The sequence below is a fragment of the Nicotiana tabacum genome, chromosome 23 (genome assembly GCF_000715075.1).
Source record: "Nicotiana tabacum cultivar K326 chromosome 23, ASM71507v2, whole genome shotgun sequence".
In the NCBI taxonomy this organism is placed as follows: Eukaryota; Viridiplantae; Streptophyta; class Magnoliopsida; order Solanales; family Solanaceae; genus Nicotiana; species Nicotiana tabacum.
Genome location: NC_134102.1, coordinates 136,414,923 through 136,487,011, shown reverse-complemented (window position 1 = coordinate 136,487,011; position 72,089 = coordinate 136,414,923). Strand labels below are relative to the sequence as shown.

Genomic DNA, 72,089 nt, shown 5'->3' with positions numbered 1-72,089 from the left:
ACATTGATGAGGTCTTCCACTGCTCTCTTAAGAGTCTAACAGTCTTCTGTATCATGTCTGATTGCTCCAGAGTGGTATTCACATCTAGCGTTAGCCTGGTGCGAATGGGACTCAGGATTTGGCCGGTTCGGAGCTACTGGCCACAGTAGACCTAGCCTGACTAGCTTTTGGAACAAGATCGAGTATGATTCACCAACAGGGGGTAATCCATCTCGGGAGGCTCTCTCTCTTTTCTTTTCATTTTTCCTTTTTTTTGATTTTTTTTTTCATATCTTGATTTTTTTCTCTTTTTGTTGTTTTTCGCTCTTTGTTTTTCTCTGTTATTTTTTTTTTTCACTCTTTCTCTTTCTTCTTTTTTTCCACTCAATGTTTTTTCGATTTTTTTTTTTTACTCAATTTGTTTATGGCTATGATCGAATCCGATGGGAATTGCCTACGTATCATGACGCCGCATGAATCAGATCATTACGTAGTTCAGGAATACCGGGACAAAGTACTTAAGCTAGCACTTTTTTTCTTTTGGAATGTTTGAAAAGAAGAATTCTTAAAGGAGAAAGAAAATATTTTTTTTTTGGGATTTTGATTATTTTTGTTTTTTGGATTTTTTAGGAGAAAGACTTCTAAAAAAGGAAAAAATATATATTTTTGGATTTTGATTTTGATTTTTTTTTTCAAATGAAAGACTTCTAAAAAAAAAAGAAAAAATTTTTGATTTTTTTTTTTCGGTGAGAAATCAGACCCGTGTAGTTCGGTGGATCAGAAATAAAATAGATAAACTAACTCTTTTTTATATACAATTAATCCGACAAAATTTTCTAGCAAAGAAAATATTTTTTTTAAATTTTTTTTCAATTGTTTTGTTTTTTGGAATTGGTGAAAGAAAAACTTCTAAAGTAGAAAAAAAATATATATTTTTTTTGGATTTTGGGAGAAAGACTCTTTTTTTTAAAAAAAAGGAAGAAAATATTTTTGGATTTTTGGTCTCTTAAAAAAAACGGAAGCTTCTAAAGAAGTAATTAAAGAAAAATATCTTTTTGGATTTTTTAAAAATTGGGGGCCGAAACCGATGAGGTTTGCCTATGTATCTCACATCCGGTGAGAATCAGACCCGCGTAATTCGGTTAAAATTGACTATGTACTTCTTCTCTTTTATTTTTATATGAAAATTAATCTTTAAGAACCATATGCACTAAACCACATCATTTTTTCTCTCTTCGTTCAACCGATATATGCTAAAGTCGGTCGACAGGCAAGCCTCCCAAATAATGCAACAAGTAGCACATAACATGACATAATGGTCTCCACAAGGTACCTGTCCTAAAACAGAACTTGGCCCATGAGTCGAGCGCTGCTAAGTCAAATGCACATGATACAAATAAAGAGTAGCCTACTAGGGATATTCATTGCTTGTGGCTTGTTCTTCTAAGTTTGTAAATCCTAAAGGAGATGGTATCTAGACCTAGCTTACTCGGGCGGACAACCCGAGCCGAGGAGCGTCAAGCATTACCAGTAGTAAAACAGCACTAGCTAGCTAACGGCTCTCCCGCTTAAACATGTGTGACTAAATCCTTCACCAGAAGCTGGTAGGCTAACTGGTTTTACTCAAGACAGAAATTTTGTGATGCGGGTAAGTAAACACAACATAACTAATTATCAAAAGACTCAGTGGGATGCGAGATAGGATACAATTTATATGTACAGTTCAACAATATCAAGACAGTAAAAAATGAACAAGTAGCACATTAGTCCCAAATAAATCACAATATATACAAAAATTAATAAAGCCAAATAAAGTCAATGTACAAGCTCGAATACTTGAATTCCCCAACAGAGTCGCCATAGCTGTCACACCCCTTTTCTACCCCCAAAAGATAAATAATGTATTATTGATTGTGGATGGTGGGTTAAAGAGTTTCTCCAATTAAAGTGACAAACTTGAATAGGGATTATTTTATTTACAGAGTCGCCACTTGGAATTGATTTTTTGGGTGTTCCAAGTCACCTTTTGTTTGAATCCCTAGTCAAAGGAAGATTTGACTCTTTTATTATTGGTCTGCAAAATAAAATCCGGGTAAGGAATTCCGTTGACCGGGGAGAAGGTGTAAGGCATTCCCCGAGTCCTGTGGTTCTAACACGGTCGCTTTATTGACTAAAATTGGCTTGAATTAATTTTGGACAAACTGTGGTTTATTGGTTTCCATGTTTTATCTATGTACGCTTTTATTTCTTGATTAGATTTATGAAAATTATCTTGAAACGAATCACGTGTGTGAATGCGTTTTGTTTATTGTGCCAAAATCATGTCACGCGTATGTGTACACAATTAATAGCATTTTATTATTTATTAAGATTGTGTGGCCAAAGTCGCGCGAACGTGTACCTTGATTTATTTGTGGGATCATATTTATATCACGCGAATGTGTACATAATTACGATAATTTATTTATTAATACGCGCCTAAAGCATACTAGCGATTATTAAGAATTATGTTTGTTTTTTTTAAACTAGTTTTGAGATTATCGTGCGGCTTGAGAATTATGGAAGGAATTATTTGGAAGTCAAGAAATATCTTAACTATTTAAAGTATTGAAAAATTATCAACATTTAGAGATGTTTACTAATTACTACTCTATCTTTGAAATTATGAGATATTTACCTATTATGGAATAATGGGCTAAGTATTAAGCTATGACTAAAATTATTGGGCCTGACAGATTTATACTCAATTCAGCTCATGTCTAATTCTTTCCTCTTTATTAAATGTCGTGGCCCATTTCTAATTTTTTTTTTACCTAACGCCACGGCATGACCCATTAACACTAATTATTTCTTTCACCAAGCCACGCTAATCTTCTACACCTGTACAACTGTAACCTAAACAATCATAAAAATAAAATAAAAACAATATTGAATTGAACTTTCCGCAAAACAGAACAAAATCAACGACATACTAATTCAAACAACTAATAAGACAAAGCGACAAAAAATCAAAGAAACCCCAACGCAAAGCATGATATTAGGAGTGAAAATAGTAAAGAAAGGGAAGAGTGAACCTCTAATGAATTCAAATCTTTGCAATATACATGAACTTCATGACCGGTGCTAACGAACTACGACCTCATTGGCGGCCTCAAACTCGACTGAAATTTTGGCACTGTTTCACGGTGAAATTAGCAGCAATTTGAGCTCCTGTTTTGGGGATTAAAGAGTGGTGAAAACTATGATTTTCGTAACTAATTTTGCGGGTTTGAGGAGAGCTGTTTCGCGGCTAATTTTGTCGGGTTTGGCTGGTTTTTGGGGCTGGTTTGGGGGTTGTTTTAGGTGGGTTTAATGGCTGTTTCTGGGCAGCGGCTATGGTGGCTTTAGAGCTGCGTTCTTTTGTGGCTTTAGAGCTGATTTTGTGAGGTTTTTTAGCTAGGTTTGGGACTGATTTTCGTTGCTTTTGGGGGGCTGGTTTAAAGGTGATTTTCAACTGGTTTTTATGAAGTTTAGATGGTGTTTTTCATGGTGTTTTTGGTGAGTTTCATGGCTGAAACTTGGTGCTATTTGGTTGAGCTTTTTAATGGGATTTTTGGGTTAAGTTTCATGGAGGAGGCTGGCTGGGGGAAGAAATAGGCCCTAGGATTTTCCTTTGTTGCTATCTTCTGTCTCTCTCTATCTTGTGTATTTTCAGATCTCCTTTTCTCCTTCTTTTTGTGTGTGTTTTATAGCTGAAAATGGGATATGAGATTTGTAATAGAAGACAAGCATGGGGGACAAGGAGTGGGGAACAATGGAGAGAGTAGGGAGCAAAAGTGTGGGAAGACACATTGACAGATCTAACATTAGGTGCTCACATTGAGAGATCTAACATTACTTGCGCATTTTAGTGGAGTTCACCTCGACCACAAGCAGGCAAAGATGCGAATCTCCAAATTAAAAAAAGAACAAATTCTCAAAGGAATCAGACAATCCCGAAAAGACACTGAACACATCCAGACTAATGCTGTTATCTTGTGTCAAGTTACCGCCCACAGGAAACATGCTGATTGGGCAAGCCAACGAGGTAGTTCACACAATCAACCAGACAACCCAGAGAGCCAATAACTCATCTCTCATCTATGTGCAATAACTTTAACAATTTATAAAGGTGTAACAATCAAATAATTGGGCATCTGTTCATAATACAACTTATATTGACCTTTATACTGACATCTATTCCTTGGCCTATAACAGACAAATGATAAATAACCCAAGAAAAAGGTTTAAAATAAAACAAAAAAAAAAGGGAAGAAAAAAAGATCAGGGAGGAATGCAGTGGTACGGAAATAGAAGAAAAGAAAAAAAAACAAGGGCAGCTTAGTGGATGAAGAAAAGACTGCCTAAATGCGTACTTTGGCGGTACGCAATGCTGCTTCTTGCTATATCTCAGTAAAACAAAATGAGCATTAAGTGGAAGACTCAAAATCTCCACCTAATTGTTTTACTATCAACCTAGTCTTGGTGGCCATCTACATTTCGTCACAGCTAATCCCACAGGAAAGGAAAATTATTTCAGGCCCTCTTTACAGAAAGAGACACTCTCTTTCCCTCCACTGAGAACTTGTCACTGCCTTCAAGCTGCATACAAGGAAAGAAGTCATTTGAGCATGCCAAAAGAACAATAAAAAATTCATTGAAAAGACCGAATGAATGATATCTCCTGCCAAAAGACACTACAAGATTGCATTGGGAAGGCATGTCTGCTAATGAAAATGTACTTTACCTTGCGCTTCAAACAACCAAGAGCCTCTTTTTTAGTGAAATTACACAAAAGATCTGATGATTGTTCATCAATTAGCACTTTAAGCTGCTTCAGCTTTAACGAGTTCCCAGGTGCCTGGAGTGTGGGTTATCAATGAAGGGAAGTCAAGACATGGCTTCGGATAAATTACTTAATCAGTGACAAAAATAATCTAAGGAAACCTGTTTCAAGAGCCGTTTACACAATTTCTTCAGCTTCAATTTTGGTTCATCATTTTTGACTGGGTCACTGATTTCTTCATATTCTGCTTCCATGGGAGGGTTTGAATCAGAAGAATCTTCTTCATCGCTATCATCAAAGGACGTCTTTTTTCCCTCAAAGTAGCAACCAGCAACCTTCTTTGGCCGGTCCTTGATACCAAGTCCTTGTTTTCCAGTTGTGGCTGTGTTCTGCAGTTGAAAGACATTGTCATTATATTTCCTGATGAACTTCTCTTATGCTAACATGCATCACTAGAAAAACATCAGCAAGAAAGTTAATCCGAAAGATTCATGCCAGAATAATAAAAAAAACTGCAACCTACTAATAAAAAAATCAATAGGCCCCTTGCACCTTCATTTGTTACCTAGACAAATGTATCTTATGGCGTTCCAGTTACTCTCTGTAAGGAATCAGATCCTGATAATATTTGCCAGCATTACAGTTATGAAAGGATATAGATGTATTAGGTGACGTTAGTAAGGATACCACAACATAAGGCTCTTAAACTTTAAGCTTCATTAGCAGTAGTGCCACATTTATGTTGTAGGGCCAGTTACAGTTCAACTTATTAAGCAATTAGAGAGCAAAACATATGCTTCTTTCAAATGGTTGGAAAGCATACTTGCACAAGGTTGTAAAGATTTTCTTGATCCTCCTCATGGAATGTGGTCCTGTCACTGAAGTCTCGCATCTTCTCGGACGAGGATGACTTTTTTCTTCGAGCTTGACTTCCAAGAAATCCTCCGGAGACAAATCCATTTTTATAGCCCCACCATTCTGGGGGAACACCTTGATCTTCATTCCCTGGCAAAAGGAATTATTTCAGTAAACAATCAGCAGCCAATAAGGAAATTGGGTGCTTCTGACAGGACCGCATTATTTATCTCTGAAAGCACAACCAGGTACCACAAGTATTAAAACCCATTTCATATCAACATATCCTTATTAAAAGTATGCACACACATTAACACAGTTACGAACTTACTCCCCCACAACGATACCACCATCCTGCAAGAAAACATAAAGTATGTATAGACTTGATAGAGAAACAGGAGCTACAATGCAGGTCAGATAGAAATTAGTATTTATTCAAATTTCCAAAATCCCCTTCAACCAATCACTGATCTCCCCACTCCCATCACCCAGACAAAATAAATCAGTGGAAGAATACACTCTTCCTATATTGTTTATGGGCCTTGATATGATAATTTTGATTAGAAACTAACATAGCAAGAAAATATCTACTAGATCAGAGGAGGTCTCCTTATGATATTCACTGTGATTATGGCTTGTTATCTAGGAAGTCCTTACCGGATGATAATTAGGAAATCAGCTACTCCGCGGTAGCGTAGGGAATTACTGATTCCAGCGCAGGATTTGCACTCTTCTCCCTCCTTTTTTTGGGCACTCCTCTCCCTCTTAAAAACATATTTATAAACAGCAACACTAAATTTGACCCAACGCATTTTCACATGCCTAATTGCTCAAATAACATATCTAGAACTTACAAGTATCATCTGCAACAATAATAGTCTCCGCCGTATCTGGTACCTTCTGATCTTCATTTGTCGAAGAAGTCTTTGACTTTTTGACCTACAGAACATGCATATTTGGCTAAGCAGGAAAAAAATTATTGAATTACAAGCTTTGAGTCAAAATAAGGCTCAAGCATGAGCAAGTGAGCGCATTCTTTTTAGATAATGGTCAATTTGAATATGTAATCGAATAAGACAATAAGCTGGAATACCAAGTCAACCATTAAATCATACAAAAAGAAAACCAAACCATTTTCAATTATCAACAAGATTCCTAGTTTTTATGGAACAAAGTATACAGGTTTTGAATGGACAAATACCCTAAAAATATTATGTTTATTGACTGTGTATTGCAATAACAAAATTGTAACATCCTAGTACTCTCAGAGATAATATCAGAGTAAATTGCTGGCGAACTTGTTATATCACTAATCCGTATCCATATAGTGGAAACATCGTTTTCATGCAAAAGTAAACTTACAAGAATTCCTTCAAGATCCTGAGATGAATATGAGTGCACAAGCTTTCCTCTCTCCCGTCTCTTATATCTGGTGCACAGAAAAATAATATTACAATGTGTTCCAGCTCATACATGCGAAGAAGCATATACCGACATTAACTTACTCACCTTCCTTGAGGCCGAGTAACCTTAGCTACATTCACTTGTTCGCCATTAGAAGTTCCTGTATTTGTGTCATTTTGCACTTCTTTTTTCTCTTTTACTGTGAGAAGCACCAAAAAAATTCATACAACAGACTGAAATGGTTTAAATATAACTTAAGAATGATTTCCAATTCAATGTACCTTCATCGTTGTTGATTTCAGCCGTTTGCTGCCAAATATAGAAAACAGATGTTAGTCATATAAAATATTAGGAAACAAACTTGGTGAATACATTACAACTCAAAGTTGAAGAAGAGAATTACCACTTTTAATCCTTTCAGGATGCTATCAAACTGAGCAGTATCAAAAGCCCACTCATTTGGTTTTTCTGTACCGATACCTATTTCATAATTCAGAAACAAAAACCAGCTAAGCATTGACTTCTTAAAATATAATAACAAGGAAGATAACAAAATTTCTTTTAATTTCACTTACTACCTATAATGCTAAGGAGTTCTTATTTTGTTCCATTGCCTCCCATTATCTTTCCTATGCTAAGGAGTTATAATTTTATTCCCTTGCCCCCCCCCCCCAACCAAAAAAATTTATCTTTCCTTATCCCCCCCCCCTTCCACCCCCGTGAGAGATAGATGTTCTCCCCCTCTATTGCAGCCACGCAACAAAAGAGGTTACTCCATAAAAAACCTGCAGTGTCTTGTTTGTTCTGAACTCTGACATATCCTTTGATTCCTTGCTTGTTCTTGCCCAAGCCTTCTCCTTCTTCCCATCCCTATTAACCGCATTTCATACATATTACAAACAAGTATATTTAAGGAAAATTGCAGAGTAACTAACTCAAGTTCAAGCAGATATATAACAAACGAAATACAATAGATTGAATCATTTAATAATCATAGTTCCATCATTGGTTCGTTGCAATTAAATCCATCAAATATACAGATCATGACAAAACTTCAGAATGAAAATATATATATATCCTACATGTAGACAGTCTCAAAATCAAAAACTCAGGACCACTCCCTTGATCTCATAATAACAAAATGTATGGACACTAAAAAATCAAAAGCCTTCAGCTTCAATATTACTATGTGCACAGAGGAGCTCCCATAAACATTACTCCCTATGCCCCAACTTATATGGCACACTTTCTGTTTGGTCTGTCCCTAAAATAACGTCACATTTTTATATTTAGAAACAATTTAACTTTAAAATTTCCATTTAACCTTAATGAGATGATTTAAAGACACACAAATGTCTATGGCTTGTTTTAGACCACAAGTTTCAAAAGTCTTTCTTTCTTAAACTCCATGCCCAATCAAACAAAGCCACATAAATTGAGATGTAGGGAGTAGTATTTATTTAAATAAAAAGTATATCATCACCTTCAACTCAGGCAATTTTGCTTGCCGCACACATATTTAATTCTTTCTATGATTCATTACATGTAAAACAAAAATAATATTTTTCATCTCTTATTTGTTACACGAACATGAAAATTCATCAATTTTAAAACTGAAATGACACGGATCAAATCAGAAATCACATTTATAACCACACAAAAAAAAAAGAATTTTGCAATACAATTAACTCATTTCACATAAATACCGCAATTCGAAGCGTATGTGAAAGAAAATGAAAATAGCAAACCATTTGTTTCATGAGACGGAAGGCGGCGGACTTTCTGGCAACTCCGACATAGCAAACGGGAGCTTCCGGCGCCGCCATAGCCGATTAATCGGAGATAAAAATCGTGTCTTTTGTAACGCCGCTGTTCCTCTCTAGCCTTATAGAAAACGAGTTTCAAAACCAGAGAGGAAGAGAGGGTTAGTGAAAGAGAAAAGAGGGTTTTAGAGCAAGCAGCTCGAGACCTAATACTCTGAAGTGGAAGCAAAGATCCGTTACTGTTTGATTGGGCCAAAGGCTGAAAGTTCTGATTTTAAGACCCATTAGGTTGCCCCATCTGGATGCTGGAAATTGACCCAATAAAATTGGCCCAAATAATCAAAGGTTGGCCCATAATTCGGGATGTCAAATGGGATATTTACAAAAATAGCCAACCCGCAGGGATCTTTACAAAATAGCCAACCCATATTTACTGTTTACATTTCCTAACCGGAAATAAATAAATTATACATTGATTATACACGATCACTCATATATTATATATGAATTATATATATCAGTTTAAGTGATCGGTGGGTGACTATTTGAATTAATTCTCCATGTCTAATTTTGCATGGGGAAGCTGGAAATTGACCAGGGCGGATCTACCTTATGAGGTAGGGGTACCACGGTACCAGCTCGCTTCGCTAAAATCCTTACTACGTACATAATCTCTCTGTGAAGAAACGTATATATAGATAGAGTGGCACCCATAAGTCACAAAGTGGAAGCGGGTGCCATTGGTTTAGCCTTTCCTTTGAAGGCTTTCTTTGGCCTCATGAATGCAAGTTTGATTCCCTGTTGGAGCACCTCCTTTGATTTTTTATTTTTTCTACTTATTAAGATTTTCTTTATTTTCAGTTGAGCCCTAGGGCCTCACCTCTTTTCCTTCTTTTTCGGCTATTTCCCTCCTTATCTTCCTTTTATTACTTGCTAAGTCTCTCTTCTTCATTTTTTTAACTTTTAGTCCTCATTTTTTTCTATCATTATACCTTACTTTATGAATAATTATTTTCTATAGGTAATTTGAATTGATTTTAATTAGCATATAATTTTTTTTATTTTTAATGAAACGATATTAATTTATATATTAAAATATAATTTGAGCAATATCTTCTCTTGAATTTTGAAGAAAAATTAAATGGCTTGATTGATAGTCGTTTTGAGTCGAATATCATAGGTTGAATGTTGAAGGTTTTTCTTTGAAAATAATTGCCATATAACTCAACAATTAAGATAGAAAAATAAACAAAGAACAATACAAGTAAATTAATCTAGTCAAACAAAGAATATATAATGTAGTTAAGCTACTCTTTAAGCAATATTTATATTGGAGGCGCTCTTTCATGAAATGTTATTTTTCTTTTGCATTTTTATTTAGAATGTGTTTAAATTACGCGTTAAAAATTTGAACTAAAATAACTTATTTTCTTTGTGAATGAAAGGCCTATTCAAATTAACTAAAAACTAAGGAACCGACCCATTATTCTTAATATATTTTTGTAGCTACTGACATGTATATTATATGCATAACATGGTAGCACCCGCAACCTTCGAATCCTGGATCCGCTTCTGAAATTGACCCAATAAGCTTATGAGAGAATAGACTGTAGAATTGGCCCAAATGATACAAAACTTGGCCCATAACTCGGGATCTATGATTTCTTTTGCTTTACTTTTTTTTCTATTAACCAAAAATATCTTGGGCAGAAAACATAAATAGGCATAATTTAAGAAAAATTTCCAGAAACGTAACAGCAATAGCTATTTTACACATATGTCAATTAAATAATTATATTTCAAGTAACTAAATAGCAAACACCTTTAAACCATGTACCTATAATCACGCACCCAATACATTTATTTCCTTAATGAAAACGTTCTTAGCACTTTTTAACATTTTTTTTCTATATTTTCTCTTGTAACCAATCCCTTACATATTTAAATGGTAATATGTTTTCCTCCTTTTTTTGTTGAAAACTAATTCATTCCATAACAGATTTTCTACATTCCATACATGGATCTTTTTACTATAAAAAGTACATGTACCTTTTTATACAACATTATCTAGTGAAAGTATACATTTTTATATTATTCGAAAAAATAAAATACATATGTTTCAAGAAAATTGTACTATATATTTGATATATATATATATATATATATATATATACACACACACACACATTATAATATCATGATTATACCAAGGAGTACTTTCTTATTAAGAAGATCAAAGGTATATTATTACCTTAGTATTCACAGTATTTTTTATTAAATGGTATATTCTTAAAAAGGTCACAGAAGGTATATTCTTACATTAATATTTATATACATGGCGTTTCTTATAAAAAAAAATATTATAGCATATACATGTAATATAATACCTTAATACCATTATAACATATATTGAATTATACTATGTATATTAGTACATTAGTATACCTCTAAAAATGAATTATACCAGGAATATATAATATTATACTTCAATAAAAATATAATATAATTGAGTTATACCATGTATATTACCTTTTTCCCTATATTAATACAATATTATACACAAAATCCCTCTAAAAAGTTATACTAAATATATATAATGAATAATTGAATATGTAGCATTAGTTTCATAATGATTAAGTGAATAAATTAAGTGTAACGGTTAAAGAAGAGAGAGAAATGTAATGAAAAATATGAGAATATAAATGAATCCCTAGTTTAAAATAGGAGAGAGAGTGTGAAAAAATAAATATCCCATAATTTGTGCGTTTTGGCTGCTCATTCATTATGTGCATAATCTCTATCTGCCATTAGTGTAAAAAAATTACCATTTATGGAATAAACAAAGAATAGTATTATTTTCTTAAATATGTTTTAAAAAGTGATTAGATGCGTATTTTTCCAAATATTTTTTTACTTTACATCATAAAAGAAAAAAAGTAGAATTGACACCAGGCAGCCACTCTAAAGGGCTACTATTTAAGAATTAGCAGTGCGTCATGGATTTCAGTTTTTCAGTTCAAATATTTTGGGACAAATATGTTCTGAATTGTCTTGAAGTTAAGATTTTTAGTTTAAAATTTCAGGACAAAATAAGTACTGGCCAATCTTTAAATTACACTAGTGAATTATTCGCGCTTCACGCGGCTATGGTGTACTCCGTTAATTTTGTTTTAAAATATTCAAATATTAATCTTAACCAAAAATACAATTGACTATTTTTAATGTATTCAAATGTTTGGTCTCAAAATTTCCTTTTGAGACCTATAATTTGTCCATCTATTATTGACCTTTTCAATTTGTTTTGTTAAGAGAATTACAAAAATATTTTTTCCTTTAGTTTCTATTTTTATAATTTTGGGAACTTTTATCTTATAAATATTTGGTTACATTTTTATTTCTCATACAATAAAGTTATTGTTTTCCCCCTAATGTAAGTGTAATAAGTGTGTACATACATTTATATATACAATATTCTTTGATATTAGCATGTACTAACTTGATTTCATTTCCTTGAAAAGTTAATATTTCGTACTTATGTAACTGTATCCTATTTAAAAGATCATGAAACTAAAGAAATGAAATAAAAACTTAAAGAAAAACAAAGGCTGGTAGGACTTCATCTCTATACATTGTTCCACCCTGTAGGATGCATTGGATTATTGGAACTCCTTGAAGTATTATTCTCTTCTCCCTTCCTTTTTTTTTTTGTTTCGTTCTTCTTTTTGGATTCGAGAACATGCCGTCAATTTAATTACAAACATACTGTAAATGCAAAAAGTGTCGTAACCACTTGTCTATAACATTTCTCAGAAAAAAATATCAAACGTGATTTGAGATTCATATGCAATTTTTAGTATCTGTTGTCACAAAGTCTTAAATCAAGAGGCTTACTATCAAATTTTATACATACCTTATCTTTGACATGTTTCCACATCGTTGGACTGATTAACGTTCCCAAGAAGTCGAAATATTTAAGACTAAATATTATCTCATCATTGTTTTACGACTTTATTATGTCAAATTTTATATATACCTCATGTTTGATAACGCCAGCTGCATAATAGAATATCTATATACATAAATACACACATGCACAAAACTAACAAAAAGAATACAGGTGAAAAGACACTTCTCAGTGGCTCTAAAATAAGAGAATTATGAATAGCGCAATGAAAATTTCAATATTCATGACAAATTTGATACTTGTGGAAGCACTACAAAAGGTGAAGCACATAATCGTGCTTATCATTTGATAAAATAACGAATTTTTAAAAGAAAAAGCAAAGAATAGGCAAAGGTTTTACATTTAAATTCGAGCATTAACTACAACCCTACAACAGACTAAAAAAGAGAGTAAGGATGGATGAAGAATAATAGACCAAAGTTATGTGGAGGAGAAGATTTACTTAAGTATTTATAGTAACCAATTCCATTAGTAACTTACATTGAGTGTAATAGGAATAAATAATAACGTATAATTGTTATAGAATTAGTGTTAGCGTATTAATTAGTAATAAATGTATATAGGATCATAATAAACAATTTGGAACGGTAATTGAAACGGCACTTTTTATTCCCTTTCATCATGTATTTTTGAGTTTCAATTAAACCTTAAATTGTTTGAATGCAATAATTGGTTATTGTATCAAAAAGAGAGGGAAATCCAAAAAATTGAGATAATAGTTAAATAGGATCTTTGGCCATAGAATTATGCCATACCATCAATTTTTCCCCATATATATATATATATATATATATATATATATATATGAAAATGGCTATTGTTTAATCAAAAAATATAATTTTCAGCCAAGCCTATGTTTAGAAAAAAACGGGTTACTGATAACCAAATTTTACTTCACTTCCACAGCGATCTATTTGGGAAATAGCAAAAGTTATAGTGAAGATTAACAAAAAGAAATAAGGAATGAAATGACAGTCAATCCCTAAAATCAAGGTTAAAAACTTTGATAAAGCAGAGAACTATAGAATGTATTTCAGTAGTCTTTGGAACCCCATTACAAATAAAAATGTGTATCCTTATATAGGAGTGTACAATTATAACGGTTTTCTCACTTAATTTGAATTAATTATGGACATTAATTGTATTGATTTTTCATTACCATTAATAACCATAACTGGCATATTTATAGCTATAAATGCCTTATAACTGCTTTGATTCCCCTTCCCTATTTACTTTTGGTTTGTGTATCTTCTCTTCTTTTTGATCCTTATTCATTCCATCTTCTCCTCTTCTTTGACAACTATCAGGCCCGATCCTCTTCTCTATATTGTCTCGTGGGTGTTTCTCTTGTGCCTTCCTCGTATTCTTAATTCTATTAATTGAGAATGCCACTTGTCACTATATCGCTGCTTCACGCGTCATGCTTCGTCAGGATTCCAACATTCCACGTGTAATGCCTTTTTTCCACCAATACAGATAGCCCCCCCTGGAAATCCAAAAAATTGAGATAATAGATAAATAGGATCCTTGGCCATAGAGATGTGCCATGCATATTTTTCCCCATATATATATATATATATATATATATATATATATATATATATATATATATATATATATATATATATATATATATATATATATATATATGTGTGTGTGTGTGTGTGTGTGTGTGTGTGTGTGTGTGTGTGTCGGCTATTGTTTAATCAAAAATTAAAATTTTCAGTCAAAGCCTATGTTTAGAAGAAAACGGGTTACTGATAACCAAGTTTTACTTCACTTCCACAACGATCTATTTGGGAAATAGAAAAAGTTATAATGAAGATTAACAAAAAGAAATAAGAAATGAAACGACAGTCAATCCCTAAAATCAAGGTTGAAAACTTTGATAAAGCAGAGCATTATAGAATATATTTCAGTAGTCCTTGGAACCCCCATTACAAATAAAATTTTGTATCCTTATATAGGAGTGTACACTTATAACGGTTTTCTCACTTAATTTGAATTAATTATGGACATTAATTATATTAATTTTTTATTACCATTAGTAACCGTAACTGGCATATTTATAGCTATAAATGCCTTATAACTGCTCTGATTCCCCTTCCCTATTTACTTTTGGTTCGTGTATCTTCTCTTCTTTTTGATCCTTATTCATTCTATCCTCGCCTCTTCTTTGACAACTGTCAGGCCCGATCCTCTTCTCTATATTGTCTCGTGGGTGTTTCTCTCGTGCCTTCCTCGTATTCTTAATTCTATTAATTGAGAATGCCACTTGTCACTATATCGCTGCTTCAAGCGTCATGCTTCGTCAGGATTCCAACATTCCACGTGTAATGCCTTTTTTCCACCAATACAAATAGTCCCCCCTCCCTCCAACTTTCTGAATATTCGGAAAGTGGTAAGCTTTTATGGCGGGAATTATTTGCCGCCGTTTTTCGAGTGTCATCATGTCTCCTTCAGAATCGATGCGACGTGCATCACATCTATTTAATGCCCATGCCACGTGGCTTCCAATGATTGGCTCTGCAGTTTTTCAGCACTTTTTAGGGTTTTCTGTGGTTGTGGCTGCTGCGAAGTGACGGTTCCATTATGAAAATACTCATAATGACCAACTTTAACAATGGTCGTGCCTTCTTATAAATACTTCATTTGATTTCTTAGAGTCTTCCTTTTTCAGTATCCATTATCTTATTCCTTCTATGCATTTTCTGCATCCTTCCTTCCATATTTCTTTGGACAATCATGTCTTAACCAGACCCTCACAAGGTTGTGGTTGTTGACGAACGTGTTCTTTCTAATGCTCCTACTAAAAGTAGGAGGGGTGGTAGGGTTCGTAGTCTTGGTTCAATATCCCAGAGTAGTGCTGCTAAGACATCTTCTTCTAGGCCTAGAGCTCCTTTAACTCCTAGATCTTCTTCTAAGAATAGAGATTTAAATGGTCTTGTGCGTGAACCCACAGTTGCAGAGATTGTTCCTCAAGAATTTTCTTTTATAGCTGATCGTGAAACCATAAAGAATCAAGTTTCTTCTATGGCCTCCCTCAATCCTGCTGACCTTTACCCGAGTTTAATCACTTCTGGTCTTCTTTCCCTGGTTCGAAGAGAGTATTATTGGAAACAAGATTTTTCAGTTTTAGTCCTTGGTGCCAACCAGAGAATTACTTCCTATCATGCTGGTTTTTCTTTTATTTATACCTACCCCTTCACTTTAGGGTTCAAACCTCCTATTGATCCAGTGATCAATGAATTCTGTCGTTACTTCAATGTGTGTCTTGGCCAGATTGGCCCCATAGCATGGAGAGCTGTTGCATGCCTTCGTTATTTAGCAGCTCTGGTTTCCATGCCTTTTACTTTTCGGCACTTGCTTCATCTGTATTCCCTCAAACTGTTTTGTGAAGGTGTCTTTACTCTCGTGGCTAGAAGTAAGAGAGTATTGATTAGCCCTGAAGACGATCGGGACCGTGGCTGGTACGCTCGTTTTGTTGCTGCTCCCACTAGTGGATTAGTGGATGAAGAAAACATGTCTTTCCTGGAGAAATGGAACTTTGCACGTAAGCTTTCTTATTTATTTCTTTAAAATCTCAAAGGATTTCATGTAATCATATACCCAATTTTTCAGCAACCATGGATGTTTTTGATAAAATTCCCAACTTCCGTGCTTGGGTAGAAAAGACATTAACGGTTGCACATATGGAGAAAAGGTCCTAGAAGTACCTTTCTCAAAAATTCAGTTGGAAAGTAAAAACGCACGGTAATTTTTACCTTCACTGTTTTTCCTTAGGGTTTTCTATTCGTGGCATTAGTCCAGCGTCTGTTCCATTAACCAGGCTTTCTGTGAGTCTTGCCCAGGAAAGAATTTTAAGTACTTCTTCTTAAAAAAAAACTGACGGTCTCGTGGCTCTGATGACGAAAAAGAAACATAGGAGGGTTCTTTGGTGCGAAGGCCACGCGTCAGGAGACGTGTCGTTTTTGATGATGAAACTACTCCTTCTCATGACCCTTTATCCAGTTCAATTCCTTTTAGACTCACGGATGAGCCAGAGAGTGCCCCTTTAATAATTTCTTATGAAGATGCTGTTGATTCTCCCCCAAGTTCTGTTGATAGATTGTTTGCTCATGGCTTCGAGGGTGATGAAGCTTTAGGACCTGTTTCCGAAGAATTACCTCTTGCTTCTCTTCCAGTTTCAGTTTCCATTAACCCTCCCATGTCTTTACCTGACGTCGCTCTTGCTGTTATTCCCATGGCTGCTTCTGCTCCGTCTGCTATTCCCGTGACTGCTTCTCATGCAGAGGCGGAACCTTTTAGCAGCAGGAGGGCAATGAAAAAAGTTGTTGTTGAGGTTCCTAAAGATGGGAACTTATTAAGAAAATCTAGTCAAGTTGATTTGTGGTTGAAACCTTTGCTAGGCCCCATAGAGAAGAAGAAGTTAGAAAGTCATAGCTCACTAACTTTAATGAATGATATCGTTCATTCTTCCTTGAAGGTACAAGTTTAATTAGATTTCCTTCATTTTCTCTTTCTTATTCATAACTCTTCCTCTTTTTTTGTAGATCAACTTGATTGGCACAGAGCTTATGAAAAGAGTTTCTCAGGCGGACCAGCAAGTTATAGATTTGAGCACCGAAACTGATAACTGAAAGGAACAATTCGAAGGTCTTCAATTGGAAAAAAAAGTCGTGGTGAAAGAGAAGAATGCTTTGGAACAACAGATGAGAATGATTGCTGCTGAATTAGCAGTTGAAAAAGCTTCCTCTTGCCAGGTTGGAAAGGATAAGGATATTCTTGAATCCTACTTTGCTGAACAACTTTCCAAAGCAACTGAAGAAATAAGGACTTTGAAGGAACTCCTTAATCAAAAAGAGGTTTATGCGTGAGAATTGGTTCAAACACTTACTCAAGTTCGGGAAAATCTTTGCACCTCTACTAATAAGATTCAGTTCTTGGTAAGTTCTCTCGCTCCTTTGAAGACGGCTTATAATGCCATTGAAGCAGAAAAAGAAGAGCTGAGAGCTGAGATTGAGTAGTGGGAGAAAGGTTACGAGATTCTCGTGGATAAGCTATCATTGGATGTGAACTGGGCTTTCTTAAACACTCGCCTCGAGACTCTTATTGAAGCTAACTAGGAAGGTTTTGACCTTAATGCTGATATTGCTAAGGCTAAAGAAGCAATTGATAAAACTCATCAACGTCAAAGCTTTTCCTCACCCGAAGACGTAGGTCCCGAGGGTGATGGAGATGAACTTGCTCCTGGTGAGGCTAATGTTCAAGTCTCTTCTTCTCAAGTTAATCCTTCTTCTCCCATTGGTGATGTCCCCATGGATGATGCTTCCATTGATGATGCCCCATAGCTTTTTCCTGCTTTTTGTTAACTTTTATGTTGTTGCTTTTCCCTTAGCTTAACAACTTCTTGGAATATTGTTTTTGGGAAGGTTATTTTTTGGTTACCCCTGTCTTCTTTTGGGGTTTAAATGACAAATTAATACCTCTATTTTTTCCAAGTTTTTCTCGAGGTTTAATATATAAATATTTCAGTTTCTTATGCCGCTTATTCTGTTCTTTGATATTTGAGCTTTTTCTTGCATTTATAAATGCTTTAACAGTCAGTGACTTTAACAAACATGAATTTTCATAAAAGAGGGCCTTTTTATGTTAACGACACTAATGAAGATGACGTCTCATCTTCATATTGGTGTAAATATATGAAAGACGAAGTAGACATGAAAAAGAAATAATTTGAGGAAGTTTTATGCTTTGAACTTTTAAATAAATTTCGTACAACATTTTCATAATTATTCATACAATACTTTCATAACTGCTTTCTTTGTGGCACATTTTAAGATACAAAATCGGGTCTATTATCCCGTGACTAAATTTTAGCCTTCACCTAAAACTCGTAGGAACATGGAACATATTTTGTATCCTTTTTCGTGAGTTCACACCTTCTCAAGGTTTCTTCAAGGTTTTTGATTTAAGCTTTTTGGCTCTTTTGCTTCCCTGTCTATATGCATAGTCCCCCTAGTGTTAGAGTTTTGAAGTATGAAATCTCGAACACTAGATTACTCTTTCTTTTTAGTCCACTCTCTAAAAAAAAAATACAAAGGGGACTCAGAGATATACATTTAGATGATGACTGCATAATCCCTTTTTCCATCAGAAAGGTTGCAAGCTAAATCGGGAATAATTTAGTATTCTGCGTGTCTTTCGGGTTTAATAACATCATTTGGTACGGGCTAGCTTTTTGCCTATCATCTAAAATTATTAGTAAAATTCAAAATAACAAAATAAAATTGTATCTGAGTGATACCTCCCCAAGGGTACTTCCGTTGTCTAGAAGTAATACTTCTTCAGATGAATAACGCTACAGTTTGTCGGTAGTATCTTGCCATCCATGGTCTCCAACTCATATGCTCCCTTTCTAGCGATACCTTGGACCCTGTAAGGGACTTCACAATTTGGACTTAACTTTCCCGAATTAGCTGCTTTTGTTGATTGAAACACCTTTTTGAGGATGAAGTCCCCAGTCTTGAAGTATCTCATATTAGCTTTCCTGTTGTAATATTGCTCAATCATCTGTTTTTGAGTTGTCAACCTTATTAATGCTGCTTTTCTTCTTTCTTCTAGTAAATCCAAATTCATACGCATTTCTTCCTCATTTAACTCCGCAGTAGCATGTGTGTATCTTGTACTTGGTTCACCTATTTCTACTGGAAATAAGGCTTCCGTGCCATAGACACGTGAAAGTAGAGTCTCGCCCGTACTTGTTTTTGCTGTTATTCGATAAGCCCACAATAACCCTGGTAACACTTCTGGCCATTTGCCTTTTGATTCCTCTAATCTCTTCTTCAAGTTATTAATAATAACTTATTTGTTGACTCAGCTTGCCCATTGGCTACAAGATGATAAGGTGCGGATGTAATCCGTTTAATCTGCCAACTCCGAAAGAATTCTGTGATTTTTGTGCCTATGAACTGTGGGCCATTGTCACATACGATTTCCTTTGGAACTCCAAACCGACAGATAATGTTTCGCCAAATAAAGTTCCTGACTTCCTTTTCTCGTACTTGTTTGAAATCTCCTGTTTCTATCCATTTTGAAAAATAATCTGTTAAAACTAATAGAAACCGTACATTTCCTTTAGTTTGAGGTAATGGTCCTACGATATCCATGCCCCATTTCATGAAAGGCCATGGCGAGATAACTGAATGTAACAGTTCTATTGGGCGGTGCATATTATTAGCATATCGTTGACACTTATCACACCTGGCTACAAAGTTTTTCGCTTCTTCTTCTATTTTTGGCCAATAATATCCTGCTCTTATTAAAGTTTTTACCAATAATATTCCCCAGCGTGATTGCCGCAATGCCCCTTATGTACTTCCCCCATCACATATTTCGTTTGTGAAGGTCCGAGACACCATGCTAAAGGTCCACCGAACATCTTTCGGTATAAGTTCCCACGAATTAAACAATACCGGGCAGCTTTTTGGCAAAGTAACTGTGACTTTACTTGTCTTCGGGTAAAATTCCGTACTGCAAACAGTTAACAAATTCGTTCCTCCAATCCTAAGTTAGATTATTAAAATTTACCTCGCTCTTGTCTTGGTCGAGTGCCAAATGAAACAAATGTATTACAATAACATTTTTTGCATTTGTTATTTCCGCAACAGACGCGAGATTGGCCAACGCATCTGCTTCTACATTCTCCTCCCTGGGTATTTGTACGGCTTTCCACGACTAAAATTGTCTGACTAATTCCCGTACCTTTTCCAGATATTGTTGCATTCGTGCATATCTTGCTATGTAAGTCCCCTGCATCTGGTTAACTACCAGTTGCGAGTCACTTTTGATCACAATATGCTCTATAGCAAGTCTCTCGTGCTAGTTCCAAACCTGCAATCACAACTTCATACTCTGCTTCATTATTAGTGATGGGATAATATTTTATTGCTTGTCTTATGACTTCCCCTGAAGGTAGAATTAGAACAATACCTAAGCATGCTCCTTTAACATTCGAGGAACCATCGGTAAATAAAATCCAAGTCCCCGGATTAGATCTGATAATTACCTGTAGTTCCTTTTCTGCTTCAGGACTAAATTCGTGCTGAAATCTGCTACGAAGTGTGCTAAAACCTACGATTTTACTGCAGTTCTGGGCTGATATATGATATCATACTCACTAAGTTATATTGCCCACTTAGCTAACCTCCCAGATAGTTCTTGTTTATGCAATATATTCCTCAAGGGAAAAGCAGTTATTACAGAGATATGATGACATTGAAAATAAGCTCTCAATTTTCTAGATGCCATAATTAATGCTAAAGGAAGTTTTTCTAAGTGAGGATATCGAGTCTCAGCATCTAACAAAGATTTACTAACATAATAAATTGAAGATTGTTTACCTTTATTTTCTCGTACGAACACCGCGCTTACCGCCACTTCCGACACGGCAAGATAAACAAGCAGCCTTTCTCAATCTTTTGGTTTTGCTAGCAAGGGCTGATTTGACAAATATGATTCGAGGTCCTTAAGGGCTTGTTGGCATTCGTCAGTCCATTTAATTTGCTTTTGTTTTTTCAATATTGAAAAGAATTTAAAACTATTTTCTGATGATTTTGAAATAAACTTCCCCAAGGCAGCGATCCTTCCTATTAATTTCTGCACTTCTTTTTTGCTTGTGAGAACATCCGGCTTTGATTTGTGCAGGATTCACTTCAATACCCCTATTAGAAACAAAAAAACCTAAAAACTTACCTGAAGCCATGCCAACAGCATATTTTTCTGGATTTAGCTTCATATTGTATTTGCGGAGAATTTTGAAAGTGTCTGACATATGTTGAAAATGATCTCCTATTTGTGCTAACTTGACTAACATATCATCAATATAGACTTCCATAATTTTTTCAAGATATTCTTGGAACATCTTAGTTACTAATCTTTGGTACGTGGCTCCAGTATTTTTTAGACCAAATGGCATGACTTTATACCAGTAAGTCCCCATGTCTGTGATAAACGAAGTTTTTTCTTTATCTAGAGGATTCATCTTTATTTAATTATAACCTGAATATGCATCTAAAAAACTTAACAGCTCATATCCTGCGGTAGAATTAATTAGTTGATCCATATGCGGTAAAGGAAACGAATCTTTAAGACAAGCTTTATTTAAATCAGTATAATCTACGCAAACTCGCCATTTTCCATTCCTTTTTGGAACTACCACAGTATTAGCTAACCAGTATGGGTATTTTACCTCTCGTATTGACCCAATTTTTAAAAGCTTTTGTACCTCATCTTGGATCACTTTATTTTTTAAGGATCCTTGCTTCCTCTTCTTATGCTTGATAGGTAGGTATGATGGGTCATCATTCAGTTTGTGGGTCATCACCTCCGGCGGTATACCTATCATATTTGAATGCGACCAAGCAAAGAAATTTGTGTTAGCTTTTAAAAATTCAATTAACTTACCTTTCATTTATGTTCTTAGATTTGCTCCGATGTAAACTTTTCTGTCTGGCCAGTGTATAAATAGCACTACAGCTTCGAGTTCTTCAGTGGTTGTTTTGATGTTTTCATTTTCTTCTAGCTCTTGAATAACATCATGTCTTGAATCAATATCCGTCTGTCCTAGAATGCCTTCAGTTGAGGTTAGTATTACTACATCCTCAACTGAATTCCGTAGTTGCTATTTCCCGTATGCAACATCGTTCAACGTGCTTATAACTACCACTGAATTGATACTTTTAGAAGCCTGTTGATCTTCACGGATTTGCCGAATTATCCATTGTGAAGGAAACTTAATAACTTGATGCAATGTGGACGGTACAACATCCATATCGTGAATCCATGGTCTTCCTAGAATCATATTATAAGCCATGTCTGCATCTATCACCTGGAACTTTATATCCTTGATAACTCCTTCTGCAAACGTGGTAAGCACTACTTCCCTTTTTGTGATAACACTTGAATTATCAAATCCAAACAAAGACCGTGCATTTGGTATCACCTTGTCGTTAGCTTGCATTTCATTCACCACCCTTAGTAGAATGATATTTACGGAGCTACGTGGGTCAATCAAAACTCGTTTAACGTTAGTATCGTGTACAAATAGAGATATTACCAGCGCATCATTATGAGGAATTATCAAGTCGTCCGCATCTTCATCATCAAAATGTTATACTGTCTTCATCCAAGACTTGGTGAACTCGTTTCTTGTGAGTGACTGTGACTTTTGACGTCTTTTTTTACAACTGTATATGTCACACCATTGACCCTATCTCCACTGATTATTATATTGACTGTTATTTTTGGAGACGGGGGTTTCGGAGGCTCTTGTCTATTCTTCGTATATGACTATCTACCTATCTCGCTGAACAAGTCAGTTAGATAACCTTGCTTCAACAAATGCTCGACTTCTCCCTGGAGTAATATACAATCCATTGTTCTATGGCCATGATCATTGTGAAATTAACACCAGAAATCTGGATTACACCTTATCTCCCATACCTCTTAAAACAACAACTAACTCGGAGGTACTGATATTAAAACTGTAATCTCCAATCCTCAGATGTGTATTGGAGTCGCTGCTTCGTGCATCCCGTTCCTTTCTGAATCTAGATGAAGAACCCACATCTTTTTGCCTTGATCTCGATTCAGATCGAATGTTTTCTTTTTTAGACCGAGAATCTCGCCCTACAGGTCCCATGTAAGGTTCGTACCTATTTTTCTGTCCTTTTTTCCGATTCTGAACGTCTCGATTCTACTCTGTCATCAACCCTTGGCCGTGTAACTGTATCTTCTTCTATCCGCAGCTTCGTGTTGTACCTATTATACACTCATTCCATGCTATTGCTGGAAATTCTCGCAAACATTCTTTCAGTCTTCTTGTGGCTTCTGAACTTTTCTCGTTTAGATTGCTTGCGAATGCCATAGCTGTCTAGTTGTCAGGTACTCGTGGTAGCATCATTCTTTCTAGTTGGAATCTATCCACAAACTCCCTGAGTAATTCTGTATTTCCTTATTTTACCTTAAAGATGTCTTCCATCCTCTTTTTAACTTTTTGAACTACCGAATGTGCTTTTATGAATAAATCTGCAAGCTCAGCAAAAGAATCAATAGAGTTTTCGGGCAAAAGAGAATACCACGTTAATGCTCCTTTCGTGAGTGTTTCACCAAATTTTTTAACCAAAACTAATTTGATTTCCTGTTTGGTTAAATCATTGCCCTTCATGCCAGTTGTGAACGCAGTTACGTGATCTCGAGGGTAAGTCATTCCATCATATTTTGGAATATGAGGCATTTTAAACTTTTTAGGAATCAACAAAGGAGCTGCACTTGGCTTCTAGAGCTGTTGTGAATATTTGTCAATATCTACCCCTTTTAATCATGGGGGGTACGCGAGGTATTTGCTCTATGCGATCATTTTTCTCCTTCAACTGTTTCTGCAAAGTTAGTACTAAACTTTGTAAATCAGAATTATTTGGTGTACATGACCTTCCTTTACGAAATTCATTGGGAGTTCATCTACTCCCAGAATTATCGAGCCCCGAGCGTGGGTTTTCTAGGGTTGTGGTATTGTCTGGTAGAGGAGTTGGTGGCGCAATTGGCAATCCCCTAACAAAGGCTCGAAGAGCACTGTTCACATGTTCTGCAATCAATTGCTTTAGAGCGTCTTGTTCGACTGTTTGTTCGTCCCCATGTTGATCATTCACATGTGACGTAGATCTTTCAGGTGATCCATCATGGGACTGTTGAGGGGTTCCCTGCGGAGAGAGGAGTGGTGAAGTTGCTCCTTCCTGTGGGTTCAACTGGTTATTATCGTTAACAGTTGACATAGTTGGTTGTGAGGAAAAAGAATTTAGAAAGTGAAAAAGATTATCAGATTCCCGTTAACGAACCAATCTGTTTAACAAAAAAAAAAATTAGATTTTTCAGTCAAAGCCTATGTTTAGAAGAAAACGGGTTACTGATAACCAAGTTTTACTTCACTTTCATAGCGATCTATTTGGGAAATAGGAAAAGTTATAACGAAGATTAACAAAAAGAAATAAGGAATGAAACGAGTGTCAATCCCTAAAATCAAGGTTGAAAACTTTGATAAAGCAGAGAATTATAGAATGTATTTCAGTAGTCCTTGGAACCCCCCTTACAAATAAAATTTTGTATCCTTATATAGGAGTGTACAATTATAAAGGTTTTCTCACTTAATTTGAATTCATTATGGGCAGTAATTGTATTGATTGCACATTATCATGAATAACCGTAACTGGCATATTTATAGCTATAAATGCCTTATAACTGCTCCGATTCCCCTTCCTTATTTACTTCTGGTTCGTGTATCTTCCCTTCTTTTTGATCCTTATTCATTCCGTTCTCGCCTCTTCTTTGACAACTGTCAGACCCAGTCCTCTTCTCTGTATTGTCTCGTGAGTGTTTCTCCCGTGCCTTCCTCATATTCTTAATTCTATTAATTGAGAATGCCACTTGCCACTATATCGTTGCTCCACGCATCATACTTTATCAGCATTCCAACATTCCACGTGTAATACCTTTTTCCACCAATACATCTATTTGTGCACTTGCCCCAAGAAAAAAGTTATTTTCCATCTATTTGGACAAAACTTAATATATTTGTGGAAAGTACTTATTCGCATGTGTTGTATGCACTAAAAACTCAATAAGCGCATGATGTGTATTTTTTACGTAAAAATTATACTTAAACATTTAATATGTATTTTACTTCAATTTATAATTTAAACACGGTAAACTAATACTCCCTCCGGTTTACAATAAGTGATTTTTTGGGTGTTTTCACACAGATTAAGAAATTCACCTTTTAACATTAATTAGTAATGAAATTGACCATATTAACCTTTACTATCTCTTCACATAAATATTCCTAACACATACTCCAACACTATTTATTCCAAGGACAATGTACGAAAAAAATAATTAATTTATTCTTGAAATATGAAAAAATCACTTATTTTGGACCACAAAAAGGTAAAAAAATTACTTATTGTGGACCAGAGAGAGTATTGTTTGGGACATAGAAATTGATCAAGATAAGTTGATTAACATTTGTGCTGAAAAATATGTAAGAATTTTGCTCTTTACCGGTAAAAGCTAAAGGTGTAAATGTTTTTTAGTACTTCAACTAAAATTCCATCCTTCAATTAAACATTTTTATTTTTATAACAACTCCAAAGGAGGAAGGACAAACAGAAAATGAGGATGGTCAAACAAGGGTGAGTAAGTAGAGAGTAATATCGCTATGGACTCTTTTCTCTCTATCGATGAATCTTCAAGTGGATTATAGTAATTTTAATGAGTTATACATTTATTTAGATTGGTTTGACCTACCTAAATCTCTCCTTTTTTTCTTAAGTAATTAAATTTAAGTAATATTACATGTAATCTTTCTTCTTAAATCTTTTAATTTGCCTATTCTCCTTATATTCGTAATCTAATTCGTGTCAACCTTAACTTTTTCTCCATATATTTAAGATTATATAGCGTGAGCTTTTTCTTTTCCTGTATTATATATCTTTATCTATTATTAAAAAAAGCGTATCTGTATATAATTAACTATGATTTAGACTCCCAATAACTTTAATCCAAACTCTATATTTGTATTAAAAAATATATTAAATTCAGAACCAAGTTACTAATACTTAATAATAATTATATTTATACCAATTTATTGTATAAGTGATATCACGCGTGGAGCTAGGAGATTAACTACATATTCGGCTGAATTTAATAACTTTAATCTAACCCTTATATTTATGTTAAAAATTAATTAAATACATATAAAAATTAATTTAAAATCCAATTTACATTTGGAAAATTTAGCTTCATAGTAGAAATCGAGGTGTATACAAGTTTACACCATAAAGTGCAGAGTTTTTTTCTTTTCAACAGCACTGTGCCCAAAACCACTATATATATTCCTTGCAACTTCAATTTACAATACCGGTCGGTGTCTGTAACATTGGCATGCCGGCATTGTTCTCTCCATAATAATTCCATCTTCTTCGCCTTACTTATTTCAATGGGGTCAATGTTCGATGACGGCTGGCCTTCTTTTGACCCCAAAAATTTTAGTCAGCTCCGACCTTCTAGTTCCTCCACTCCATCTGTAAGCACCATTTTTTGTTCTTTACTTTTTGCTCTTTTTTTGTGTAAAGAAAAGTTCAATCTTGGTTTTACTGACAACCCTTTCCATCAATCTACTCCTTTTTGCTTTTTTTGCCTTTTCCAGTTTTTAGTTGATGTTTTTTCCACGCACTCTTTGTTCTGTTTGCTCTGTACACACACACACACAAAAAAAAAAAAACTCCTTTTGCTGTTTATTTGCTTTGTTTGTTGAGGTTATGTAATGAAATTATGTGCTTTTATTTGATTCCTTACCATTTTACATAAAGGGTCTCTTTGTAAAGTACTCATCTGGCTTAAAAACGACTCTGCGTTGAAGAGCCTGGTGTGATTTCTTGTTTTTGTTTGAAAATGGCTTTTCAGACGTTTCGTTTTCATATGAACTCTAGGGTTTTCTTGATGATGTGTAAGAGGAATGATCTTTGAACCGTAAGTGATAAATGAGGATGTATCATTTTTTTTTTTTGGGTGCATTTTTCTAATAAATTTACTGGTTAAACAAATATTTGGTGCATATACATTTTTCATATCACTTCAAAACAAGAATGGAGCTGGGTGCTGTTTGTTGTTAACAGATGTCAGGTTCTAAGTATGGTACATTCAGCTTTTCATAAACCTCTCCTTTTTGGTTTACACACGTGGACCCATTATTTGCCATGTGGCATGTGCAACTACAATTTTATTGTAAAAGTTGAAAATTGAATGCAGCTCAGCTTTGAAACTTCAGTTCTGTCATTGTTGTTTTATATGCATGGGTGAAAAGTTTCTAATCTTGTTTACATTGGCCCATGTTTGACTGTGAAACTATCTGTTGAATGAAGGCTGGGAAGGTTCATGCCTATTTAAAGATGATTGTTTGGCATAAATATAATACCACTAGAAGTGCAGGAGGTTATAGGTTCGAGCCGTGGAAACATACTCTCGTAGAAATGCAGGGTAAGGGTGCCTACACTCTTGTGGTTCGGCCCTTCCCCGGAACCACGCATAGCGGGAGCTTAGTGCACCGGCTGCCCCTTATAATACCACTAGAAGTGTGGAATATACCTTTTTGAAGTATCAATAAGCAAATGTGGGAAGTTATTGAAGTGCCTTTGCCCCATAAAAATTAATTTTCTCAAAAAAGAACAGTTTTATTTTTTTGGGGTAAGTGAGCATTTTGAAAATTAATCTGCCTTTTTTAGCCTCACTGGAGCTTTTCTTTTTGCTTTCTTCAGCATAAGTTTTACTAGACTCATTCTTTGGCATGACATTCAATACTGTTGGCTTTTGCATCACGTAAATATAAATATTTTAAATTAGGAAACTAGAATAAATTCAAAAAATTTAGCCCTGCTAATAAAAGTATCTGCGAGAATGGAAATGTTGTTGGGATAATAAGAGAGCCGTATGATTCATGACTGGAATAGGTTCAGTACTTAATCAGAGGAAGGTAACTATTATCTTATACAATGATGAGGATCTAACAACTAAATCGATAGCAGAGTAATCTGGCGAGACCTGAACCATTTTGGAACATTCCTATTTCTATCTTCTTTTTGTACCTTTGCATTGTTTCTCATCCTGGTTCTCGTAATAGTCGTTTGGATATTTAAGAGATCTGTTTGTTTGACTAGCGCTGATGCTTGTAGAAATCTATGATCATGTCCTACAGTTCAAAGTTTAAATGTTTTAGGCTCTTGGGAAATAGCATTTTATTACAGTTCAAACTTGAAATGTTTTAAGCTTTTAGAATTGGCATTTTTTCTAAGTAGTAAGTTAAGGCTCCTCAATATGTCAACAACAAATGAAAGCTTCATACCTCAATTAACAGTTGAATAGTAAACCATGTATAAATTTGGAATAATATGGCATGATAATTAGTGTGTAGTGCTATTTCACTTGTTCCTTCAAACTCAAACGATAAATGTTTAAAGACATTATAGATGAAAACTAGAATGTTCAAAGGATTTGCCTTAAGAATATATAAAAACTTGTTCCAAAGGCGAGTTAGTAAGGGAAGACTGTATTTCTCCTCTCTTTCTTTTCTTTTGAAAAAAAAAGATTGTACTCTGATAAGAAAAAAAAAATGAAGAAGAATAAATTGAAGCCTCATCAGCATTTTTCCTGTGTGATGTAACCTATGTAGAATTGCATAATCTTGTAACAAGTTTCTTTGGATGTTCATGTTATACAAGGCCTGTTTTAGAAACTTTATAATTATCTTGCTATGACTATCTATTATGGTGACGTTTAGCGTGGTTTTTTTTTTTTTGGGGGGGGGGGGGGTGGTGCTAAGAATAAGAGGTTTCTCCAAATTAAAGGTCCCCTTATTTCCTAAGCCTCAAATCAGATTTGAAGATTCAAACACCAGAGATGTATCTACTGTAGTTATGTGCTGATTCTATGTTCTTCCTCCTTTCTCCTTTTTTTCCTCCTTGTTGCTTTCTCTTTATTCATGCTACCTCTTTTTTCTTGTACTCGTTTCCTATATTTCCTTTTATCTCCTTAAAATAATCCAAGGCTGTAGCAGCCAGCTATTCATTCATATTACTCTTGTTTCGCCCTATGATGCTGCTAGCGCAACATAAGTTTATATTTATCTAGATATAAATTTATCTCTTTCTCTATTTTGCCTTTTGTTCCTCGGACGAGTACTCTGAACATAGTTTCTTTCTCCTGCACAGTCTGGTTTTTTGTTCACGCAGGAAATAGTCTCTATCTTGGTTTTCTGTACTTCTGTTCCATCTAGCCCCTGTAATACACAAATTTTACCAAAATTGAGTTTTTGAAATCTTGGCCAGACTGTTTCAACTAGAGGACCACATGGAAAATGTCGAGACTCATCTTCGCCGTCTTTCCCAAGCTAATTCATTACCCATATTAGATAACCAACCAAGCACCTATAGATGTACTTTCCTATTATGGACCAGGTGGGCGCGTTACTCCGCTCACACTTCAACCTAATATTTCCTCATATATGCGCAGCTCTATTTACTTACACTTCAATATACTAAGTTTTACTAGAAGTTAATACCCTTAAATGTGTATATGAACTGCTAGGAAGCTAATTTTCTTCCTTCCATGACAGTTTTAGGAGTTGGTGCCATGCTTTGCATCTTATGTCATCATTCACTGTGCTTCCATTACATTAATCATAACTCAACGTGTTCTCTACAACTGAATAATTAGGTTCTGTGATATACCTTTTAATGACTTTTCAGGATTCTAATCTCAATTGCTTATCTAAATAGATATAGAAGAGCTGCAAATTACCAGATTCAAGATATTATCATCAGCTGATAAAACAGTACTGTGATTATTGTGGCGTTCTGTATCTGATTCACTTCCTTGGTTGACCTTCATTTTCTCTCCAATGGTTGTGTGATTGCAAAATTGAGAAAATGAATATGAAAATACTATTCGATATTGAATTCCTTCCCTAATTCATGGAGTAAAGTTGATTATGATACTTTCCTTTAATGAGCTGCTTTGAAGCAATATATTAGGTCACCTATTGCGGGAAACTGTATACGTTCACTATTGCATGGTAATCTTATGATATGCAGAAGGTGCTCTTCAGGCGGTTATGTGGTTGGATGATTAACATTAATGTTTTTATCTGAGAGTCTTTGATGGACTCTCTTTTTTGGAAGTTCATTTTTCAGAATGGCATGACTGCAAGAGCTCACGTGTCTCCTATAAGAGTTAATTTTACATTTGCGTCAGTGTTCCATGCATGAATTTTTGTTGCGAAAGTCATCTTAGTTTCCTTAATTTTTATAGCTGTCAGGCATCTGCTACTTTTTCTTTTGTTTTTCTGATAGACAGAGTATTGATTTCTTTTCCCCTTACTGATGTTATGTTTCTCTTTGTCTCCAGAAAATGACACCAGTAACCTATTGTCCTACTCATGATCGGACTCTTCCTCCGCCAAATCAAGGTAAGACAAGAAAAAGATTATCCTTTATTTAGTATATCCACTTTCTACATGGCCGACACCTAGCCTGGGGTTGATGTTTAGTTGTTTTTATCTGTTATTATGTTGTTATTTTTCTGGATTGGTATTATTTTGAATGACTAGAAAACCTAATCCCCCTACTCCAGTGACTAATGAATGGATTGACTTGACTACTTGTTATATCTAAGTGTATAGGTCATGCCTCCTGCTTAGTCTGACTAAATGATATTTGAATTATGGCAGTCTTCTTAGTACAAAGTGTTGGAAAATATTGTAGATCTGGTTCATGGGGTCTTAAGATATGTCTTGATAAGGTATTCTATTTTTCAAGAAAGTTGAGAAAAAATGGTGCTTCTTATTATAGGCTGAAACTTGAAACTCCATTTTACATAGATGTAGTCTACGTTTATCACCCTGGTATCTAGTGAGGCTGATGAGTTGTTTTTCTGGTAAAAAAGTGATGACACTGAGGTACCGTTTAGAAAGAACGTCTTATGAGTGGAATGCCACGGTGCATGGATTTATTAAGATGCCCTTTGGCAATGCATTTTTAGTTACGACGCTGAAGAGTGAAGACCAGTTAAGTTGAACGACCAAGGGAGTTTAATGCTTTACGAGTAATTATGGAAACCGATCTTTGTACATTGGGTATTTTGGAATCTAGTTGCCAAATAGGGTTTTCTTTCTACCTTAAATTTCCTCACTTAATGCCATTTTTCTGAGTTCTTATGTCTTTACAGCATGCAAAAAACACTTAATAAATGGGTAATTGTACTTCAAGTAGATCAGCAAAGTCTGTTCTAAATTATTAGTGTCCGTTTAAAATGGGTTCTGTTTCAAATCAATAGATGGTAGATTCTAGTTAAAGTAGCTCGACGACGAAGTCCTTTATAAAATTCTCTCCTTGGAAGGAGTTTAGCTTCAAAGATACCTCTTAAATTAAACGTGCATGTCAAAAGTCTCTTAGGAGTAAAATAATAGGAGTAATGGACTTCACATCTGTAAAAAACTTTCTCCGATGCCCTATAAACATAATGTTTTGCATAATGTGCTTATTGGTAGTTTGGTTGACAAGTTTTAATATTAAATCACTTTCTCTTCTTCCGTTAATTCTCAATTTATGGGAGAAGAAAATGCATACTAGATATTGAACTTCGGGGCATAAAACTTTTGTGTTCTAATCATCTGAAAGAGTACCTTTTCATGCAAAAAGTCGAACACTTGAATGGACGACTGGTTAAATTCATCAATGTGCAACTATTCAAGCCTTTTCTCACTGAAGAATTCTTATTATTCCGCGTCTTGAATTTTCAGTTATTTGCTCAGACACCAAAGATATACTTGTTCGGCACTTGGAGCAGCGTGCTGAAGAGAAGGTTAGTATTCATTCTTTTCTCAGCTTTCAGCCAACCATTTCTAATGAATGTTGTAATGAATTTGCATTGCTTCTGATTGCATTTGGTATTGCAGTCGAGACTCAAGAGAGCGGCTCCAGAAAATCTGATACCAGATCATGGATCTAAGCATCATAAGAGCTCCAGCTAAGATGCTTCTTGAAAAAAAAAAAAGGTTCTGCAAGTGTCTATATATATTGGAACAATGATACATATAGATGTAGATGTTGTTGTTGTTGTTGTTATTATTGGTGGGAACTCATAAATGGCTTGTTTGCCAATTGTTATAAAGGAGGTGTAGATTATTTGAAATGTGACATTGGATCATCCAATTTAATACTATATAGTAATGTTGTTGTTTTTCTTGAATCCATGACTATCCACTTAGATTTTTGTGCATCAGCATTGAAATGGAAATATAGCAATTATACAATAGGCCCTTGTGGTCTGATACTTCCCTTGACCCCATGCATAGCGAGAACTTAGTGCACCGGACTACAAAGTTGGTTGTTTTGTGCTTGTATTTTATAATGACGTTAAAAAAATTTACACTATAATTCTATGTTACTCGGTCTCTTAAAATATGGTGTAGGATGCGTATCAGATCCTCTACAAATAGTGCATTTTTTGGAGGATCCGACACGGGTGCGACAACAATTTTGGAGAGTCCGAGCAACATAGGTTATCATAATCAATCACATTTTTTTTTTACAAATACAAATGAAATTTTTTTCAACTTTCAATATTTCATATATATATATATATAATACAATTTAAAATTATGTACATATGTAGTATAAATTTAGGATTTGTTTTTGCCCTGACAAAGAAAAAAGTATATGGATTGATAAAAATTTAAAGGGGACCATATGTTACCGTACTTTTATCCATAATAGTCTTTTTATTCTTTACTCTCTTTCTAGTTTAAATCTTCCTGTGCCCTTGATCTCCCTAATTATGAATTGTGTCTCCTCCTCCTCTATTTCCATCCTCATCAATGGAAAACCTTCTTCTTTCGTCTAGAGGTATTCGTCACGGAGACCCTTTATCTCCCTACCTCTTCATTATATGTATGGAAACCCTTATTAGGATTATCAAGCTATCTATGGCTAATAACACTTGGGACACCATCAAACTATCCAGTAACGGCCCTGCCTTATCTCATCTACTCTTTACTGATGATTTTATCTTATTTGCGAAAGCGAATACCAAAAATGGTACTACTATTAATAGTGTGCTTCGACAATTTGGTTCTCTTGCGGGCCAGAAGATCAATCATGCTAAATATATTCTCTTTGAATACCCCTCAATATACACAATTAGTTGTCTCCACTATTCTCAATATGCGTATCTCTTCTATGGTAGGTCAAAACTTAGGACTTCCAATCATAAACTTTCTTTCAACCTAAAAGCCAAGACTATCAATATATCTTAGATAACAACAACAACAACAATCCAGTATAATTTCACTAGTGGGGTCTGGGGAGGGTAGTGTGTGCGCAGACCTTACCCTTATCCTGGGGTAGAGAGGTTGTTTCCGATAAATTCTCGGCTCCTTCCCTCCAAGAACTCCCCACCTTGCTTTTGGGGTGACTCGAACTCACAACCTCTTGGTTGGAAGTGGAGGGTGCTCACCACTAGAGCAACCTACTCTTGTCCTATCAATATATCTTAGACAGCATGAATAATCGTCAGCCCAAGTTTTCTCAATCTTGTTGGCCAAACCACTTTGATCAAATTCGTCCTTGCTTCCATTCCTACAAATGCCATGCAAGATAATATTTTACCGACCAAACTATAAAAAGTATTGACAAAATTCAAAGGAATTTTCTTTGGGGTTCTACACTTGACAAAAAGAAAATTCACTTAGTCAAGTGGGACAATGTAACCTTACCACGTCAAAAGGGAGGTCTAGACATTCAAAAAAAATAAAAGGCAAGAATTTGGCGCTAGTTGCGGGTTTAGCATGACGATTCCACCACAACCCCATGCCCTTGGGTTAAAGTTCTTTCTTCGAAATACCGTCTAGCTTGACCTACCACACCTGACACTCCTCCTCGGGCCAATGCTTCCTTTATTGGGAAAAGTTTCTTCAAGGGTTACGCATTTACTACCAAGGGAACTAAGTGGCGTATTGGATCGGGTTCGGATATCAACTTTTGGCATGATATTTGGCTTCCCAACAATTCCACACTTAGGAGTCTTATCTAGAGTCCCTTACAACTATTTGAATCTACCTTAACACTATCCCACCTTTTACAGAATAATCAGTGGCAATTTCAAAATCTTTCTTTTATCCTCCCTCCTACTATCTCTACCATCATCCATAGTACGTACTTCAACCCTTACTCATCATCACACCCTAATACGTTCTGCTGGTTCTCTAATCAAAGCGGCATTTTTTCTACGAAATCGGCATACCAACTATATCTCTAGGAACTTCAATCTGCTGAGATGAATATTGCCCCACTCTCCTGGATTTGGAAACTACATATACCCAATAAACTTAAAATATTTCTATGATTAGTGCTGCAAAACCGATTTCCTACCGCTGCTTACCTTTACTCTTTACATATTCTTCCTCACCCCACCTGTCAATCATGTCTTTGTGCTCCGAAAACCATAAAACACTTGTTTTGGGACTGCGACAACGTCAAACCATTGTGGACTTTCTTCGATGTTAACACTACTGGTCCCAACTTTAATGATTGACTTCACGATCAATGTCGTCAAACTCAAAACCCTTTTAGCTACCAAGACATTCAGGTTCTGCAATGTTAATAGTCCCCTTCATTCTTTGGCATATTTGGATAACACATAATCATAATCTTTTTAATAACCTTCACAATCAGGTGTATGTTAATAATATTATGTACCATTTTATAGAATTTCACTTTCTCTCAATGGCTCATCATCCTACAACTGTCACACACACTCTTTATATCAAATGACATCCTCCACCTGAACACTTTTTCAAACTTAACACGGATGGTGCCTTTGATCCAGCTACCCTAAAAGCTGGTGCCGCGAGAATTTTTCGTAATCATAACAGTCAATAGATTCGCGAATTTAAGACCAGCCTAATTGCTCCACTGCAATTGAATCTGAACTAACAACACTTTTGCTTGGTTTACAATTAGCTAAGGAATTAAAATTGTCTCCCCTTCAAATAGAGACTGATTCGCAGATACTATGCACCATGATCGAATATGAAAATGAACTCCACTTACACATTCTTTCTGATTGCAGGTCATTGATGTTGGAGCTGGGTCAAGTGGAACTTAGGCATATCTACCGCAAAGCAAATACTACCGCTGATGTCTTGGCTAAGCATGGATTGAACCTCACCCCCTCTGATGGCAGGCAACCGTGGCTAGGGATGGCAATTGAGCGGTGCGGGTGCGGGACGGTGCGGGTTTGAGATCATGCGGGTGCGGGGCGGGTGCAGATGAATGGGGGTGCGAGGCGGGACGGGTTTGAACATTCTTTTAAAAACTAAAAGCGGTTGCGGGTTCATGTGAGGCGGGTTCGTAAGTTTCAAGCAAACTTTTCACCCAGTGTACATACTGTTGGAGCATTTCTTCTTATAGTTTTTCCTAAAAAGAGATTTTGTATGTTTAATATTTTAAGGTTGTGGTTATTATTAACTGGAAAAATCTGATTCTTCCTTTCCTCTTTTCTTTTTTCTTTTCTCATTCATGTTTTTTCCCTTTTTGTCTTTTTGAAATAAATCTGCTCATGTTAAATAAAATAACAATGACAAGAAACAAAGTTAATCTAGTAGCCAACCTGGCAGTATGAATTTATTTAAGACTAAATAATAATAATATATAATTAGCAGAGCTAAAAGAAAATTTCAACGAGCACTTAACAAGTGAGAAGATTTGCTAACTGACTTAAATAAACAAACTTCATTAAATTAAAGTTACAGAGAACAAAAAGTTTCAAACGAACTTGCTCACAAAGAGCGTATAGAAGAAAATTGAATGTTAGGATCGGGAACCCGGGTAGTGCGAAATATAGCCAAATAACGGTATAATGACAATAACAAAGACAATGGAAGTTGATAACAACGACAATTAAAGTAGATAAAGAAGACACAAATTTAACGCGGTTCGGTCAAAGTGACCTACGTCCACAAGCGGAGATGAGAAATTTACTATAACAATAAGAGTACAAAAGAGAGTACAAAATTAGAGTAAACACTCTAATTAATCTCAAATACCCTAAGAGAATAACCTCACAAGATCACTCCAAAGAAATGGTTCACACAAGTGCTTCCCAACACTTAACTCTCATACAAAACACTCTTAATAAAGGAAGAAAGGAGGAAACAAGAAATGAAGACTCAAGTATTGTTGGTGTGTCTAAAATGAACTAATGGCCTTACCTTTTATAGGCAAAAAAGTCTTGACCTATTAGGTGTAAAAGAAGAGATACAACTTGTGCAAATGATGTCCAACACACAATGCAATATTTTTGGGTCCCAAAGAATATTGCCAACAAAGTCTACACTTTGCAAAGATACTTATGCTTATGTGAGATGGACTCTATTTGACAAAATAATGGCCATATTACATAGAAGTTTTTCGCTAGGTGGGGCGGGTTCACGCGGGGCAGCGGCGGGACGGGGCGGGGCGAAAACAAAAAAAATTGCTATGCGGCTCGGGACGGGGTGGGTTGAAGTTTTGCAGGTTAAACTTAAGCCCGCCTCGCAACCGTCCCGCCCCACCTCACTGCCATCTCTAACCATGACAACCCTTACACTACTTATCGCCCCTTCCTTTGTGTTACTCGCTTTCAATAACGACTGTTCCAGAGACTTGTCCGCTCGAACAGTCCTCATTTGTAATAACTATAACTCTTAGGTTAGTTTAATATAAGTATTTCATTTAGAAAAAAAAAAAAAGGAAAAAAAAGCCAAATTAAAGAACGCCACGTGTCCTCCAAAAGGATCAAAAGCTACCGAACACCCGTGGTTTCTAACGTACCTGTGGATTGTGGACCGACTCCCTTCAATTTTACACAATTTAAAGGTGCTTCTTCTTCTTCTTCTTCTTGAGCCTTGCCTTTATATTACTACAAACCAGAAAAACTACACTGAGCTCCGAATTAATCAATCCTATGGCTATGGCGTCCTCACTATTCATTTCAACTCCATTCCCATCTAAACCGATCTCTAAACAAATACCTTTTTCTTTTCCCTCTTCAAATCCTCTAATACGTTCGTTTACCCACAAACCCTCGAGGAATTTGGTGGTTTCTTCTTCTGCAGCTGCAACAAATGCAATTGAAGCTGAAACACAAACATCTAACTCTGCTACTACTCCAGCAAAGTCACTTTCTTTTAGAGTTGGTCATGGATTTGACCTTCATAGATTGGAACCGGGGTATCCATTGATTATTGGTGGGATTAATATTCCTCATGATAGAGGCTGTGAAGCTCACTCGGATGGTACTTTTCACTTAACTCATAGTTCTCCTTTTATTCCAATTTCTTTGGCGCAATTACTAATTGGAGTTAATTTTGTTTTCTCTCACTAATTTTCAAAACATTTAAATAGAAAAATGAACTACAGGAAATGGTAGTAATACTGAGTTTTTAAGTTTGGTACTATTTCTATTTTTTTTAAAAAGCTAAAAACATTTTTAATTATAAAAGTCGTGATTTGTAATACTACTTACTGTGCAGTTTCCAAAAAATGAGAATTTTATCTCGTGAAGATTAAGGAATCGTGTTGTTATTTGACAGAGTTGTTATTTACGTTAAACAACTTTTTATTCAATTTGTTATAAAAAATTATCCTTAATGTAATTTGACTCGGCACGGGTTAAAAGCTTTGTGGGGCCATGACATTTGTGTGATTATTAAAGCTTCTCATCAAAGGTAAAATGAGTAAAATGAAGAGTTTAAAGTTGAATTATTTCCAAATTTAGAAATGTGTCATTTATTTTGGAACAGACTAAAAGGAAAGTACTTCATCTAAAGTTATATTTTTTACTTACTTTTTGAATGAATTTTGTTTCGAGAAGATTAGAAAATCATTGATGTCCCAAGTTGTTTGGCACTCTTAATGTTTGTGTCAAAGAGGTTTTCTCTTTACTACAATTTTTATAATATTATAATTGAACAAAATATGATTTATAGCATCTAGTTGTTAAAAATGTGAAGGGGAGCCTTGAAGCAACGATAAAGTTGTCTCCGTGTGACCTATAGGTCACGGATTCAAGCCGTGGAAGCAGCCACTATTGCTTGCATTAGGGTAGACTCTCTACATCACCCCCGTTGGGTGCGGCCCTTTCCCAAACCTTGCGTAAACGCGGGATGTTTTTGTGCACAAGGCTGCCATTTAGTTGTTAAAAATGTGGATTTTGTTTGGAGAAGATTAAGAAAAGTTGAAGTTAACTTTAAAAGTTAGATGTGTTGACCCTCGAATTCCTTCATTCTTTTTGGGATAGAGGGAGTACTTAGTTCACAACATATTCATATGGAAGTGCATGAAGACTCGTTTCTGTGGTGCTGGGGATTAATTTTGTTTTTGATTTTTTTTCCTTAGGTGATGTTTTGCTTCATTGTGTTGTTGATGCAATTTTGGGAGCTTTGGGGCTTCCTGATATCGGGCAGATTTTCCCGGACACTGATCCTAAATGGAAGGGTGCGCCTTCTTCGGTATTCATGGAAGAAGCTGTAAGTTGATACTCTTCCTTATTTTATTTTATTTTATTTTGATTGAGCTCAACATTAACTTTCAGCCTCTTCAGTGTAAAACCATGGTTACTTGTCCTTACTGTTCAGTTCAGAAGCTGGTTTTTAGATAAATGAAGAGCACCATCTCTGTGTGAGTTTATGTATAACTACTGAGATGAATGTATTAGCGAGTTCAGTTATTATAATTAGTTTACTGGAGTTCATATTGATCCCTGCATCATAGCAGTTCCCTCACTAATTACTTTCATGCCTCAAGTGTCATACATTGGCACTTGGTTGACAATATTACATGTGTTCAAACTTGGTTTGCAGGTTTAGTGAGGGACAAAAACTCAAATAAAATTTGATGAATATGCTTTTCTTCTATGAAATGAGTAGATCAAGGAACTAGATCGTAGTATTGGTTTGGTAAATCTGCACTGTGAACATCTATGCTTGAACTGGCTTTACCTAACTTTCACCAGTTATCACCTTTGCCAACAGTTCTAGGTTGGACTGACAGTGACGCGGTATCAACGCTCATTTTCATTTCTTTTCTAGTTTTGGGACTTGAAAAAAGTCGTTTTCTAATCTTTGCATCTAGGTGAGTTAAATGTGAGCTAAATTAAGCAGTTTTATAAGCAAGAAAAAAATATTAGACCTGCAGGAGAAGAAATATGGATAGAGAGGAATTAGGGATAGGAGTATCGATAACAATGAAAAATACACTATAAAATTGGTATTTTTAGTCACGAGAGCCGTACTCTTCTTCATGGACACTACTTGTTCTGTTCTCTATTATGATCGGCTATTGGCAAATCCAATGACATGTCTGTAAGGTGGATAAAGTTTCCTCTGTTTGTCGGCATATGCAGAAAACTTAGCTGCTGGAGAGTATATAAGCCAGTAACAACTTTCTTCTCCTTGTCCTGTATGCTCGTAATCCATATATGCACGAACTGCCTACCAATGTTTTTATATTTGGATCATGGCTTTCTTGGAAGCAAGCTGTATATGTTTAGTCTTAGCTAACAATCATTCATGTAAATATAGATTAAGATTGTAAAAGATGAGCTTAAGTTATAGTCAATTGATATTCAATAGAAGCACCATCCTCCAATAAGATGTGATAAATATATTCTTGCTTCTATAGAGAAAATGTTGTGGGCGGTTCTCATGAAAGAATGGATGGGATATCTTATGGTTTCTGATGTACCTGCAATTGGCGGTTGGTTGGGAAACCTGTGGTTGCGGGTTGACCGAGAGTTAATCTGATAGAGCACCTTTTTCTTGCTGTCAGCCTGCAAGCGACCTTGTTCTTCTGGGGCTGAAGAAGTGCCTCTTCCTAATTGTGATTGTATTTATCGACCAATTTACTCACACATGCTACAGAGTGAAGAACAAAGCTGCAATGGCTCTGCCTTTTATTCTTTACTCTATATGTTGTTCTTCAAGGAGAGCTATGTGCATTCCTTTGATTTGTGGTCTTAAACCATTGATATCTTGTTCATCTAGTTGAAGTTTAGTTCATCAATTCAACTCTTGTTGGATTTCTAGAAGGCAGTGAGAAGATTAGTTTCATCAATAAGAGGCTTCATCAAGAGCTGAAAGCCATTTTGACCACACTTCAGAAAGGCCAAAGGTGGTACTCACCCTCCTTACCAACAATCGGGTATTTCGCTAGAGCACACCATAGTGGCTTATGATAGCATAAAAAAAGGAGTGAATAGTCAACTCATGCATTTTTCTCAATCGGTTCACATTATCTTGATGAACATTTCGGCAACTCAGGAAAGATGTATTCTTGTAAATTAAAAATTGCTTAGTAACTTAAGTGACTTTCTTGTTTTTTCCTTTTTCAAGGTTAAATAAGAAATAATTAGATATGATATAGACACTTGCACCCGCTTAGGGACAGAGCGCTCATTATCCTCATTTTAATTGCTGATGGACCCACCCATTCCTATAGCGACAAGCTTTGTCTACATGGACTCTCCCCACAAGGTGAGAATGGAGTCAATAGTTAGCCTCCATCCTTATTATGCCAGTGTTGACTGATTGCAACATGCTCAAAAATGCCCCGTGCTCGTACCACGAAGAAAGGCCAAGTAGAAAGAGCAATCAACTAGCTTGTTCTCCGCCGTGTGCTTTTCGTTCTTTAGATTATAGAAGAGAGACACCAAATGAGAGTGGAAAGTAACAGTAGAAGCATGGCTTAGCTGAGAAAATGCTAATCTGGGCATTGGCATAACTTGAAGGTATAGGTTAAGACTCGTCTCCAGAATGCCTGGATGTATAGGTAAGAGTCCGGAACCAAAATGTTAGTTTTTTGGACTCAAAGCACCAAAATAGGTGAAAAAAACTATTGGTGACCTTTTTATATATAGCGCATGAAATTCATGCGCTATACCTTAATGACACGTTTGTCCGTTAAGGTATAGCGCATGAATTACATGCGCTATACCTGTTAATTGACTGACCCACAAAACCTGATGGGTATAGCGCATAAATTAAATGCGCTATATATATAGTGCATTTATTAAACGCGCTATACCTTCCAATTATTGTACCCCTCGCACAGAATATTTACTTATTTAAGGAGCTTCATTCCTTCTTCAAAAATTCCTTCTAAAAAATTCACTCTTCAGCATCCCTTGTATTTTTCTTACTCATTCCAAAATATTTGTTTACTTAACTTTTTCTGCATTTTGCCATAATATCTGAAGAGCGAAAAATTAGGATTGCATTATATTGGGGGGGAGGTGTTGAGGTTGTCGTGGAAAATAACTTAATACACCGTAGTTGTTCTCCACAGTGTATTGTTAAGTTTTCACTCACATTGGAGTACGATAGATTGATATCTTTGATATGTAAAAGAATGAGCGTGAGTAAATGTTCGGTTAATATTAATGTAACCGGAAGATATCCATATTCGCTTACTCCGCAAGGGGTTGCTTGTTATGCTGAGTTTAACATCGAAGACGATGAAACTCTGAAAGATTTTTTGAGGACTCCGGATGAACACCGGGAACTTTTTGTGATAAAAATGCTTGAAATGTACGTCAAGTTTGAAGACGTCCGCAATATTGAGGTTTCGCAAAATAGGGATAACCCTCAATCATTTGGTGGTGTTTTTGGGGCAGTTTTATTTGAACAGATTTTGTTTGAAAGAGTCTGGCCAGATCTAAACCTATCTCCATGGGTGAATAAAGAGCGAGGATATAATTTCTCCCCAAGTTTACATAATTCACACACCGAGTGGTAAATTTCAATTTTCCTTGTTCTAGTATGATTTTTTTAATATATCATATTCGTACTAACACTCATATCTTTCAAAGGAGGTACCAGCCATATATGAATTTTACAAGTTATGAACCAACCAACAACTGGAATATGCTCAATTTTGGTGGTTTGGATCATGCTGGTCCATCCGTGAGTCAACAACAACTTGATAATGTGCATCATGGGCTATAAACAGATTATGAATTGTAAGTTAAGAGATAAAGTTAATATATAATGTTGGGATGACCAATGAAAACGAGCAACATGAAGGTCCTGTCCTTACTCAAGATAATGTTGAGTAAGGACATTATCTCTTAAGATCCCTTGTGAGGGCATCCACATCCGGCATACTGGGAAACTGATCAGGGTAGGGAATCTCCCTTGAATGAAATGGCACATGGGACTCGTACCCTCTGGGTCTAACGGTAGGTGGAGTCTGCATATATGGAGTATGCTCTTTGGTGGCATCATGCTCACTCATGCACTCAGGTTGCTCATTCTCATTCTCATCAGCAAAGCGCGTTTCCTCATCATCGTCGCCCTCATCGGGGAAGGGTGTATCATCTCCAGACTCATCAACATTGTTGTCATAATCACTATCATCTTCCTGACTCTGTGCATCTGCCAGATCCTGATTAGATACATCGTCTTCGGGCAACTGAGTAAGGACAAAGACCTTCATGTTGCTCGTTTTCACTGCACAACCAGTAAAATAGTGAGTTTCTCAAAGTCATCCCAACATTATATATTAACTTTATCTCTTAACTTACAATTCATAATCTGTTGATAGCCCATGATGCACATTATCGAGTTGCTGATGACTTGCGGATGGACCAACATGATCCAAATCACCAAAATTGGGCATATTCCAGCTGTTGGTTGGTTCATTACTTGTAAAATTCATATATGATCGGTACCCCCTTTGGAAGATACGAGTGTTAGTACGAATATGATACATAAAAAAAAATTATACTAGAACAAGGAAAATTGAAATTTACTACTCGGCGTGTGAATTATGTAAACTTGGGGAGAAATTATGTCCTCGCTCCTCATTCGCCCGTGGAGATAAGTTTAGATCTAGCCAGACTCTTTCAAACGAACCTTTTCGGATGAAACTGCTCCAAAAACACCACCAGATGATTGAGGGTTATCCCTATTTTGCGGAACCTCAATATTGCAGACGTCTTCAGACTTGATGTACGTTTCAAGCATCACAAGAAGTTCCCTGTGTTCATCCGGAGTACTCAAAAAATCTTTCAGAGTTTCATCGTCTTCGATGTTAAACTCAGCATAACAAGCAACCCCTTGTGAAGTAAGCGAATATGGATATCTTCCGGTTACATTAATATTAACCGAACGTTTACTCATACTCATTCTTTTACATATCAAAGATACCAATCTATCGTACTCCAATGTGAGTGACAACTTAACAATACACTATGGGGAACAACTATAGTATACTGAGTTATTCTCCACGACAACCTCACCCCCCAATATAATGCAACCCTATTTTTTCGCTCTTCAGACATTATGGCAAAATACAGAAAAAGTTAAGTAAACAAATATTTCGGAATGAGTAAGAAAAATACAAGGGATGCTCAAGAATGAATTTTTTGGAATGAATTTTTGAAGAAAGAATGAAGCTCTTAAGTAAGCAAATATTCTGTGCAAAGGGTACAATAATTGGAGGGTATAGCGCATTTAATTTATGCGCTATACCCACCAATTATTGTGGGTCAAGCAATTAATAGGTATAACACATGTAATTCATGCGCTATATATAAAACGGTCGCCAATAGTTTTTTTCATCTATTTTGGTGCTTTGAGTCCAAAAAACTAACATTTTGGTTCCGGACTCAATAGTTATGTCTAGAGAATGAAACTTTTTGTCCTTTGGTTTTTCCCTTGTATGTCCTCCACTCCTCTCCTTTCTTCAGTCCGCTTATCTCTCATTCACATCTATCTGTCTCAGAACTATTTAACTTCCTTTGTTAGTCAATTGTTGTCTGCAACATTAACAGAACTAAGTGTCATATATCCTCTTATTTCCTTCTTCTCTGTGCCTGTCCCTCATTATCTCCAGTAATATTCCTTTTCTGTTCTTTTCTCCATCCTTTTTATTTGGGTGAAATACACAATGTCTTTAGTTGCTTATTGCTGATCACTTTTTGTTCTCTTTACTTATTAATAATCGCTGATATTGGAAACAAAAAAGATCTGCTGATAATTTATGTGTAAAATTTTTACTTGGTTAAGATTGGCTACTATCATGTGCTGTAATGTCTTGCTACTTTAAATGGTAATAGCAATTTTGCATTTCTATTCTGAAGTGTGTGTAGCTTTTGCACCTATATTTATAAATTTTACTATAATTTTCGTTTCATGTTCCATGTGCATCTACATTTCAGCAAGCTCATGCCTCGTCCTGTATCTATCACACAAAAGTTAATCTGCTTCTTCCTTGCTTTCCAACTATTATGTTCTTTTTCCTAAACTTTATGTGCTGGTCTATTTTTGTCTTTTCAACCAATCAATCAGTCAGTACGCCTTAATCCCATATTGGTTAGGGTCGGCTACTCTTTATCCATTTGCCTCTATTCAGGTCCAGTTCGTTCTGCTCCAAATTTAATTTGCCTTTCAAGGCGGATTAAGGGTACTCTAGAATTAGAGTTCTTTAAACCTCATCCTTATCTCTGCACGAACATACAAGTCTAATCCTAATAGAAAGACTCCTGATAGACACCAAACCTAATGTAAGTGTAACAATAACAGCTAAGCTGTAAGCTCAATAGTTGATATTGTTTGTACCGTTCCTTTGTTTCCATTGCTTTGAGATCTTAGCTTAATTCGCATTACTTCCATGAAATTGTAGGTCTTTTAGACCATTTATACCTATATGATTTTAAATCTACCTCACTCCATTTTATCACCTTCAATCCTCATTTTGTCGCACCTACGGCCAGCGCATATGAAGGTCTTCACAAGACGTTACTAAATCATCTCAAATTACCTTCTTTCATTTCATCCTCACTATGCTACTTGGACCCTCTGTTGAGTGTCGTCCTTTATAATCGTATCCTATTTTTTATGAGTATGCGTCCATTTTAAAATTTGAATTTCTACGATATTCATCTTGTGGAAGTTGTTGGGTATAAGATGTCAGTATTTTCTCTTATATAAACTTTAATGGTCTCACAAATGTTCTATCGAACTTGCCTTTCACTTTGTTATGTATCTTCATGTTGCGTGGCATTCTCATGGTACTCCTCTATTTAATCCATCCTATCTTAATTTATGTGTTACATTTTCATCTATCATACCTATCTCTCAGAAGACTCAGCTTAAATATCTGCATCTTTACATTTAGATCTTCACTGTCCGTACTGCTATCTACCTAGACCTACGCTAATCTTTTAATCTGAACGTCTACTCAAGAATGGAATTCCAAAGCAGCACAACCTACTTGTTGGTTTAGTTGATTTCTCTTAGCTTCCGACTCTTTGAGAACTGGGAAAAGAATTAGCTGAAGATTCTTGTATTGAGGCCTTTTCCTTTTTTTCCTTATTTTGTCCGTTTATTTCTGTAATTCATTTATTTTCCTGTGTAGTTGGCCGTGTTGAATAATTGATGGATATATTGTCTCTTCTACCTCCCCCTAAAACTCTTACTCTCCAAAGTGTTTATCCATTCTGGTAATTTTTGGTAGTTCACTCGCTAATTTTGGTGATTAACACAATATCATAGGGAAACAGTATGCACCATGGAAACTCCTATTAAAGAAAAAAGAACTACTCGGAGCACGGCTTTGCTGCTCTGTGTCAAGAGCCCGAGAATCAGACATCACAAATCTCCACACATACTGTTAAATAATCGACGTGGCGGAATCACTTCGATTTCCCTCAAGCGCCAATATAAACCCAACAAACTGTTCTTCATTATTTTCAATTCCTATATAAAACATCCCACTTTCCATTGATAGTTTCCAGTCCCACTTGCCGAGTTGCCATAACACCATGGTGCTAAATAATCTGCTTCTTCTAAGTTTGTATCTCGCCAGCGCTTGCTGAAAACAGAGCTTCTCTTATCAAAATCTCGAGAATAAATCACAAGTCTACTTGAACTCTCCCCTTTTCTGTTTATCAGGATTTTGAACTTGCTAAACGTGTTTATTTGGTTGGAGAGTGTAGAGATGGAGGGTGGTTTCTGTGCTCTTTCCTGATAGATTGTGAAATATTGGTTTTAATCTACCATATTTACTTCAATAGGGAAAAGCTGAAGCATGAATGTTGCTTTCTGGGTCACATCATATACAACTTACCTGTATACAGATCACACATATAGATAATGATGTATGGTGAAACAACTCATTCACAAGTTCTGAAAAATCCAACAACTCAGGGAAATATTATACAGTATCTCCCTAGGTGGGGTTCATTGTTGGTCCTCTCACTGTGTTTGTCGTACCTGCCTCCTAACCAACCACTGTCTTATTTGCTTGAAAGCATGACATAACAGAATAGAATCTTGGATACTAGCGTAATGTGAAACGGTGTTTTATTTTAGGCACTGTCACAGCCTGGAGAGTTGTTAATGCTATTGATTTACTTTGATATGCCTTTTGTTGGCAAGTTTTCTGATTTCGGTTATGATACAGTAACAAGTTTCTGGTTCCTATTGAGTGAAAAATGAGGAAATTGTAAGTAGTAAATGAATTGAGGTAGTAATGCGATGTTAAAGAAAGTAGTCTACAGTTAGTTTCTTATTCTGCATAAGCTAGGTTCCAGAAATAGCATATGTCCAACTGATGTTTCTCCCCATTCAAATCACAAATTTTATGCTAGCCCCACAGAAATGCTAGATTTATAGCGGTCTGGTCTGTCATCCACATACTTTGAGAGGTGAAGTGGATTTTCTGCACCTAATTAGTAAGATAGTAATACTACCACTTCCAATGTTAAGGGAATCTTTAGCTCATTTGGTAATACATGACAGTGATAGCTGTTAGTTGGGATTGCTGAACTGATCAAAGTAGTTTTTCCTTGATAATATGCATCAGACAGCTACCAACTGCTGCTGGCTTATTGCCTATTGTCACTTGGACCTCTGAGTAGAAAATTGTACAGACTCTGGGACAATTACACCTAAACTACTAAAGTAGAACAAAAGTGAGAATTATTTTATATGTTGATAATTCAAGATTTAGTTCAAGCCAACAATTAAATAGTTAGATCTTTAACTTGGAAAGGATAGACACGTTTTATCTCGATGTGGAAATTTGTCCATGTGTAAGGAACATGATACATTAACAGAGATTAAGATGAAATTTCTCTTCCTTACTCGAGTATGCCATGTTTGTATAGTGATAGGTTTTACTGACTATTTTCCTTTCATACACGATTTCATTTTTCATCACCACTAATAATAGTACTAATGTGCACTTGAATTAATAGATGATCTAACTTGTCCCTGCTTTTTGGTCAATTTTCAGGTGCGTCTAATGCATGAAGCAGGTTATGAATTGGGAAACCTCGACGCCACTTTGATTCTACAAAGACCAAAAGTGAGCCCGCACAAGGAGGCAATTAGAGCCAACTTGTGTAAGCTGCTTGGTGCCGATCCATCTGTTGTAAACTTGAAAGCAAAAACTCATGAGAAAGTTGACAGTCTCGGAGAGAACAGAAGTATTGCTGCTCATACTGTAGTTCTTCTTATGAAAAAATAGTGAATAGAGGTGGTCAATTTTGGTGTGTAAAATTTATATGCTATAGCATTGACAGCCATTCAGTCAGCACATCATAGTGGTACAAGAGTCATGGATATTTTCTATTAGTACTTCATAGTCAAAAAATGATATCCTCGACCCTTGTGGTCCAACCCTTCCCCGAACCCTGCACATAGCAGGAGCTTAGTCCATTGGGCTGCCCTTTTTACTTTTTGTTTTTTTGAAATTTCCTCCCAATTTCGGAAGATCTATAGTGTTTCAACACTTCCCCTCCAGCGTGACTCGAACCCAGGACCTAACGGTCATGGGTGGAGGTGCTTTACCAACCGAGCAAACTTCACTTGTCAAAAATTGATATCATAGAAATCTGAATTCCCTGCCATTTCAGTAACCCTTTGTTCATCACCTTGATTTTCCTAGAAAGACGTACTGTTAACCAAAGTTTTTTTTTCCCCATCCATTTTTATTTATATTTGACTTATAGCAGCTGGTTCAAGAAAACTGAAGAATACATACTACTACAAGACTAATATTTATGATGACCAAAATATACTGTGATATTTCATCAACTTATTGGCCTTGAACTTTATCCTCTAGATTAACTGAGCTAAATTCCACTTTCCACATTAGTACAACTTCTAGCATTTTCACAGTCAGAAAATAAGTTTCTGCCTTGGTCTTTATTTTGAAGGACAAGACAGCCTTAAAATTGTTCAACAAAGTTGAAAGGCTACCATTCAATCCTAGTTTCTATATTCTTTTGTGGCATGCTATGGTCTTGTTCTCTTCTTTTCCCTATTCACATCAGCCCAAGAAACAAGAACATAGATTGATAAATAGAGAATTCAAAAATGATTCACACTCAAGATCTTGAATGTTTCTCCACTTGACCCAAATTAGTTAACTTGATTTCCTCAGCTTTTAATAGCAGAATGATTCTGGAATTAGAGACCCAAAATTTTGAAATTAGATATTTTGCATGTGCAGGATTGACCAAAGAAAAAACAAGATTGGTAAAATAAAATCAGAACAAAGAAAGTCTCCAGTATTATTCATAGGTAGTTTAATTTCTGACTCAGATATTACTCCAGTGGACTATTGAAGTTTCAGAGCATGGTTGCCAGAGCAAAATTCCTTAATTTTGACTTTCAAAGGGAACTAAGAAAGTTTCCAACTATGTGAATGCATTATATTGACGTGTTAATATTGACCATAAATGTTTAACCTGCTGGATTAGGTGAGTGATGTCTTGATTAAGTGCTAGAACAGATTTAATCTCAATTAATATTGGATCAACTTGTGCAACATATATTATCAGTCCAAATCAATTCATTGAAGAATTTTGTCAAAAAATAAAATAAAAATGAAAGAACCAAAGCGAGGCTAACAATGGTTTTAATGTAGGCTATAAATTTACTTTATTGCACAATAGCTGATTTTTTAGCAACTTAATTGCATATTTAGAGAAAAAACAAACAAAAAAATTAATGAAAAAATGATTTTTAATTGCACGATATCATTACCCAATTAAACTTCTATAAGGATATCTGAAGTTATTTATCTTATTGTATTATTATTAATCATGGAATTTTCATATAGCTAGAATGATCCTCGCAAAATGCGAAAATTAATTTATATGAATTAATGGATTGAGGATATAGTGTCACCGTTCATTGAAATTGAAATATGTACAAGATCGGCATCACGATATATATTAATTAACTAGATTATTGGAATTCCTAAAGTAATATTCTTACAGGATCATATATTTTTTTCAACGATATTAATCCGTCTAAATTTGACCCCACCCATTTATTTGACACCCTTAATTTGAAAATAGTAACCAAGCAAAAGAGCCACCCACATGGTTGACCAACATTTCCTTTGTTCTCTCTTTTCCAAATCATTCTCTTACTCAAATAGAATTTTTCTTGTGACTAGTAATTTTATTGGTGAGTTGCACGCTAAAAACAATTAAGTTTGATTATTTGCTGACTATATTATTTCTGCTTATGAATCATATGTTTCTATTTCCCTTTATTTACGTATGGTTCAAATGTTGCTCTTGCTTTATTTTAAAAGAGATAAAACACGTAGTAGATTAGGTCAATAATCACTTCTTTTTCGCTGTCTTTGCCTTTTTTTTTTCTTTGTCTCCCATAAAATAGAATTTTTTGACTTTATAAAATAGGATTAAATGGTATTGATAAGTTAGCCATTTAGGTCTATTAAATTCAGGTTCAAGATAGGTATTTGGTGCTAATCAAGCACGTTTAAACGTAACTATATATGTATTCAAGAACTTGGTGATACTATAATTACTACTCCTATTTTACCTGACACCATTTTATTAGATACGAACTTAATTTTTGTTTCTCTAATATCTTGAGTAATAAAAAAAATACTTCACTAAAAAAAAAAACACATTTAATTATGATTTCAAAATGAAACTTTTAGAATATAAAAAGTAGTATTATAAATGAATTATTTTGGAATGTGCCAAAATATGTGGAACAGTCATATAAATTGGGATAAATGATATTATGATTAGTACTATTAAAGTACAGAGTCATGCACGTGAGGAAAACTTAGAAAGATTTGTTTTTTAAATACACAATTAGCAGAAAAGACGGGAATATACTTTGATCAAATTTAAGTTGGTTCTTTAATGAGATTTTAATATGTTCAAAAATAGTCCAGCATGACATGGTCGGAATAGACCGAATCCCAAATATGGAAAGAATTAGAAAACTAGCCTAATGTTTGAATGATTTTAAGTGAAAAATTGCTTAAAATGTGTGGACGGAGAAAAAGCAACCATTTTTGGTACTGCATTTGCTAGGTGAAATAATAGTAAATTCTTAGAACTATACGAAAAGCCTAGATACTAGTAGCTAGTACATGAAGTCCTTTTCCCAAAAACTAACATTTTTCCTAAGGGAAACACGAGAATTTTGCAGAGACACTTCTCCGTCCTTAATTAGTTTTAAATTTTACTGAAAAAGATATACAAATATTTCTCTACTATATGAAATATTTTAATTTTATCTTTTGTAGAGGCGGATCCAATAAAGAAGTTTCTAGTTTATCTAAACCCAATAACTTTCACTTAAATCCTGTATATGTGTTAAAAATTCAGCTAATAAGTGCAAAAATAAATTTTGAACTCATTAAATTAGACGTGATGTAGTAGAATTCTGAACTTAAACCCATAAAATTCAAATACTGGATCCGCCTTTAATCTTTTATAATATTTTAGGGTCGTTTATGCACTCACCATTAGCAAGTTATCTCATATTTATCCTTGAGCTGATGGAGCTCAAACATGAAGTATCATGAAGGGTAAATTGAAACCAAAATAAAAAATAGATGAGCGAGTTTGAATATTTATTCAAAAGTATTTTGATACGTGAAATTTACCCTATTCACAGTGGAGAGCTTTGCTAAAGAAAATAATAAATAATTTACTGACAACACAGATATAAATAGCCACAACACCTAGGATTTGGTCTAGTAAGGGCGTAGCACATACATGTGCATATCACGAGCACTAGTGGACCCAAGATTTTGTACAAGCGGGTTCAATCTTAGAAGTATATAACTTTAGTCGTAAAATAGTACTTGTCAAGTGGGTTCAAATAAAATATTTATACAAAATTTATGCAACTTTAATCATAATTTATATATATACACAATATTATTTTTTGATGAAACAAGTTCAGTTGAACCCGCTTGTCACCGCATGCGTCCGTCAATAACCACGGGCATGTCACGAGTTTGAACCGTACTATCAACAAAAGCCTTAAATTTTTTGCTTTCGTCCTCACGATGGAGGTAGCTATTCCCTTGTCTCACTAGCTTAGGGTAATTTTTTGGAGATTCACAAGATACAAAGTTAAGTTAGTCAAATCACATGGTAATGGTGATTCACGTTTATCGTAATTTACGTAGGTGCATGTACTAATTATAAATCTATTGTGTAGATAACCTTTTTTTCCAGTGATATGTAAACTTTTATATACTTTTAATTAGGGTCGCACAAACTGAATCGAAAAATTACACCAAATCAATTTAAAAATCCGACTAGATTTAGTTTAATTTGGTTTAGTATTGAGTAAAAAAACAGGAACCAAATCGACATATGAATATATAATTTTTTTTATATAATTTTAAGACTTTATATAGAATTTTAGTTAAAAGATGTCTAGAAATATTTGAGATCCTCTATATGATATAATATTTAATAGAACTATAAAATGTATTTATTTTTATTTACTTTAAATAATAGATTGTATCACTTTCTTATTATGTGTTATTGAAATGCGTCAATCATCTCTTTGTTCTTTCATATTCATATGTCAAGATTTATTATATGTTTTTCGAATTTGAAGTGGTATTTCGATAATCTAAAATTATATAGAATATATCATTATTTAGGTATCATATTGATTTTTATTTTTAATTATTAATTTTGGTTAACCCTGAAAGCGTACATCAATAAAAAATTATTGTTAGATGACTAAGAAAATAAACTATTATGTGTTACTAAAAAAAGTTTTCCCGTAAAATCGCTTTAATAGATCATATGTTTGTTATATTTTTTTAGTAAACATATATTTACTTATCAAAATTTCATCTATAACTTTAATAATGCAAAATTGAAATAATATTCATGTAACAAAAAAACTCGAAAAACCCGAAAAATCCGACAAAATCGAACCAATCCAAACCGATATAATTAGTTTGGTTTGATTCTGATAAAATCCGAACCAACCCGGTCCATGTACACCCCTACTTTTAATAAATTGGTCTGAAAAGTTACATATCATATTTTCATGTCATCATTCAACACTTAATTTTTCTCTAGAAATCGGTAAAAATAAGTGATCTTAACTCTTAAGAGATGAGGTTTAAATATAAATTTATTCCAAAGTTGACTTTGAGAATGATCAAAATTAAGACTCGTATTATATTAAAATTCTTTTTTTTTTTTTGGGTTTCTTTCCACAGTGGGGCCTCAATATTTTTTGGAAAATATAGCAACACCGGCAAATTAAGACATTGGTAGTTCAAGTGCCACAGTCACAAGACGGTGGAATTGTATCCAGATGGCTAACAAGGAAGTATACACTGAAATGCTATATTTAATGTGCTCTCAAAGTATGGGACCAGAACCCTTCTAGACTTTTGGGTAAAATTTATTTTTTATAATTGCTAGTGTATGCCAAATTTCTTTGCACGTAAGTTGTAAGTCAATGGGAGTTGAATACACAAACTTCATTCAATTTATTTAACCAAAATAAATATTCCTTTATTCTTAATTAAAGATTTTTAGTTCTAATTGTGATATATAATTACATTTGTTAAAAAGTGCTTTACCCCCAATATAAGATTTTTCAACACGAATTCAAATTTAATCAAGCTCAAATATTGATATCACACATTGAGAAACCAAAAAAAGAACAAAAAGAAGAAAAAAACGTCTTGTCAAATAAGCCTTCACCCTAAGAGAGAGTCTCCCAGAAAATCTCCAATATTTAATGTTATAAAGCGTCTGATCCGATCAATTACATAGCATTCTGTGCAAATGTTATTTCCAATCTATTAGAAAAGCATCTGATACGATCTATTGCATAACATTCTGTGCAAGTGCAAGTGTCAATTTCTTTCGATTTGACCCGAATACCCTTTATATTATTCAAGTGGTATGCAGTCGCCACTTTCAATTCTAGAGTTGCGAGTTAGGAGTTAGCAAAGGAGTAAAGTGGAGAGCGGGATAAAAAAATGTAATTTGTAAATATAAGTGTTATCTATTTTAAAATAGTCAAAGCATTGTTTAAGTATGTGTGGACATAAAAGTGAGAATCACAGACTGTGACCATGTTACATTAATGGTCTAACGTGAAGACTACGATATATAAAGTTGGGAAAATGACACTGTATGACTGCTCTAAAAATAAAATATATATATATATATATATATATATATATATATATATATATCTGTATATTATATACAAAATTATACAAATATTATACATTTTTTTGGCTACCGAATATAAATAATTTCTGACGCTAGTTAAAAATGAAAAAAACGCTATAAAATAACCCCAATAATGCAGTGCCAAAGATAGTAAGAAGTGTATTATTTTCATGAAATAGAAGTACAAATTGTACCATGCTATTTAGGAAGCATTCTTTTTCCTACCAAAAACTTAGGAAGAAATTGAAAAATGGAAGGAAAATTGAGGCTCCGACCGCGTTCTATAATATGAAGGATTTCTAATGCATTAAATGCAAATAATTCACGTTTCCTTTCTATTTTTGTGCATGTGCTTGAACGTGTACGTAATTAACGGTTCAAAGTTCAATTTAGCTCTACGTTTTAAGCTAAACATATCAGAAGTGTGTAAGAAGGTAATAATCATTAGTTGACTTGCTTAATCTCACAAGTCAAATGCATACTAGAAGCCACAATTTTTTGTTTTTTCCCCCTCAAAAAATTGTTATTGGAGTGAGCTAGAGAGACATATTGAGTATGCGAATAAAGTTTTGCATTGGAAGTTCGAGAAATTAATAAAAGTTAGGAGTACATATAAGTGTAACAACTCCGTTAAATGGTATATGTGATGCGTTTTTAAAAATTATCAGGATTTGATTCAAAGTGAACAATAAGGAAATGAAATGTATATCTAATGAGTTTATATATATATAAAATCTTTTAAATGACTTGATTATGTAAGTATTTTTGTACAGTCACTCTATAAAATTTAAACTTGTAATATACACAGTTAAATTTTACACCCTTCTGGAACTAGAATAATGGTAACCTTGCTATTAAACCTACCATTCAATTCAAGAACGGTTTTAGCCTTGTGGGGAATCATACTGCTTGATCTTTTCTTCTATTTTCTTTGTGGTTTTTAAGCGCAAAGCATTGAAGACTTTTAGAGAAATTATTTTCAGTAGTTTTATAATTATATGTGGACCATTATGTTCGAAAGTAAAACTTTCTATTTGGATATAAAATACCTAGTATTCTTTTTTTTCTTTTTCTGTACAATCGTAGAGACAATCACTTGGAAAGCAACACAAAAAGAAACACACGTACGATTTCCTACTTTTGTCTTTTAGGTTTAGAAAATGAACACATGATCCGACATGATTGTGATTAAACCTACACTTAGTTTTTAAAGTTGCAACCAAACAGCTAAGTAATTCCTTATGTTATCCATTGGTTTGACATAAACTGCCCATATTCGCCGACATTTATTTGCATTAGAAATTTGTAATAATGCAATATAATATGAGATTAGTTAAGTCTTTAATATATAAGTTACAAGTTCATTTTCATATATTTATTTCATCAAGAATAGAATGAAGGATTGAAGTAGTTTACACAGTAATTAGCTACGGTGCCTTCAAATAGACAGTTGAAAGAGTCGTCAAGAAATTCTCTAAAGTTCCTGCAACGAACAATGAAGAAGGACAAAATGTATAAAACCTAGCTGTAAATCTTTTACTCTTATTTTCTTGAAACATTTTGTAGAAAGTTTTGAAGACTCCCAACTTTTTAAAGAAAATGTATTTTATACGATCAGACTGTATATAATTTTTTAATACCATCAGGTGAACGTAATTTGGAGCAATACGTAATATATAGTATAATATATCACCTATTATAACTAATTAAATATACTAATAGTACAAAAATTAATTATGTAGTCACTGTAAATAGTTGAATTCATTTCATATTTATCCCCGAGAGCAGTGTTTTACAAGGCTTTTTCGCCCGGGGCGAGTCGCATCAAAAATGGCTCGAGGCAATGGTGTAGGGCGAAAGTCTCCAGAGACGTACGCCCAGCAATTCGGGGCGTACGCCCGGGCGTTTGAGACGCGTTTTTGTAGTGAGGCGTAAGCCCAGAGACTTTTTCAAATAAAAATAAAATTTGCTGAATAAATCCTTCATATAATAACCAAATTCTCAAAAGTTAGTTTATAATTACTCAAAAATTTTAAAAAGGAACTGGAATATTAAATTTAAAAGTCAAGACATTTTTTATTGATGAAAGCCCTAATTTATGGTCTTTTCAAATTCTTTATCTTGTCTGCTAGTCTGTTACTATCTCCCAAAAGTAACGAATAACCGATTTTTTTTTTTTTTTTTGCAAATACAAAGAGAACTCTATTCTCCATCATATCAGCAAGTTCAAAGTTCAAATTGCAGGTTAGTCATCCTTTTTGTTTATCCATGTAGAATTTTCTTTTCAACTCAAGTTGTTTGTGCTTGTAAGTAGTATATAATAGATTGTTTTGACTAGTTTTTTGTGGGGATGGAGCACATCTATAAATATTTTTCATATATTTATAGTTTTTTTTTTAATTTTTATGTAATTTTACCTATTTATAAATATTTATTGTAATTATATTATTTTATGAAATATTAAAAATTAAATACACATGGGGCGTAAACCCCGTACCTCGGAACTTACATATTCCTGAAACATATATAAAACGCAAAGTCTTACGCCCATACCTTTTAAAACACTGTCTTAGAGTTGTAATAATGTTTGGTGGGGGGAGTAGGGAAATGAAGGGACCTTGTACAGTTCATAACTAGTGCGCTATTAGCATATACATACGTACTAATTAAACCACCTAACGTATCTCAAGATTGTATTTTCAAAAGAAATACTAACTTTTTCAAAGGTGTTTGGAGATTGTTTGGGTGGGGTGGGGTTGGGGTTTTGGGGGGGGGGGGGTTACGAGTGCGTGTAGATCCTATCTTTCATGGAAACTTCTTTAGAGACCATGACAATGTGGAATTACTAGTATAAATAAAGGCATCACTTCCACTCAATTTTCATTCCACAAATTTACAAGACTTGTACAAACAAATATTCAAAGTCTAAAAAGAACTTCTTTTACCATAAAACCTTTAGCAAATTAGCCAACACCAACTTCATTATATTGATAATCTTTGATTTTCTCTACAACTTTCAGAAGATGGTGTTCATTTCAGGCAACGTCCAAAAGCAGCAGCTTCTTTCAAAAATAGCAACAAATGATGGACATGGAGAAAACTCAGCTTATTTTGATGGTTGGAAGGCTTATGAAAATGACCCTTTTCATCTCTCTAACAATCCAAATGGAGTTATTCAGATGGGTCTTGCAGAAAATCAGGTAGGAGATAAAAACAACATATTTTCTGCTCTTTTCTTGATAAAATGGATAAAACTGAAAACTTTAGAGTTTTTGTTAATTTCTCTATTTTGATGTATTTTGCAGCTTTGCTTTGATTTAATCCAAGAATGGGTGGTGAATAACCCAAAAGCCTCCATTTGCACAACTGAAGGAGCTGAAGATTTCAAAGATATTGCCATTTTTCAAGACTATCATGGCTTGCCAGAATTTAGACAGGTATGAATATTTTTGTAAGAAAAAGACCAGCTAAACACATATTCCTATTTTTTTTTATACTCTAAATTATTCAGTGTTCTAATTACCTTAAGAAATATATGTATCTTAATTTCAGGCAGTTGCAAGGTTTATGGAAAAAGTGAGAGGAGACAGAGTCACGTTTGACCCAAATCGCATAGTTATGAGTGGAGGAGCAACTGGAGCTCATGAAACACTGGCTTTTTGTTTGGCCAATCCTGGAGATGCATTTTTGGTTCCTACCCCATATTATCCTGGGTAAGAATGACTTATAATTTCTTAATAATTCAGTATTCAAAATTTACTGTTTCGATTAATTTCATGTCGCGTCGCAGACAGAGTTTCTCCCTTCTCACGGCTCAAATCAAGAAAACCACATTATTTGAATTCTTAACCCATAACCTAGTATTAGGGATCCTCATTCCCTTCCCAAAAGAAGGAGAACTTTTCTAAGAGTCCTTAATTACCAACTTATAATTACTTATATTTTCTTTAAGAAAATCCTAGTTAATCTTTTTTATTTTCAACTTGGGGGCTCTTATCTTTTACAAATCAATATCACAAGTGTCTTCCCTTGACCTGCATATTTTTAACTTATTTTGGGTGCTTGGACCTAGTTAAATTATTGATGTGGGACATGAAATCAACTACTCATCTGTACAAAACAGAGAAAATAGGATCCTGTAGTAACATCCTTCATAATTTCCTGTGGTCCTAAGTGACAAAGACAAATTCTTTTTATTAAGTTGTATCATAATCAATTTATTTATTTCTCATTTGACCCATAAAGTCATCCCTAATTCATTTTTATCAGTCATGTCTCCCTCTGTTCACTCAAGGACAAATAGGGAGTGGCGTAGCCACATAAATTATACCGATTATATAGAAAATTATGGAGTATTATTTGTATACGTCAAAAATTACTTTTTATAGATGTACATTAAACCGTGAATATTTTTTGTAAAATTTCTGGCTTCGCTACTTAGTATTGTAAAAATCATTAAAAAAAGTTGAATGGTTTTCAAGTTTGCTTTCCAGCACAAGGGAATAAAGTTATAAAAAAGAAAAAAATCTTTAGCTATTTTCCTTTTTGCTGCTTTACTTATTTTGGCATACACTAATTAATTTTTCATTTGTAATATTGCAGATTTGACAGAGATTTAAGGTGGAGAACTGGTGTACAACTTTTTCCAGTTGTTTGTGACAGTTCTAATGATTTCAAGGTCACTAAAAAAGCCTTAGAAGCTGCATATGAAAAAGCTCAAGAATCCAATATTAATATAAAGGGTTTGCTTATAAACAATCCTTCAAATCCACTAGGCACTCTTCTTGACAGTGACACACTGAGAGACATAGTAACATTCATAAATTCGAAAAACATCCACTTAATATGCGACGAAATTTATGCTGCTACGGTCTTTGATCAGCCCAAATTTTTCAGTGTTTCTGAAATAGTTGAAGAACATGTTGGATGCAACAAAGATTTGATCCACATTGTTTATAGCTTGTCGAAAGATTTGGGATTTCCTGGATTCAGAGTCGGAATTGTTTACTCATACAACGATACTGTAGTCAACATTGCAAGAAAAATGTCAAGCTTCGGGCTCGTTTCAACACAGACACAACATTTGATTGCATCAATGTTGTCTGATGAAATTTTCATTGAAAAATTCATTGCTGAGAGTTCTGAAAGACTAGGGAAAAGACACGGGATGTTCACTAAAGGACTAGCACAAGTTGGAATTAGTACATTGAAGAGCAATGCTGGTTTATTCTTTTGGATGGATTTAAGAAGACTACTAAAAGAGCCAACATTAGAATCTGAATTGGAATTGTGGAGAATTATTATAAATGAAGTGAAGCTTAATGTTTCACCAGGTTGTTCTTTTCATTGTTCTGAACCAGGTTGGTTTAGAGTTTGTTTTGCAAATATGGACGATGAAACAATGAGAACTGCTTTAAGAAGGATAAGGAACTTTGTGCTTCAAACAAAGGGACTTAATAATAAAGCTGCTGTTAAGAAACAATGCAGTAGGAGCAAACTTCAAATCAGCTTATCGTTTCGAAGAATGGATGATTTCATGAATTCACCAGTTCACTCTCCAATGAATTCACCTTTGGTCAGGACTTGAAGAGAAAAACAAATGGCTTAGCTTCTTGTTGTTTGTCTAATAAGAGGAGTAAAAATTTCCTCTATTATAGTGATGAGTGATAGAATATTTGATACATATATTAGTATTTGATTTCACAGTTCATTCCATTTTGTGCAGCTGATCAAGATAAGAAACAAGTTCTTCAGAGAATGTTTTGGACTTTTATCATCTGAATTTTTCCTATGATCTCATCAATGTAAAGTGTATCAAAATGGGATATACTGCGTAATTTTTATCTGTTCTTGGTTTTTTTTTGTATTCCTTTTTGAGAAAAGGAGGCTCAAAGTTGTAACCAGAACTTTTACTTGCTTATATATGAAATTTACTGGTGTGTTCTTGAAATTTTTTTCTTGGTTTTCATAATTAAACCAAAAGACACGTACTATATGGTTGCAACAAAAATTTATATGGAATATTAAACAATTATATCAGAGAAAGAATATAAGTATTGGTAGCCAATATCTCATAATTTCAAGGGAGATCGAGTCATGTTCTTATACTTAAAACAAAGTGCAGAACTTATCATAAAACTCATAAGTACTCTAATAATTCCGATTCTAGGTACCTAGACAAAATAAATAATTTAAAGGACTGCCGAACTCCAAAAGGACTCCAACTCATTGTGTGTGTGTTTCATTTTTATTTTGATTTGACTGTCACTACTATAAGTCAACCAAATTTCTCTCTCTCTCTCTCATCTTCTTAAATTTTTAATGCTGCTTTGACTTGGTACAAGTTTCAGTCAGATTATACTTTAGAATATTGTTGATAGGTATCAAACAAAATTAAGTCTAACACATAGACATAGTTGGTAAGAAGACTTAACAAGTAGACGAGGCAAAGGAAATAAAATGTAAGAATACACAAGGCATACTTCACCTAAACTTCTAGGGAAAAAGAATGAAAAGAGAGAGAATTGGTTGACTTGGTAGTTGGATAAACACATTTGTTTAACAAGTCAATTATGTAAATTTAGTGTTCTCGTCTAAAAAGTAAATAGGGATTTGCGATTATAAATATAAAATTCCATTCTCCGAAAGGTGGTATGAGAATTATGATTGGGCCGTATTACATAAGTGGAGCATACACGGTTGGCCCATAGTGTAACTTTTAGACAACATGGATTTCGGGATTTTTACGTGGTCGATTTTATTGTTTACTTTTTCTAGCTAGTATACAAAAATTATACAATAATTATACACAATTATATATATATATATATATATATTATATATCCGTCGACTAATTTAAGCGTAAGCGCTTGAGTAGGCGCTTGAACTGTATTTCGCCTTTAGGCTTTTGAGGAGAAGACTGACCCATAAATAGGGAAAAGTTACGAATATAGTAATCTGTGTTGACGTAAGGTAAATGCCGAATCCTTTTGGAGTATGCTCCTAGTTTTATTATAAAATGTTTTGTACATGAGTTACTTCTAGTTTTATTGTAAGTTTGTTGGATTCAGTCTAATAAAGTCTTTGTTTGAGTATAAAAAAAGGAGAAGGAAATTGTAAATAAAACATTCACTTGGTAATAGAAATATTTTATTACCAAAAAATAGTAAAACAAGTGATGGAAATTAAATATTATTTTTTCTTGATTTTTCTATTTTTCATAAAGAAATCATCACTTTTATATTTAGACTGGTTTAAGTACTTGAATCCAAATTAAGAGACGACCTGCGGCTAATTGGGTAGGTGGGGTAGGCGACATTGGTTTAACGTTCTTTGAAAAGACAAATCTGGAAGTCTTACTTAAGATTTTTCTTCACTCGATGAGTCATAATAATAATAGGAATAATAATCATAGTGCTCGGAACTAAATTTAATTGAAAAAAGGGCGTTATGAACAATCAAGCACTCTTGAGGATTAATCTAATCTTATAATTCACTTTTCTACTTTAATATTGTGATAATCACGGTCTATACATAGTCATGGCGCCACGTGAGTTCACACGTCTTCTGCTTAAAATGTAGAATTTGTAACATTGGTATCTGCAAGAGTAGCGTTTTCTTTATCATGAAACGTTTTTGTCATGAAAACATTGCATTTATGTTTTTAAAGATGGATTTGAGACGAAAAGGTGGACTTCTTTCGGAATAAGTGGAGAACAAATGTTGGTCTCTTAAAGATAAAGTGGAATTAAATGAATATAAATTTTAATAACTATTCAAATAAACCAAAAAAACTATTCAAATAAGCGAGATATTACTATTATTCTAAATTACATAAAAGTAATAACATCAATAATATATATTTCTGTCTTAGAATATTTGAATTAAAAGAATTTGTTCACTAATTATTACGAACTGAATCATGGAAAAGTGACAATACTACTGGGAGGAAATATTACTTTATTAGTACTTCTTGTTTCTGAAAAGGGGTCAGTGTTAATCTATTACCTCATTTTTATTAAGTTTTTCCTCCTGCCTTTAAAAAGGATATTAATAATGATAACATGCAGTTTTTTTTCTTGTGTTTTGCTTTGACACGTCTTACTGTTTGAGATTCTGAAACCAAGGGCAGATTCATTCAACTAGGTATCCAATATTAGTTGGGAATTTGTTGGGAAAAAATGCCTTTCAAAGAATGTGATATCATGCAGATTATGTCCCCAAAAGCATGAAGAGAGACAAAAAAGGTTATTTGACATCATAAGAGAAAGTGATTGTATCAATGAGAAATAGTACATATATAAATCTTAATTTATCCTTTTCATCTCTAAAATTTCAGGTCATCTTACGTAATATTTTATTTTATTTTATTTTAATTAAATACTTTGCAAGTAAACTCACCAGGATAAAGGATGATTCCCTTTTTCCTTTTATTTTATTTTTATTTTATTTCATTTTATTTTGAAGTATTTTATTCTTGTTGTCTTCAATCATTTTCCAGGGCTCCGTGGAAGCTTGAAGTTGGTCAATATATATACTTTGTTGGGTTGGTTTTAACTCAAGATGAATGAACAATCCAATATTTACTATATATGATGTTTATTTTTCTATCAAATGGAAAGTACGTAAAATTATTTTACTTAAACAAGTTGCTAATGTCCATGAAAACCATTGTTTTCGTGCACCCATTTTCTTGATATTTAGCGCGACTGAAAATGGAGAAAACATTCCTTACTACTGTTATAAATATATTACTATATTATGAATGTTCATTTATTACTGCGTTGTAAATAAGTTTCACGAAGAAGTTCATCCATATGGGACTCTGCCGTAAATATGTTTATCTATTTAATACTCTATTGGAAATAAACCTCCTGGAGAAGCTTATCATTTCGGTACTCCTTTATGGATAAATATTACCCCCTAGATTATTTATCTATATCTGGTATAATAACAACTTACAAGAAGCTTACACAACATCTTGCAGTAGGAGCTTACAAACAGCTTACATAGCAGCTTGCAGTAGCAGCTTGTAGTAGCAGCTTACGCAACAACTTTTACAGTAGCTTCCTTTCTTCTATAAATAAAGGAGATTTTAGTTCATTATGTACATCAGTTTGAAGTTGAATAATATATCAATTTCTCTCTATACTTGTCTTTACTTTACAATCTTTATTTTATAACACGTTATCAGCACGAGACTCTGTCATCTCGAGAAAATACTTTGAAAGTATCAAAGGTACAAAATTTCTTTATCTAAATAATGTCAAATCTTTCTAAACTTGAATTTGTAGCTCTGGATATATCGGGCAAAAGCTACATGTCTTGGGTGCTTGATGCTGAAATTCATCTTGATGCGATGGGTCTGGCAGACACCATCAAGGATCAAAACCAGGTATCAAACCAAGACTGTGCCAAAGTAATAATATTCCTACGCCATCACCTTGATGAGGGCTTGAAAATGGAATATCTTAATGTTAAAGATTCAATCATACTATGGAATAATTTGAAAGATAGATGTAACCACGTGTAGATGGTCGTTCTTCCACAGGCATGTTATGATTGGACTCATTTAAGGCTACAAGATTTTAAATCTATTAGTGATTATAATTCTGCTATATTCAGAATTATTTTTTAATTAAAATTATGTGGTGTTAATATTACTGATTATGATATGTTGGAGAAAATTTTTACCACTTTTCATGCCTCGAATATGCTCCTGCAGCATCAATATCGAGAGATGAGATTCAAAAAGTATTCTGAATTTATCTCACATCTTCTTGTAGCTGAGCAACATAATCGGCTATTAATAAAAAACTATGAAAGTTGACCTACTGGTTCTTGTCCATTCCCTGAAATCATTGAGACAGACTTCCACCAAGCTAAGCGTGAAAGTGGTCGTGGCCTCAGTCATGGTCGTGGTCGGGGAAGAAAATCTAATCATGATAGTAATAATGCACCAAAGAACCCTCCTCACCACCAGCAGTGGAAAAGGAAGGAACAAAAGCATGAAGTGGTGCAAGCAACAAATGCAGAAAATGCATGCTATAGATGTGGAGGAAAATGGCACTAGTCACGTACGTGTCGTACGCCAAAGCACCTGTTTGAGCTTTATCAAACCTCCCCAAAGAAGACGGAGAAAAATATTGAAGTAAATTTTATTTATGAAGATAATGTTGACTTCATGCATTTGGATGTAACTGATTACTTTGCACTTCGAAAGGGAGAAACAAGTCATGTGATTGGTGATGAATATGTAAATATTTAAATATTTTTATTTTTATTTTTTGTATTAGATAGTATGGTTATGTAATTGTTGTACATAAATAAAAGTTATGCTTTGATAATGATGTTTACTATAATATTTATTTTGTTTATGTCATTTTGAAGAATATGGATAATCTTCGAATTATGTTTGGGTCAAAGACCAATCATGAAGATATTTGTGTAATTGATAGTGGAACAACTCATGCCATATTCAAAGATAAGAAATACTTTTCTTATTTGCAAAGAGAAAAAGTAAATGTTTCTACAATTTCTGGTAATATAAGTTTGATTGAAGGCTCCTGAAGAGCCACTATATTTCTGTCTATGGGAATAAAACTTATTATAGACAATGCATTATTCTTCTCCAAGTCCCGAAGAAACTTGTTGAGTTTTATAGATATCCGCCGAAATGTGTATCATGTTGAGACGATAGATAAAATGAATACGGAATATCTTTGGTTTACAAAGAATGTTTCTGGCGAAAAGTGCATTGTAGAAAAGTTACCAACTTTATCTTCAGGCTTATACTATTAAAAGATTAGTACAGTTGAAACACACTCTATTGTAAACCAAAAGTTTACCGATTCAAATACTTTTGTGCTTTGGCATAGCCGTTTGGGCCATCATCGATCAATAATGATGAGACGAATTACTGAAAATTCAAGTGGGCATCCATTAAAGAACCTGAAGATTCTTACTGTCACGGTCTCAATTTTCCTCCGTAGGATGTCGTGACGGCACCTAGTCTCTAAGACTAGATAAGCCTAACAAACATGCGGAAGTGAATGAAAGCAATAATCTAAAATCTCAAAACTCAACAATATATATAAAAAGGGAAATCTCTATCGCTCAAAGTGTATACAATAGCTCAAAACCCGGCGTAATACAAGTCACAGGCTCTAAGACAATACCAAATAATTCCTATACAACTGTATCTAGTAAAGTAGGAAAAATGTAAAATAAAAAAGGGATAGAAGGGGACTCCGAGGCCTGCGGGCGCGGGTAAGTGTACCTTGAAGTCTCCAATGCAAACTCAGCTCAGTAGTGCCAGGACTGATAAGATGTACCTGGATCTGCATAAAAAGATGTGCAGAAGCGTAGTATGAGTACGCCACAATAGTAACCAGTAAGTGCCAAGCCTAACCTCGGTAGAGTAGTGACGAGGTCAGGTCAAGTCCCTACTGGAAATAATAAAAAACATGACGAAAGATGTAGCAATACAATGGTAATGACAATGAAAATGGAGCAGATAAGGAATTACCAAAAGTTAACTACACAGAATCAAGGCAGATAATACAACACGGAAGGAAACAAGGATTGACATGTTAAGGAAACAAACAACCAAGATAAATACAGCAAATAAAGAAAGATCAATAAGGTCCACTACCGAGGTACCGCCTCGTAGTCCTAAATCACAAAAGTAACTTGCAGTTTTTCCTTATATTACCGCGGGAGCCTTTACATTTAGTTTTGAAAATTATTTTTTCCGAAATAGAATCCCGTGTTTTAGCCCACCTTATTACACTGCATGACTTCTAGTAGTTCCCCTACTAGCCACGCGTATCAAGCCCACCTTATCTCACCGCATGCGTTTCAACAACCAGATCTTTTACCACCGTATGCGTATCAATATCACAGCGTATCACAAATTGTACCTCAAGTGCCCAATATCACAACTTGCCAGAGAAACCAAACAATAACAGAATTTCACAACAAGGAGTCCTCAGCCCACCCACAATGTACACAAAGTCTCAACAATAACAACCAGAAGAATAACTCAACTGAATGATATTTCACAACTTAACACTTTGCCTCAATAGGAATCATGACCTTTGCAACTCAATACCAATTTCAACAACAAGATATTCCAAGAATAACAATTGCAAGTAATGAATTCAACAGTTAAATAATGAGTACAGAATAAAGGAAACAAGAACTTCAACTTAACATGTAGGGCAATTATCAAGTAAGAGATAAAGCAGGTAGACATATGAAATTAGACTAAAAATGATGACTATAACATGTTAAGGCAACTCAATTAAGGTATGGAAGGGATCTACATAGCTAAAATCGGAAATTTCTATATTTAGCCCGTGTACACATGCGTCACCTTGCGTACACGGCTTTCACATATCACAATTATCGCAAACAATACCAATCGTAAGGTGTAATTCTCCCACACAAGGATAGACAAGTCACTTACCTCAAACCATGCTAAATCAATCAATTAGAAGGCCTTTTCCTCGATTATCCTACTCCGAACGGCTCGAATCTAGCCAAAACAATTTCATTTTATAAATATAACTATAGGAAACTAATTCAAACAATGAAAATTACGATCTTTGTGAAGAATTAAAAGGTCAATCCAAAAGTCAAATTCAGGCCCACGTCTCGAAATACGACCAAAATTATAAAATCCGAATACCCATTCGATATCGAGTCCAACCATATAAGAATTACTCAAATCTGGCCTCCATTCGCCTTTCAAAACTCAAAAACATAGTCTAAGAAGTTATACTATTTTCCCCCAATTTTCGACTCAAATCCCTAGTTAGATGATGAAATTATCAATGGATTTATGTAGATTAACCAAAATCGAGTTAGGAATTCTTACCCCAATGTTCTCTTTGAAAATCTCCCAAAATTTTGCCTCAAACCGAGCTCTCTAAGTCCAAAATGTGAAATATGAAATAAACCCTCAATTTTGAAACTTAAGTTTGCTGCCTAGTGATTTACATATCGCGATCGCGGAATTACATTCGCGGTCGCGAAGAACAAAATCTTCATCAGCCCAAAATCTTATACGCGAACGCAGAGGACTATTCGCAAACCCGGTGAGAAACTTTCCAAAGCTTCTCGATCGCGTGCACACATTCGCGACCGCATAGAGCAACACATCCACCTTCCCAAGCCTCTTCTTCCTTCATTGCGAACGCCGCACCACTCATGCATTCGCGATTCACTGACCTTCCAAGATTCACGATCGCATAGAACAAATTCACGCTTGCCAGTATCAGAGCTTCACGATCCCGGCCACTCTTTCGTGATCGCGTAAGAAGAAACCAGACTCAGAAAAACCAGAACTTCAGCACTTCCTCAATGATCCGAAATGCGCTGAACATGGTCCGAAGTATACCCGAGGCCCCCGGGACCTCAACCAAGAATACCAACAAGTCCTAAAATATTTTACGAACACGCTAGAAGCATCAAATCACATCAAACAACAAAAATTCTACGAATCGCAACCCAAATTCAAGCCTATGAACTATGAGCTTCCAAATTCCGAAACCAATGACGATTCATACCAATATAACTCCGATTGACTCCAAATTTTTCACACAAGTCATAAATGATATTATAGACCTATTCCAACTTCCAAAATCGGGATCCGATCCCGATATCAATAAAGTCAACTCCCAGTCAAACTTGTCAAAATCTTCCATTTTCCAACTTTCGCCAGTTCTTGCCGAAACGACCTACGAACCTCCAAATCAACTTCTAGACATTCTCCTAAGACAAAAATCACCATACGGAGCTATTAGAACCGTCAAAGCTCCATTATGGAGTCATCTTTACATAAGTCAAACTACGGTCAACTTTCACAACCTAAACCTCTAACTTAGGGACTATGTGTCCCATTTTACTCCGAAACTCACCCGAAACCAAAACCAAACACCCCGGCAAGTTACATAATCACAATATAACTAGAGGTAGCATAAATTAGGGGATCAGGGATAAAATACTCAAAACAGTCGGTCGGGTCATTACATGCCCCCCTCTTAAAACAAACATTCGTCCTCGAACGAGTATAGAGACATACCTGAAGTGATGAAAAGATGAGGATAACGGCTACGCATATCATGCTCGGTCTTCCAAGTCACCTCTTTGACTGGCTGACCCCTTCTTCGACCTCAACTTTCGAACCTGCCTGTCCAAAATGGCCACCGGCTCCTTAACATAAGATAAATCCTTGTCCAACTGTATTGAGCTGAAATCCAACACATGATACGGATCACCGTGATATTTCTGGAGCATAGAAACATGGAATACTGGATGAACTACATCTAGACTAGGTGGTAGTGCAAGCTGTAGACCACCTCTCCAATCCTCTCAAGTATCTCAAATGGTCCGATATACCTAGGGCTCGACTTGTCCTTCTTCCCGAACCTCGTAACATCCTTCATGGGCAAAACTCGGAGCAAGACCCACTCCCCAACCATGAATGCAACGTGGTGAACCTTCCGATTCACATAACTCTTCTGTCTAGATTGGGGTGTGCGAAGCCGATCTTTAATCAATTTAACCTTTTCCAAATTATCCTGAACCAAGTCTGTACCCAATAGCCTAGCCTCACCCAGCTCAAACCAACCCACCGGAGACTGACATCGCCTTCCATAAAAATCCTTATACGGGCCATCTGAATGCTCGACTGATAGCTGTTGTTATAGGCGAACTCCGTAAGCGGAAAGAACTGATCTTAAGAACCTCCAAACCCCATCACACACACACGAAGCATATCCTTCAATATCTAAATAGTGTGCTCGGACTGTCCGTCCGTCTGAGAGTGAAATATTATACTCAACTACACCCGCGTGCCTAACTCATGTTGTATGACCCTCCATAACCGCGATGTAAATGTTGTACCCCGGTCAGAGATGATAGATACTTCCACGCCATGAAGCCTGACAATCTCGCGAATATAGACCTGAGCCAGTTACTCTAAAGAATAATTAGTCACCCTAGGAATGAAATGAGCTGACTTGGTCAATCTATCCACAATTACCATACTGCATCGAACTTCCTCCGAGTCTTTGGGAGCCCAATAACAAAATCCATAGTAATTCACTCCCATTTCCACTCTGAATCTCTAGCCTCTAAAGCAATCCACCTGGCCGCTGATGCTCATACTTCACCTGCTGACAGTTTAGGCACCGAGCTACATATTTCACTATGTCATTCTTCATCCACCTCCACCAATAGTGTTGCCTCAAGTCCTGATACATATTGGCGGCACCCGAAAGAATGGAGTACTGCAAACTGTGAGCTTCCTTGAGAATCAACTCACGCAAGCCCTCTACATTGGGCACACATAGCATGCACTGCATATGTAACACACCGTCATCCCCAATAGTGACCTCCTTGGCGTCGCCATGCTGAACCGTGTCCTTAAGGACAAGCAGATGAGGGTTCGTCATTCTAACACTCTCTGATGCGATCATATAGCAAAGACCGAGAAACCACACAAGACAAAACTCAACTCGGCTCAGAAACATCTAATCTTACATACTGGTTGGCCAAGGCCTGAACATCCAAGGCTAATGGCCTCTCTGCTACCGGTAGATATGCTAAACTACCCAAGCTCTCCGCCTTACGACTCAAGGCATCAGCCACCGCATTGGACTTTCCGAGATAATATAGAATGGTGATATCACAGTCCTTAAGCAACTCTAACCACCTCCGCTGCCGCAAGTTAAGATCCTTATGTTTGAACTGATGTTGTAGACTTCGGTGGTCGATATAGACCTCATAAGAGACACCATACAAATAGTGCCGCCAAATCTTCAGGGCATGAACAATAGCTGCTAACTCAAGGACGTGGAAAAGATATTTCTTCTCATGCACCTTTAGTTGTCTAGATGCGTAGGAAATCACCCTACCGTCCTACATCAACACAGCGCCAAGACCAATGCGCGACGTATCATAGTGCACAATATAAGACCCCGAACTCGAAGGCAACACCAACACAAGGGGCTGTAGTCAAAGCTGTCTTGAACTTTTGAAAGCTCTCCTCACACTCCTCGGTCCACCTAAACAGAGCACCCTTCTAGGTCAATCTGGTCATAGGTGCAACAATAGATGATAAACCCTATACGAATCGACGGTAATACCCTGCCAAACCAAGAGAACTCCGGATCTCAGTAGCTGAAGACGGTCTGGGCCAATTCTGCACTGCTTCAATCTTCTTCGGATCTACCTTGATCACCTCACTCGACAATACATGACCCAAAAATGCCACTAAATCAAGCCAGAATTCACACTTTGAAAATTTTGCATACAACTTCTTTTCTCTCAAGGTCTGAAGCACGGTCCTTAGGTGCTGCTCATGATCCTCCCAGCTCCGAGAGTACACCAGAATGTCGTTAATAAAAACAATGGAGAATGAATCAAGATAGGGTCGGAATACACTGTTCATCAAGTGCATGAATGCTGCTGGGGAGTTGGTCAACCCAAAAGACATAACAAGGAACCTGTGAATATCTGGCTCCTGAATCTTTAAGTGATGATAGCCTGAACGCAAGTCAATATTGGAGAACACTCTGGCACCCTGTAGCTGATCAGATAGGTCATCAATGCGTGGTAATGGATATCTGTTCTTCACTGTAACCTTGTTCAACTGGTGATAATCAATACACATGCGCATAGAACCATCATTCTTCTTTACAAACCAGACCGGAGCACCCTAAGGTGATATACTGGGCTGAATGAAACCCTTATCAAGCAACTCCTGTAATTGCTCCTTTAACTCCTTCAACTCTGGTGGGGCCATACGATATGATGGAATAGAAATGGGCTGAGTGCCTGATTACAAATCAATACCAAAATCGATATCCCTGTCGGGCGACATACCCGGAAGATCCGACGGGAATAAAAACCTTATCAAGTAACTCATGCAACTGCTCCTTTAACTACTTCAACTCTGGTGGGGCCATACGATATGGTGGAATAGAAATGGGTTGAGTGCCCGGTAGTAAATCAATACCAAAATTGATATCCCTATCGGGCGACATGCCTGGAAGATCTGACGGGAATACAACTAGATAATCCCTCACTACCGAAACTGACTCAATGATAGGAATATCAACACTGAAATCTCTCACATATTCTAGATACACATCACATCCCTTCTCAACCATCCGCTGAGCCTTTAGAATTGAGATAACTCTGCTAGGAACATAATCTAAAGCACCCCTCTACTCTATCCGTGGCAAACCTGACATAGCTATCATCACAGTCTTGGCGTGACAGTCAAGAATAACATGATAGGGTGACAACAAGTCCATGCCCAAAATAACATCAAAATCTACCATACTGAGCAACAATAGATCGGATCTGATCTTAAAACCACTAAGAACAACTAAACACGACCAATACACACAGTCAACAATAAGGAAATCTCCCACAGGTGTAGACACATAGACCAGAGAACTCAAAGAATCATGGGATACACCCAAATATGGAGCAAAAAAAGATGATACATGGGAATAAGTGGAGCTTGGGTCAAATAAGACTGATGCATCTCTATGACAAACCGGAACAATACCTGTGATAACTGAGTCAGATACAACTGCCTCCGTCCTAGCAGGAAGAGCATAATATCTGGCTTGGCCCCCCCTCCAGGGAGACCTCAACCTGCCCGACCTCTACCTCTAGCTAGCTGTGTAGGTGGAGTGGCAACTAGTGTGGTAACCATGGCCTGAGGACCCGGCGGAATACGCAGAGCCTGAGTAGTTTGTGGAGGTGCACCCCTCCTGAGTTTGGGGCAATCCCTTACCATATGATGAGTGTCACCACACTCAAAACAATCTCTCAGAGGACGTGGCTGTTGTGACTGGATCGGGCCTGATCGGCTGGACTGACCGCTGAAAGCACCCTGTGCAGGAGGTGCACTAGACAATGGCGGTACATAATGGGGAACATGGGGCCTAGGAGTGGCAGGAATACCACTGGAAGCTGGAAGTGCTGAATAAACAGGGCGACTCACATAGCCCCTACCATGACGAGTTGCAACTGGGGCACGAGCACCACTATATATGTCACGACCCAAACCGATGGGCCGCGACGGGCACCCGGTACCTTACTCAACCGAGTACCAATATAACATATCTTTCTTATT

The 72,089-nt window shown here is 35.4% G+C and overlaps 5 protein-coding genes across 5 annotated transcripts; 3 read left to right on the top strand and 2 right to left on the bottom strand.

The window, feature by feature from the left end:
- Nucleotides 1-4,099: 4,099 nt before the first annotated feature.
- On the bottom strand, nucleotides 4,100-8,995 carry LOC107829218 (G-patch domain-containing protein 1). The gene is made up of 11 exons (XM_016656687.2): nucleotides 8,791-8,995; nucleotides 7,828-7,912; nucleotides 7,446-7,522; nucleotides 7,324-7,351; nucleotides 7,148-7,241; nucleotides 7,001-7,067; nucleotides 6,493-6,577; nucleotides 5,607-5,788; nucleotides 4,945-5,172; nucleotides 4,745-4,858; nucleotides 4,100-4,599 (listed from the first exon to the last, which is right to left on the bottom strand). The coding sequence occupies exons 1-11, from the start codon at nucleotides 8,866-8,868 to the stop codon at nucleotides 4,534-4,536; spliced, it is 1,104 nt and encodes a 367-aa protein (XP_016512173.1). The 5' UTR covers nucleotides 8,869-8,995; the 3' UTR covers nucleotides 4,100-4,533.
- A 10,104-nt stretch (nucleotides 8,996-19,099) lies between these two features.
- Nucleotides 19,100-21,770, bottom strand: LOC142177402 (uncharacterized). Its single transcript, XM_075245891.1, has 3 exons — nucleotides 21,524-21,770; nucleotides 19,762-19,853; nucleotides 19,100-19,612 (listed from the first exon to the last, which is right to left on the bottom strand). The coding sequence occupies exons 1-3, from the start codon at nucleotides 21,768-21,770 to the stop codon at nucleotides 19,100-19,102; spliced, it is 852 nt and encodes a 283-aa protein (XP_075101992.1).
- Nucleotides 21,771-26,687: 4,917 nt separating this feature from the next.
- LOC142177464 (DET1- and DDB1-associated protein 1-like) lies at nucleotides 26,688-32,535 on the top strand. The gene is made up of 4 exons (XM_075246237.1): nucleotides 26,688-26,906; nucleotides 30,782-30,842; nucleotides 32,175-32,236; nucleotides 32,331-32,535. Exons 1-4 carry the CDS (start codon nucleotides 26,820-26,822, stop codon nucleotides 32,403-32,405), a joined length of 285 nt encoding a protein of 94 aa, XP_075102338.1. The 5' UTR covers nucleotides 26,688-26,819; the 3' UTR covers nucleotides 32,406-32,535.
- Nucleotides 32,536-37,238: 4,703 nt separating this feature from the next.
- Nucleotides 37,239-48,137, top strand: LOC107829217 (2-C-methyl-D-erythritol 2,4-cyclodiphosphate synthase, chloroplastic). Its single transcript, XM_016656686.2, has 3 exons — nucleotides 37,239-37,709; nucleotides 38,812-38,942; nucleotides 47,713-48,137. The coding sequence occupies exons 1-3, from the start codon at nucleotides 37,379-37,381 to the stop codon at nucleotides 47,944-47,946; spliced, it is 696 nt and encodes a 231-aa protein (XP_016512172.1). The 5' UTR covers nucleotides 37,239-37,378; the 3' UTR covers nucleotides 47,947-48,137.
- An 8,780-nt stretch (nucleotides 48,138-56,917) lies between these two features.
- LOC107829216 (1-aminocyclopropane-1-carboxylate synthase-like) lies at nucleotides 56,918-59,649 on the top strand. The gene is made up of 4 exons (NM_001326220.1): nucleotides 56,918-57,129; nucleotides 57,235-57,366; nucleotides 57,482-57,642; nucleotides 58,532-59,649. Exons 1-4 carry the CDS (start codon nucleotides 56,953-56,955, stop codon nucleotides 59,514-59,516), a joined length of 1,455 nt encoding a protein of 484 aa, NP_001313149.1. The 5' UTR covers nucleotides 56,918-56,952; the 3' UTR covers nucleotides 59,517-59,649.
- The last annotated feature ends 12,440 nt before the right edge of the window (nucleotides 59,650-72,089 follow it).

Bases quoted from the DNA above. Each gene is read 5' to 3' on its own strand.
- LOC107829217 (XM_016656686.2), top strand. From the start codon at position 37,379: ATGGCTATGGCGTCCTCACTATTCATTTCAACTCCATTCCCATCTAAA. The intron at 37,710-38,811 runs GTACTTTTCACT...TTTTTTCCTTAG, and splicing joins CTGTGAAGCTCACTCGGATG to GTGATGTTTTGCTTCATTGT. The intron at 38,943-47,712 runs GTAAGTTGATAC...GTCAATTTTCAG, and splicing joins CGGTATTCATGGAAGAAGCT to GTGCGTCTAATGCATGAAGC.
- LOC142177464 (XM_075246237.1), top strand. From the start codon at position 26,820: ATGGGGTCAATGTTCGATGACGGCTGGCCTTCTTTTGACCCCAAAAAT. The intron at 30,843-32,174 runs GTAAGACAAGAA...TTGAATTTTCAG, and splicing joins TCTTCCTCCGCCAAATCAAG to TTATTTGCTCAGACACCAAA. The intron at 32,237-32,330 runs GTTAGTATTCAT...TTGGTATTGCAG, and splicing joins AGCAGCGTGCTGAAGAGAAG to TCGAGACTCAAGAGAGCGGC.
- LOC107829218 (XM_016656687.2), bottom strand. From the start codon at position 8,868: ATGGCGGCGCCGGAAGCTCCCGTTTGCTATGTCGGAGTTGCCAGAAAG. The intron at 7,913-8,790 runs GTTTGCTATTTT...TGCGGTTAATAG, and splicing joins TCCGTCTCATGAAACAAATG to GGATGGGAAGAAGGAGAAGG. The intron at 7,523-7,827 runs GTTTTTTATGGA...ATTATGAAATAG, and splicing joins GAACAAACAAGACACTGCAG to GTATCGGTACAGAAAAACCA.
- LOC142177402 (XM_075245891.1), bottom strand. From the start codon at position 21,770: ATGGGGACTTACTGGTATAAAGTCATGCCATTTGGTCTAAAAAATACT. The intron at 19,854-21,523 runs GTAAGTTTTTAG...CAAAATGGATAG, and splicing joins TGCTGTTGGCATGGCTTCAG to AAACAGGAGATTTCAAACAA. The intron at 19,613-19,761 runs GTATGTGACAAT...AATAACTTGAAG, and splicing joins TTGGAGTTCCAAAGGAAATC to AAGAGATTAGAGGAATCAAA.
- LOC107829216 (NM_001326220.1), top strand. From the start codon at position 56,953: ATGGTGTTCATTTCAGGCAACGTCCAAAAGCAGCAGCTTCTTTCAAAA. The intron at 57,367-57,481 runs GTATGAATATTT...TCTTAATTTCAG, and splicing joins GCTTGCCAGAATTTAGACAG to GCAGTTGCAAGGTTTATGGA. The intron at 57,643-58,531 runs GTAAGAATGACT...GTAATATTGCAG, and splicing joins CCTACCCCATATTATCCTGG to ATTTGACAGAGATTTAAGGT.